Genomic DNA, 72,089 nt, shown 5'->3' on the forward strand with positions numbered 1-72,089 from the left:
ATTTAAAGTTCATTCAAAACTTACTTTAAATCTCTTATTGGGAGGCAGATTACTGATTTCAGAATGGTTGGAAATGGGGAATTCACTCATTGAAGCCATAAATATGCATAAAGTATTTGTATGTATGTGGAGGTGAGACTTAACTTGTGAACTTCAAAGAGTTGATGACCCATGCAGCCCCACAAATTACAGGATATGAAAGAGCAATTCATTAACATTTATTTATTGATTTTCGTATCAAATTTATGTGACTGCTTATCTCACAAGAAGTGATTCTAGGTTGTGTATAGCAGGGGTCCTCAACCCCCAGTCCATGGACCAGCACAGGGCTACGGCATGCCAGAAACCAGGCCACACAAACAGGGAAAGCCACATCTGCAGATTTTAGGCAGCACACAAAACCACACTCCCTCCGATCCATGGAGAAACCACTCTCTACAGAACCAGTCCCTGATGCCCAAAGGTTGGGGGCTGCTCACGTATTGCAAAGAAAGTATAAAAATAACATGCTGAAACCAATCATATTCGCATACGCAAACACAGATTCACACATACACAATTCAATTAGCAGAAGAGCAGCCTCAAAAAGTGACCAGTCCTTTCATGATAAAACCAAGTGTTGAGGGATTTCTGGAAAATAAGGAGGGATAGAGCTGAGCTGACTAAGCTGATGGAGGAGAATGTTCCACAAGGAGAAAGCCTGCTTCCTTGGATCACCATGTGCAGTTCCTGAGAGATGGAAAACCTCCCCCCCCCAAGCACCCTTCTCTTGCCTGATCTGATGAATGAGCAGATCAGTGGTGGGATTCAATTTGTTTTTACTACTGGTTCTGTTAGCGTGGCTTAAGGGGTGTGGCACGGCTTGGGGTGTGGCACGGCTTGGCGTTTCTTGGTGGGTGTGGCTGGAAGGATACTGTAAAATCTCCATTCTGTCCCCACTCCAGGAGAAGGTTACTGCAAAATCCCCATTTCCTCCCAATCAGCTGGGACTCGGGAGGCAGAGAATAGATGGGGGTGGGGCCAGTCAGAGGTGATATTTATTGGTTCTCCGAACTACTCAAAATTTCCGCTACTGGTTCTCCAGAACTTATCAGAACCTGCTGAATACCAACTCTAGTGAAGATGTAACTGGGAAGAGGCAGTCCTTCAGATAACCCAAATAACTTTTGAATTCTGTGAGTCTTAAGATTTTTCATGTCACCAGCTTGTTAACGTATTGAATTCAGTACTGTGAACCTTTTACCGGTGGGTAGGCCTGCTTTTATCTATTTTAGCAGGAGAAAAAAAAACCTCAGCCCAATTATCCACAGCACCTATAATTCAGGAAGAAGGATTTCCTTAGAATGTAAGATCTTATATTAGGATCACATATGCATTTTTGGAAAAATATATCTAAAATAATTGCTTCATCTAATTCTTCAAATAATGTGCATACCTCCAGCTACTTTCTTGATTAGTCCATGTCCTGAATTCTAGACAATCTGCAAATTAAAATGTTTCTTGCATTTGCCTTGTTCTACTCTTTATGAAGATTGAATTGTGTTTCACTGTCACTAGTGGGGTCATCAGGAAAAGATAGTTCATGCAGGAAGAACTCCCCTGAAATGTGACTGGGTGGACTTTGGAAATCCCTTCAAGGTTAGTTAAATTTTAATGTTTATAAAACAGAAGAACCCAACATGAACTGAGTCTTTTACTTTGAAACATATTCTGTCCTGTCTCCATAATTTTTCTATTTGTTTAACACCCATTTCAAAAACTGTATTTTCCTGGCTTTATGTAGCTTATTCTTAAGCTACTCTCTATTTAGTGCCTACTTTGGTCCAGCCAATTCAAATACTCCAATTCTCCATCATGGTCATTATGAGGAAGAAATTGACCTTCTTTTACAAATCAGAGATGATCTTTCTGCTTGTTTTATGAATAATTTTCTCTTGTAGATTGTAGAAGTTTATTTATATGCTGCCCTTTTCCCTGGGGGGACTCAGGGCGGCTCACAACCCAAAAGGGGGGGGGAGAGAAACTTGTAACATATAAGACAATACATAATTAAAACACAACATTCACTATTAGAATTGCCTTGTTATACTGGTATATATAGGCAGCGATGCCTTGTTGAACAATGAAGGAATAAGATCTCTGTTTGAAGGTATGAAATGCAAGGTTAACAATGAATAGAAGTATACTCTCTGGGGGAAAACAATGCTAATGTTAACTGAATATATATGGTAGAAAGAAAATGAGGCCTTTAGTTACATTAGAGGAAATATCTGAGATGGTAAATATTATTTGAAGATGTAGATGTTAAAACAACCGTAACCAAACGACATGCTGCATGTGATGATGGTTTTTCTTTTTTCTTTTTTTTTCCTTTTTTTTTTCTTCCCCTTTTGGACTTTTTTTTTGTCTTTTTTGGCCTCCCCCCTCCCCCCACCCTTTTTTTTCTTGTTTTATTTATTTTTTTTTTTTTTAAACCCTAGCTTATTGTGGTGCTTATTAAATATACAACAGAGAGATACGGGATGTATAAACTTAGTAGGGATGCACCTGTGATCAAACGACATATTGTATGTGAAGATGGGTTTCCCCTCCCCCCCCTTTTTTCCCATTTTCTCCCTTTCCCATTGTGTAATAAAAACAAAAAAAAACAACAACACAACATTCATGCCATTCGGGCGGGTTACAGTCTTAGCCCCAGGCCTGATGGGATAGCCAGATTCTGAGGGCTGTGCGGAAGGTCTGGAGGGTGGTGAGGGTACGAATCTTCACGGGGAGATTGTTCCATAGGGTCGGAGCTGCCACCGAGAAGGCTCTCCTCCGCGTGGTTGCCAGTCGGCATTGACAGGCAGATGGAACTCAGAGGAGGCCTAATCGATGAGATCTAATAGGTCACGTGGAGATAATTGGCAGTAGGCGGTCTCTCAAGTACCCAGATCCACTACCATGAAGGGCTTTATGGGTGACAAGTAGCACCTTGAAGCGTACCCGGATATCGACAGGTAGCCAGTGCAGCTCGCGGAGGATAGGTGTTATGTGGGTGAAGCGAGGTGCACCCACAATCGCTCGCGCGGCCGCATTCTGGACTAGCTGAAGTCGCCGAATACTCTTCAAGGGCAGCCCCATGTAGAGCACGTTGCAGTACTCCAGCCTAGAGGTCACAAGGGCCCGAGTGACTGTTGTGAGAGCCTCCCAGTTCAGGTAGGGGCGCAACTGGTGCACCAGGCGAACATGGGCAAATGCCCCCCTGGTCACAGCTGACAAATGGTGTTCAAAGGTTAGCTGTGGATCCAGGAGGACTCCCAAGTTGCGGACCCTGTCTGAGGGGCGTACAATTTGACCCCCCAGCCTGAGAGATGGAATACTTGCCGAATTGGTGTGAGGGAAACACAACAGCCACTTGGTCTTATCTGGGTTGAGCACAAGTTTGTTAGCCCTCATCCAGTCCCTAACAGCTTCAAGTCCCTGGTTCATCACGTCCACCGCTTCATTGAGTTGGCACGGGGCGGACAGATACAACTGAGTATCGTCCGCATACTGGTGGTATTTTATCCCGTGCCGCCAAATGATCTCACCCAGCGGTTTCACGTAGATGTTGAAAAGTAGGGGGGACAAGACCGAAACCTGCGGCACCCCATATGTTAGGGGCCTAGGGGTCGATCTCTGCCCTCCAACTAACACCGACTGCGACCTGTCCGAGAGGTAAGAGGAGAACCACTGCAAAACAGTGCCTCCCACCCCCACCTCCCGCAGTCGTCGCAGAAAAATACCATGGTCGATGGTATCGAAAGCCGCTGAGAGGTCAAGGAGGACCAGGATGGAGGCAAAGCCTCTGTCCCTGGCTCTCCAGAGGTCATCCGTCAATGCGACCAAAGCGGTTTCTGTGCTGTAGCCAGGCCTGAAGCTGGACTGGAATGGGTCAAGATAGCTAGTTTCCTCCAAGGACCGCTGGAGCTGAAAGGCCACCACCTTCTCAACAACCTTCCCCACAAAGGGGAGGTTGGAGACTGGACGATAATTGTTAAGAACGGCTGGATCCAAGGATGGTTTCTTCAGGATGGGTCTCACCACCGCCGCTTTGAGTGCGGGGGGAAAGACCCCCTCCCGAAGGGAGGCGGTAAGAACCGCTTGGATCCAGCCCCGTGTCACCTCCCTGCTGTTAGCAACCAGCCAGGAGGGGCATGGGTCCAGTACACATGTGGAGGCACTCACAGCTCTCATGACCTTGTCCACATCCTCAGGGGCAACATCCTGAAACTCAACCCAGTGATGGTCTACCAGATTATCCCCTTGTGCCTCAGCTGGATCTGCAGAATCGGAGTCCAACTCCAACCGAAACCGAGCAACTTTGTCCGCTAGAAACTGGACGTAGTCCTCAGCCCTACCCTGCAGGAGATCCCCCGTGTCCTTCCTATTTAGGAGGGAACGGGTTATCCTAAACAGGGCGGCTGGGCGCGACTCAGCGGAGGCGATCAAGGTGGCAATATAAGTTTGTTTCGCCGTCCTAATTGCCCTGATGTATTCCTTGATGCACTATGTTAGAAGTGCTCGGCTCGATTCGGATTTGTTGGATCTCCATAAGTGCTCTAGGCATCTCTTCCGGCGCTCCTCGGTGAACCAAGGAGGCCTCCTGGATCCACTGCCTCGGAGCGGCCGTAGTGGCGCAATCCAGTCAAGAGACTCCGTCACTGCCGAGTTCCAGGCAGCAACCAGAGTCTCTACCGGACTGTGGGTGAGAGTATCAGGAATAACCCCAAGCTCCGTCTGGAACCTCAAGGGGTCCATAAGTCGCCTGGGGCGGAACCACCTGGTCGGTTCCTCCTCCCTACAGTGGAGGTTTCGTCTCCAAAAGTCAAGCCTCAGTAGGCAGTGGTCTGACCACGACAGGGGTATGATCTCACTACCCCTCAGACCAAGATCACAAGTCCACTGCTCCGAGAGAAATACGAGGTCGAGCGTGTGACCCGCTGAGTGGGTTGGGCCCCGAATTACCTGGGTCAAGCCCATGGCTGTCATGGAAGCCATGAACTCCTGCGCTCCATCAGAGTGTTCACCGAGCGAAGGCAAATTGAAATCCCCCAGAACCATAAGCCTGGGGTACTCAATTGCCAGCTCAGCTACCGACTCGAGGAACGAGGGGAGGGCTGCTGCAACGCTGTTGGGAGGCAGGTACGTTAACAGCAAACCCACTTGACCCTTGAGGTCCAACTTCACTAGCAGGGACTCACACCCGACAAGCTCCGGAGCAGGGATCCTACGAGGTACTAGAGACTCTCGGATAACAATAGCCACACCTCCACCCCTTCCCTGGGCTCTCAGCTGATGGAGCACCTGAAAGCCTTCTGGGCACATCTCTATGAGGGGGACTCCTCCCTCCGGGCCCAGCCAGGTTTCAGTAATACATGCCAGGTCTGCCCTCTCGTCTAAAATTAAGTCCCGGACGAGGGGAGCCTTGTGAACTACAGACCTGGCATTTAGCGACAACAGCCTGAGACCAGGGTCCTGATTACTCGCGCCATCTGGCCTTGGAGTGGGACTCATAGGGCCGGAAGGAGGGATCTCTGTGATGTAGTGAGCCCTCCTTCCCCGGTAATGGCCAGCCCTAAAGTCCTCGCCATATCTGCCCCTCCCTGTTACGACCATAATGCTCCAGCCCAGTCCCCACGTAATAATTAAAACACATAAAATACAATAATAATGGGATAATAAAAAGTGGGCTCATTCATTCAATCACAAGCAAGTCTCATACACTCACCATACCAGTTAAAAATTGCGCAATCGTGCGAGTTCGTAAAGGCTTATGTAGGAGGTCTTAAAGATCTTGGCCTTCTCCTCTACAAAGTCCAGTGAAGTGTCCAGTAAGAAAATATAGGTCCAAAGGTGGTCTGGAGGAGGAGTGGTCTGGAGGAGGAGTTCGCCAGGATGAAAAGTCCAGGCAAAAGTCCAGGCAAAAGTCCAGGCAAAAGTCCAGCCGAGCAAGATGTAACAAATGAATGAAGCCACGCTGAGGGAAAGGCCAAACCAAACAGAGAGGTGGGGGAGGGGGCATCCGGAAGCGGCATGGCGACTGTAACACAGCCAGCCACACACTTCACGCAGCCCCAGCAGTCCCCAGATCATCCCCCCTTCTCTGGGGCAGTGGGCCATCTACTAAAGTCCTCAGGGGCTCTCTCAAGGGCTTGTGGATGTTATGAGTCGTATGCCAAGAGTTACATAATTAGATCAGTAAAAGTATTTGGCCCTTAGGAAGATGCCTAATTGTATTAGGAGGAGGAATTGTACCTCCAATACATTCATTGTTTGGATATGGCCAGCTTTAGTGATGGTAAAAAAAGACTTGCTTATGCAATAACTCATTTAGCAGAACAGCACATTCCCTAATTTATTTCAGAAGGATCAGATCAACAAATGTAATAGTGCTTGGCAGTTTCAGTCAGTTCAAAATATTGAAAGAATATTCTGAAAGGTCTAAGACTTCAAAATTAGCTGATATTTATGGTACTTATTGAAATTTGATAGCAGACAAACTCAGCAGAAAATTTGCTGTTCAGTACTACAAGACACTCTGGATCAATGAAGTAAAGCTATTTTCTTTGATTATTCTTATTTGTTGCACTGTAATCTGAACGCTTCCAGAGAAAATGAGGTAGAAATCAGGATAAGGAGACATGACATAATCTGATGTCTTTCTATTTTTCTCCAATTCTCACTTGTGGAGTGTTGTGCCATTTTCCCATTTGAATCGCTTTCTCTCAGAATCTGGAATGATAGTTCTGCATTGCATTTCTTTTTCTACAAGAATTTTGGTTAGCAGCTTTGTTTTCCCTTCTAGATTTTTATTGAGTTTATTTAATCAATATCTTTTTCATTTTGGAATGATGATTCTTCAAGATTCCCAACAGAAACTTCTTTTTCCATTTCCTGAATATTGAATTTATTTCTAAAAAATGCAGATCAAATTTTTCACATATTTATAACCAGACATATTTTTAAAATCATCCTTCCAGATTTTGCTGTAGTTTTGCAAAATGTGAGAAGAACACCAGAAGATTAGGTTTAACAGATTAACAGAGTTGGAAGGGACCTAGTAGGTCATCTAATCCAATGCCCCCCCCTCCCAAACCCAAGCAGGAGACACTACGCCATTTCTGACAAATGGCAGTCCAATCTTTTCTTGAAAGCCTCCAGTGATGAAGCTCCCACAACTTCCAAAGGCAAGCTGTTCCATTGGTTGATTGTTCTCATTGTCATTGTTCTATTTGCTCATTGTTTATGAAGATATTGAAGAGTACTGGTCATAAGACGGAATCTTATGCTACCCCACTACTTACTTCCCTCCATGTAAATGTAGACCCATGAAGGACTAGTAGTTGAGTACAGTTTGTCAGTCAGTTACGAATCCATCTGGTGGTGATGCTATCTATCCCAATTTTTTTCTAGCTTACCAAGAAGTAGGTTGTGGTCTACTTTGTTGAATGCCTTGCTGAAGTCTAAGTATATTATGTCCACAATATTTCGCTGGTCTACGAATTTAGTCACTATGTTGAATAATGAAATAAGATTGGTCTTGCATGATCTGTTTTGTTTTGTTGCAGTGCTATGAGCAGCCAAAACAACACAAATTATGTTTCTATGGTTCAATTTCAATTTTTCATTGGGACTTACATCTGCAGTGTTCAGCCTAGTCATTTGATTTAGCTAGAAAAAAGCCAGGCACATTGATCTTTTGTTATTTGCATTTCGCTGGATTTTTCCTGCCATGTAGAAAAAGACCTACATGTACACCATATTAATGTTAATTGCTAACAAAATGCATATATGTTGTAAAATGGATATTTGTTCAGGATGAACATGGCAAAAGATTCTCTGTTATGGAATATTCATCTTTTTTATCTATTTTTAAACATAAATTGGGATTTCTGTTAAATTGTTTTTAATTTATATTTTCTTATATTGATCACACACACACACACCACAAAGGAATACTGGGGATCCAAATGCTGGATAAGGAACAGATCTGGAGTCAGATAGTTGTTTTCCAACAGAAGTCCAAAGACCAGGAAACAGCAGTTCGATACCCACTGATGCTGGGGTGGCTAAATTAGGGGCATTAGTTGCTTTTTCTTTTTGAGCAGGCATGCTGATCATCTTTGCTCTGTCCTGAGTCGCTGTTGGCATGGTTCTTGAGCTATGTGCCCACCATAATCTGCCCCCTCATGATCTGAGTTAGAACACACATATACAAACACACACACAAACACACTACATTGTTCTGCTCATTGTCATCTAGAACAATCTCAAATGTTTAATTGCTGACCATCTCCTCAGATCAACAGGACATTTCATCTGCCTCTTCTGTTTCTGTCTCAGAGAATTTAGAGAGGATCACAACAGACCGGGGGAGGGGGTCATCGCTTAACAAGTGCCTACACCAAAGTAGATGTGAGATGGTACAGTGAGTAAACTGAGGCTTCTGGGAGAAGAACTGGAGACCCTCAAACATTTAATATATGGACTTGAGGCAGTTGGTCTCTGATTTGAGAACAACCTGTTTAATTCAAATAATTTAAAATTTTTAAAAAGCTAGCAGAAAAGAATAAAAAAGATCAAAATTAATTTGATCAAGGCATCAAATTGAATCGGAAATATTTTTGAAGGGAATTTGTTTTATTTTGGTCAGGTTTTGACCATCATCAAATATTATAATCACAACAAGTACATATTATAGTTCAATCAGATACAATATTCACTCTGTCAGTCTTTAAAACAACCATTAACTGTCAACAGAAAATGACTCAATCTTGCATTTAGCCAAAGTGTACTAATGCAAGATCTTCCTTGTTACTTTCAAATATAGATTAGTCCACAACATCAATTTGTGATAATACTTCTAACTGAGACCCTTGCATAGTTAAATCTACAGTATAGATTAGATATTGAAAGCCTCGTGAATACCACTTGTGGGGGGGGGGGAGAGCTATTAAGTATTTCAGAAGTATTGTTAATTGTGCTAAAATATGTCATCAGATAAGAGGTCAGAATAGCTACCTTTGCTATAAAAAGTATTACATTTGTATTCCACATCATTTTTAAGATTGCCTTTAAATGTAATAACCATCCCACATGCTTTATTTGAGTATCTATTAATGTGGGTGCTTTCTCCTAATTATTAATCACAAGTGTCCACTCAACGTTTAACAGCTCGTATAAGGGGATATTGATTATTTCTGAAGTCCATAAACAAAGACATTACATCCGTATCTTTGGTGTCCCCAACCAGAGAGAAGGTGAAATTCTGGAGCAGAGTGCTGAAGAACAGGAAGAGCTCCATCCTAGCCAGGGCCTCCCCTGGACAGGCCCTCTTCCCTACAATAGCAATGAAGAAAACAGAAGTTATTTAGGAAGTACTTGCTGGAACTGTATCTGATAAAAGACTAAGGTGGATCAGTTAGGAATAGGAATTTGCAATACAATCTGTTCCAGAGGCTTGTACCTGCTGAGAATGGCATGAAAGCATCCTTTTTCTTGAATTGCCCGTTTTCATCCAGAAAATGATTGGGATTAAATTTCGCTGGAGTCTCCCAATGAAGAGGGTCAAAATGTACAGAGGTGAAGACTGGCACAATAGCCGTGCACTAGAAGGAGAGGAAGAAACAGATGCCATTAAATGATACTATTTCATATGGAGAAGAAAGTGCCTTTGCTTTCCACTTGCCTAAAATAAAAACAGGCAGTGACTAGCTATCTGCTGAACCTTCAACAATGAAGAGGGAAGGAATATATATTTCTTTCAGTACATATTTCTCTAAATTGCTCTTTTATTCAAATTGCCTCTCTTCTCAAAGATCTAAGTCATTCTTTCCTTTCTTCCCTAGAGAACCTTCTTAAATACTTGTATCACCATACCTTCGGAATAGTGTAACCATGGAACTTTGTGTCACAAGTTGTTGCCCGTGGGAAGATTTCAAGGGTCCCTTTCTGATATCGCTGAACCTCATGAACAAAGGAATTTGTGAAAGGCATTTTCAATCGGTCTTCCATGCTTGGAGTGCGATTTCTACCAACAACTTCATCAATCTCCTGTTGCACTTTAGCTGTGAGAAGAATAGATTGAGATGATATTGGCTGATTTTGTCATGTGAGCACATGCAGTCATTTGAATAGAAATATATGTTCCAAAGCACATTGAGGGAAAACGATTCTAGCCAGGACAATGGCTCCTCCTCCTCATTTCTCAGTAGATACCATTTAAACTTTTCTAGTGCAAGATGAGATTCATATTATTTGAATCTCTCTGTTGTGGTTCTCTGGTAGCCTGCGGAGCTGGCAGCAGAGTTGGACAGTGAGGAAGTATAAGAGGAACATGGGCGAGTCTTGGAGACTGAGGAAAGCTCAGATGAGGGCTCTTTGTTGGAGGCAAGGAAGGGGGCCAGGACCATCTGGTAGTTACGAGCTGCCTCCGGAGCCTGACATCAGCGAGTCAGAAGACCACTGTGAGTCGTATAATCGGTTCAAGCTCTGAGAAGTCCTGTTTGACTCTGTGATACGTTTGACATTGCAAAACTAATTGGCAATTAGATCTCTGGCAGTGTTTCAAGGGAGATAAAGGTGGGTGCTTATCAACTTATCCTGAAAGACTGTGGCAACTCGAGCAGACATCTTTCAGATTCTTTAGACTGTTTTTGAATCATTATGGGCTATGAATGACTATAATTCACAGCCATTTAAATAAAAGAGGGATTTGGGGACTAAGATTGGGATTTATGCTTTCTCAGGAAGCCTAGGTCAGAACACTCTGTGCCTTACTAGATATCTTGAGAGGAAGTAAGCATAAAGCATTTCTGTGTGAGTTTTCTGAAGTTTAGAGTCTTCACCGAAAAAGAGGATAAATAGTAGTCAGGAAAAAAGATACAGTTCTTAAATTAATTTCCTAAACTGTTAATATATATACATTAACATTTACACCAGCAGCAAACATGCATTCCTACAAAAACCATGAGCCCATTTTCAAAAAGCTAGTGGTTTAATCTATAATTAATCAAGCAATTTTGGGTGGTATCATGAATTAACATTAATTATATTCTGTAACAATATTTATTATTTTTCATCTATGTCATAATTATACATTCCTGTGGAAAAGAATGTTACCATTGTCTGAAACAGTGTATTTCAAAATGTTGGAGATGATGACCTTGAATTAAAAGGAATGTTCATTTATATTATTGCAAAAATGATCCTCAAGAAAACCTATACTAATTTCAGTCATGCATACTAAGATTTCATACAGTAAGTATTAAATTATTGCAATTGGTTGAATGGTCTATGGCAGTATGGCAGAAGTGGTATTCAGCCAGTTCTCTCCGGTTTGGGGGAACCGGTAGCGGCAGCAGCAGGAGGCTCTGCCCACCCACCCCAATGTAATATGCAAAAATTGCACATGTGCAGTGCGTATGCGCACATGGGGCACATGCACTCACATTTGTGAGGGAAGGTAAGTGAATCCCACTGCTGCTGTATGGACGGAAAATTTTTGTTACAGCATTCACTCACTTGTCCCAAAGATGCTTTTTTCAGGAGGCAATTGGACTGTCTTGCTTTTTCTGTGAAGACATTTTTCTTCTCATCCAAGAAGCTTCTTCAGCTCTGTCTGAATGGTGGGTAATGGAAGAATTTATTTTCCTTGCAGACAGCTAGTCATTTGCATCCTTTTAGAGAGTCATTGAGCTACTTGGAGATTGTCTGTGTCCTCAGGGTCACCTAAATACTGCAAATGGTTCCTGTAGTCTGCATTTTTTTTTTGGATGAATGGATATCCACAAAAATTGCAGATTACAGGAACCATTTGCACTAGTGAGGTGACCCTGAGAACACACAGATAAATCTCCAAGTGGCCTCAATGATTCTCTAAAAGAATGCAAATGACCAGCTGTCTGCAAGGAATATAAATCCTTCCATTCCCCACCATCCAGTCAGAGCTGAAGAACCTTCTTGGATGAGTCTTGAACGAAAAAACAAGAAAGTCCAGTTGCCTCCTGAAAAAGCACCTTTGTGACAACCATGTCCTGGATGACTTAGAATCTCCATAGACATTCAATCACTCCTGCCTCTTTTTGATCTAATCAATACCAATTGACTAGAATTGTTTTCATAAAATCTCAAGATTTGATGGGAAACCCATTTATTTCAAGGGCATGTTAGCTAGATTGGGAAATCTTTGAAAAAATCTATAAGAAGACAGTGGAAAACACTGCCTAAATATTCCTAGGAAAAATGCAGAAATCCAGCTGCAATGAGTTTACTTTACTCAACTCCATCTTTACTTTCTTTTTTCTTTAAAAATATGTTTTCTTTAAACACCATCATTTCTTTCTTAGCATTAATAGTGGCAACCCTAGGAGTACCAACACAATATTATATATTTGTGGGTATTTTTATACCTTGAAGATGTGGCAATTTAGCTATTGCTAGAAGGCTGCAAAGCAAAGCTTGGCTTGTGGTTATGGTCCCAGCCATAAAGAGTCCAAACACAAGAAACACAAGATCTTCAAGAGTGTAGACACCCTCAGTTGAGTTCTGCTCCTAAAAAGAAAATGGAAAGAGAAACAGAAGAATAAAAAAAATTCTACTTGGAATTGAAAGGAGGTAAAGCTACAGGTGTGCTTCAACTCCACTGTTTGGAATATTTTTGAAGATACCACTGCAGACCTAGATGCTGTAACATTATATGTTTGTTTCTGTGAAGACCTATGTGTACCAACAAGGAACTTGCAAATATACAGTAACAATAAACCTTGGTTCACAGCTAAACTTAAGCAGCTACGTCATCGTTCCAAAGAAGAAACCTACAGAAAAAGTAATAGAATGCTGTAAATCAGGCCAGAAACATATTAACAAGGGAGATCAAAGAAGTAAAAAAAAGCTACTTTGAAAAGCTAAGGAATCAGTTCTCAACAAATGAACCAGCAAACATGTGGAAAACTTAAAAATATCACCGGTTGCGGCAAACCTCCTTCCAAGGCTGAAGAAAATCAACAACTGGCAGATGACCTGAACGTATTTTACTGCAGATTTGAAAGGAAACTACAGTCACCTATCTCCACAACCCCATCACAGCAACAACACCCAAACCTCCTACAACTGACCCCATCCCATTGGGTTCACAAGCCCTGGTGATCACAGAAAAGGAAGTGCAAGATTTATTTCACAGACAGAAGCCAGAAAAAGCACCAGGCCCAGAGAAGATAACTCCCTCTTGCTTAAAAGTCTGTGCTGAACAATTGGCCCCCATCTTCAACCAAATCTTCAATAAATTACTAGAGATGTGCCTTGTTTCTTCTTGCTTCAAATGCTCCACTATCATTCCAGTGCCGAAGAAGCCTTCCATCAAGGAACTGAATGACTACAGACCAGTTGCTCTAACATCTGTAGTTATGAAAACCTTTGAAAGGCTGGTAATGTCCCACTTGAAAACCATCACGGATCTGCTGTTAGACCCCCTGCAATTTGCATACAGATTGACAGATGATGCTGTTAATATGGCTCTGCATTTCATCCTACAAGATGTTGAATCTCCAAAGACCTACACAAGGATCCTCTTTATAGACTTTAGTTCAACATTCAATACCATCATACCGGACATTCTTCTAACTAAACTAAATCAGCTAGCAGTACCTGAACACACTTGTAAGTGAATCACAAGCTTCCTAACAGATAGCAAGCAGCATACCAATGTCTGCATCTCAAATGATCCATCTGTTAAACTACGGAGGTTTGCAGATAATACAACAGTGATTGGTCTCATTGGGTATGTTGAACAACTAGCCAGCTAGTGGTGTGACAGGAACAATCTGGAACTCAAAATTGTAGAAATACTAGGCTTCCGGTTTGAGGTTGCTTGCTGACGGGAGCTAATTGTTTCGGCTCCAGAATCCTGGTCACGTTTAACTGTCAGATGAGCCATCCATCAGCCATCTGACAGCTTGTTTACCTTATTCTTCAGGCCAAGGAGATAAGGTGAGCTTTGTGACGGGCAACATGCCAACCAATTCTCACAGATTGTCTCTGGGAGGGGGGGGAGAGGCCAGCCGACAGCAGAACTGTCTCCATGCCAGGAATTCCTGCTGCATTAGCAGCACAAAGCAACACTCAAAACCTCAGAACAAAACTTGATTATTGAGTCAAACACAAGCGGACCCTGTACATGTGGACTTTTAATTGTTTGTATTAATCTTTAGCTTCATTTTTTTGTTTTTACAAGAATTCCTTCTGATATCTTACTTGCTAAAGAGATATTCAAAATGGCGCCGAGCAGCTTTGTAACACTGTTTGAGCTTTGAATTTCTACAGCATTTAAAACCTCAAAGGGAGGGAGTGATTTAATATTAAATTAATCAGTAACAGCTGCACAATTGACCAGCACGGACTTATTAATTGGTTGAAGAAGGTTAAAACTCGGAATGGCTTCTAAGCAAAACCCTATTCAACCCCCCCCCCCCCGGCTTCAAAAGTTCGCCTGTCCCTGGCACGAAACCACAGTCTTTACTTACTCCCCCCACAGGGGAGCCACTGACTAAACAATTTTTTCAGAAGGAATTGGCTGAAGCATTTAAAAATCATGTAGCTATGATGGAAACAAAACTTAAGGAGGAGATATTCATTGCACATAAAGAACTGTCTGATAAACTTGAGACTCGGATTCAGAAGATCAGGGATGATATGTTGGGGGTTGCTAATTTGTTAACAGAATATGTTTCGGAAATTGAAGACAGGTTAGAAGCTCTTAATAATGCTAATACTAATTTGGTATCAAAAGTCAACGTGGTGCAACAAAAAGTTGGAAATGCTGAAAAAGAAATTATTATGTTACAGTATAGACAAACGGAGTTTGCACTAAGAATAAGAGGTTTGCGTGAAAACAATCAGGAGAACTTGAAACAGATTCTTTTAGAAGCTTTCGATAGTCTGTTGGGAAGGCCAGGGGGGAATTTTGATTGGCAAATTGATAAAGTTTATCATGCTAATTCCTGGCTGGCGAAACAGAAGCAGCTCCCACGGGACATTGTGTTATACTTTACTACAAGAGACATGAGGAATATGATATTGCAAGAGTCCTATAGAACCAAACTTCAAACTGGAGGTCAGGAAGTGACTGTTCTGAAAGAGATACCACCTCAAAGATACTACCTTAAGATACTGTCTTAAATCAGTATGGAAAGCTCGAGATTTTTACCATAATATCTTGAAGGCCGAACATCCTGCCCCACCTAGACCTAGAGAAAGAGATCAAGAAGGACAAGAAAGACAGCAAACTACACAACTATCAACAAGAATGGATCACCCTTCTCCCTCAGAAGTACAAGGAGCCAAGGAACAAAGACAAAACCATGTGATTACCAGACAAATGGATCAACCATTAAAAAAAACCAATCAACTAATTACCAATGATTTGTCTTCTAGGGTGAAGAAGATAAAGATATGTGCCAGAGTTTTATCAAATCATAATCCAGTTTGGATGGAGTTGGAAGGGGTGATGCAAGCAAGAAGGTCTTGGAGATTGAATGTAAATTTATTTAGACATGAGAAATATACTAATGAATGTAAAAAATTGTTAGCAGAATACTTTGTTTTTAATATGAATAAGGGTACATCTATTGAAATTGTATGGGATGCAGGTAAAGAATATATGAGTGGAGCTTTGATAAATCTAAATAGATTACATAGGCGTAAATAAGGGGTAGAGTGAATAGAACTGGAAGATGAAATTAGGATTATAAAAAATGTTGTTTTTTTTAAAAAAAGGGGGGGATAAATTTACTCCTCAGTTATTTTTGTAAGGTATAATTACTGAATGTACAGCTGTAGAGATTAATTTGACTTTGCACTTAATAACTGTAGTTAGATTGCCGGTGGTGCAATACTGGAAAAAGGAAGACTTGCCTGTAATTCAAGAATGGACACTGAAGTCACAAACTTAGCCGAGATGGCTAAAATACCTGCATATCTTAAGCACCACTTAAACGAGAGATATAAATGAGACTGGGCAAAATGGATTGATTATATACAAAATAAATATGGATAAACGAGATGGGGAAAAATGGATTGATTATATTCAAAATAAATACAGGACTAAGAAATTCCAGATAGCTTATGATCAAGATCAGGACTGATATAAATTGTTTAAAGTTAGTTTAGCAAGGAGGAGCTAAGCTCAATTCTGTTAATATGGCTCTACATTTTTTGAAGGAAAATTCTGCTCTCTTAAAGTTAACAGAGTTCATTTCTATTGTTTGACCTAACTTTCAGAATTGAATGGATATCTTTAGCAACAGTTATGCCTGGAATAATAATATGTGCCAACAAATGGCAATGAAGGGATTGTCCAAAAGTAAATAAAAAAGTGGAGGGGAGAATAAATATTTCCACACTTCATCATATAGGATGAATTAGTTCCATCTTAGATGCATTTAAACAATTATTCAGATATGGCATCTATACATACCTTCTCCACTCTAAGAAGAAAGCAATCAATATAGTCACGCAGATTTTGGGGATCCAATGTCTTTTTGTGCAAATCCACATTCTCACGGACATAATCACAGAGCTTTTCAATGTTAGCAAAAATGCTTTGGTGTGGCCCAGGAAAGAATGTCACTGTTTTTGGAAATGTATTGTATATCTGTAATAGAGTTCACATAAAATACTATAGCTTATTAGACCATTATGGTGGAGGATTAATGCCCCAAATATTCAGAGAGTAGCCTTTACTTTGATGTTGCTAATTGTCAATTCTCAGATGGCCCCAAAGCCAAGAAAAGAAGAACCACAAGGATTTTAGTATGCTATCTTTAATTCTATTCTCAGATAAATGCAATGTCTTGGAAACTATAATGAGAATTAATATTTATAATAGATTAATTAAAGAGGAGAGTCTTTGAAAGGCCTTCCCTCAGATCTCTCCTCACCTGGCCTGAGTTCCTGGTAGGAGGTACTTTGTCAAGGGATTCTCCCACTGCTCCCCTAGCCTCACCCATCTCTTCTACAAATGCTGAAAATGACCAAAGTCCTCCAAGAGGCAAAGACAGAAACTGGCTGTGTGCATAAAGAACTGTCTAACAATTCCATGTTACATTTTTCCAGAATCTGACATGGCCAAAAGGAGTTATGGGAGAAGGAAATGGTTCCCTAGGAAATAAGACCAACCAGAAGAGATTTTTCTGAGAACCAATTTATACTTGGATATCTAGATTTGCCTTCCCCCGCTTATTAGCTCATCAGATCTAATGTTTGGATTTCTGACTTGGATATTTATACTCACAAATATGCCTGCTAGTTAAAATAGGGATTCATGGCAAGAAGAGGATCAAGTAGATTAACATACCAGTCCTAAGATACTAATAGAGTATCTTAAATGAGTCTCCACAATCTTCTGGTTCTCTATGAAGGTTTTATCTTTGTAATCAAATCGATTGCCAAAAACAACAGCACATATCACATTACAAACAGCACTTGCAATAACTCTCCTTGGGTCGAATGGCTGCCCTGAAAAAATAAGAAAAGAAAAGAAAGGCCACAAATGTTTATGAGTGGGATCAATGAATGTGGATCTTCCCTTTCTCAAATCTCATCTCAAAACTGCAATAAAAAGTGTTTGAGGCCAGAGAAATTGGAATTTTAATTCTTTCCCTCTTTTCTAAGAATGGAATATCAACACAATATTAAAATCCTATAACCATTTTAATCAAGATACAACATAGTGTTTCCATCTTCCACTTTGAAATTGACCAAATATATATTCAAAGATTGACCTTGTTATGGCTACAGTTTCTTCACAAACTTATTGCTGTCTCCTTCAGTCAAGAAGTGTTTTCTCACTCCTTCCTCTGACTTTTTCTGTTGTATTTCCCACCTTGTCCCTTCCCTTCTTCATATCTTCAAATGTTTTGCCTCTTAGCTCTCCTGTCTCTCCCTCCTTCCTCCTTCTAAACTCTTTATTTTCCTCTTTTCTTTTTATGTTTCTTTAAATAATATCATTTATAAGTCATTCCATTATTTCTCCCTCCCCATTTCAGAGGTTTGTCCATTAAACATTATATTCAAAGGCGCCAAAGTCACTAAGGGAATACTATTTATGACTGCTTAATTCAGATCCACAGAGCCTTTCAGTTCTCCTCCCTCATGCAAACTCCCCATACACGCAAATCATTATCCATGGCTTCATTTCTCCCTGTAAATTATCTATCTATCTTGCCCTTTTGTTGGCTGCTGATTTTTCCTGCTGTTTAATATGGCATTATGTTTAAGTGATTTTTTAAAGAAACATTTTGCTACTTTTTCCAGTTGTAACCAAACATTTCTCTTATCTCCATCCTTCTCTCCTGCTAACCTACCCAATTTCTTTTTAAATAATCCAATACACCTTTTTCCTATTTATTTTTTATCTCCTTCCAGAAAAGATGTAGCCACAAGAATGGCTTTCAAAGCTGATTCAACTCCCTGAATATATTCTATTTGTGGCCCTTTAATCATATCCATGTTGCCTTATGGATCTCTGTCCTTCATGGAGCCTATTCTTATGTCTGTGTTCCTTAACTTCCTTAGTTTCCCTGTCTCCTTTATCCATAAAGTTTTTTGCTGGTTTCTGAATGTGCTTGATGTGTGTTACTGCATCCAGCCTAACATTTCACTAGTTTTTGGCAAAGTTGCAATTTTATAAAGCCATAATTGCTCCATTAAGTGACCTCCTAGGATTCCTGATCTTTTTCTTTATTTTGTGCAATTAAGTGCAGAGGATTTGAGATTTAGTGTAGAATCCAGTTTTTTTGCAACTTCATATAATACAACAAATCCTTTCCAGATTCTTTTTTTTAAACCTTTTGTGGTAGCCATTTCATCCACCAGACAAAGGGCTTCCTCCTGCACCCTCTCAGACATTCTTTTCTTCCCCATCCCAAAATCTCGCAAGGTGGACAGTGTGAACCGCCGCAGCTCCTTCCATTTCTTTTCATCAGTGGTGGTCAGACCTGAAACCAAGGACACAGGAAACAGATCATGTGATATCAGTTCTCAAATTTTGCAAAATGGGAAAAAGTTATACATTACAATTTCCCCCCACCCCACTTTTACAGTACAGAAGCCTTCGTGCTTGAATTACTAAGTAGATCAACTGCAGTTTTCATCTAGTCATTCTTGAGTGCTCTCATATTAGGAGAAGAATGAATGAGGTTGTGAAAATCATGTCACACCTTACTATAAATGTGAAATGGATAGGGATCAGAGGTGGGTTCTTACCGGTTCATACCACTTCAGGCAAACCAGTAGTGGAAATTAGGCCTGGGTTGCTAAACCATCTCCTGAAGCCACGGTGGTGATGGGGACAGGGCAGCCCAGGAAGCTTCGCAGCCATGTAACTATGAAGATTGCCGGGCTGGGTGGCCCCCTCCCCATCAGGACAAAGCTACCGCCATTGCAGCTGGAGAGCCACTCTCTTGGCAATCTGGAGGGTAGTGGGAGCGTAAGGTGACCAGACGTCCCGCTTTTGGCGGGACACCCCCGCTTTTTAATGCATTTTCCCGCGTCCCTCACGCTTTTTTAAAAAGCACGCTTTTTTTGGCGCTCGCAGCTCCCGCCCATCAGCTGCTAGCTTGCTGGGCTGGCTCATCGTTCTGTTCTCTATCCTACCTACCTACAAATTTAAGCCAGCCCAGCCTGCCGCTCACTGATTGGATTGGCCTGGACTCCAGCCAATCAGTGAGCTGGCTGGGATGGGAAATTTTCAGCACGCCACGTGCTGAAAATTTTCCATCCCAACCAGCTCACTGATTGGCTGGACTCCGCTTAGCTGAGCACGCCTGCGTGAGTCTCCATTTCCTTTCGTCTTTTGGGGTTGCAGCTGCGCTTACTCACTGGTGAGTAATCTAATCTATTCTATCTAATCATCAGAGAATTTTCCGCTCGCCACGGCAGGAGGAGAGGGTGGGTGCAGCGGCAGCCGCCCGCAGAGAAGTTCCTCTTGCTTCCGGGGCTCCCGCCGCCCGGCAGAAGCCCCTGAACCGCGTGGAAGGCCGGGCGGCTGCCGCTGCCCCCCCACCCTTCCGCGGAGTCCGTTCGTGTTTGGGATCGCCGTCTCCAAGAGGGTGGGGGCAGCTGCAGCCGCCCGCAGAGAAGTTCCTCTCGCTTCCGGGGCTCCCGCCGCCCGGCAGAAGCCCCTGAACCACGTGGAGGTTCTCTGCGGGCGGCTGCCGCTGCCCCCCCACCCTCTCCTCCTGCCGCGGAGTCCGTTCGTGATCGTGCGCCTCTGCTCTGCAGCGAAAATGCCACTGCCACCCCCTCCGGCTCTTCCCACCCAGACACCTGCCGCCCAGGAGCTGCCCGAAAACCTTCCTGCCCACCACCGGCTGCACCGCAGCTGACTCGCCCTGAGTGGGCTGGAAGGCTTTGGGCATCCAAAGAAGAGGCGCGAGCGGATGGCAGTGGGGTCGCCGCCCGGGAGCCGCCAGAAGCCTTCCCTTCCTGCCCAACACACTTGTTTTGATGAGCGCGGGGCAACTGATGAATCAGCTGAGTGATCTATTTCCCGGCTGCTTGGTTTGCTCTCTTTCTTGAGGCGGTGAGAAGCGGGGGGGGGGAGGAATCTCCGGATGAGGTGAAGACGTGTTTTCTGTTTAAAATTATTTTTTGAATAATTCTGTAAGATTTCTTTTTCTACTTGGAAGTTGGGAGGGCGGGATGTGTGTGTGTGTGTGTGAGAAAGAGATAGAACATGGAACATACATAGAATAACCAGAGCTGGAAGGGGTCTTGTCCTTGGAAGTCTTCTACTCCAATCCTCTGCTCCCTGCTCAGGCAGGAAACGCTGTACCATTTTTGATCAATGGCTGTTCAGTTTATTCTTTAAAACTTCCAGTATCGGAGCACTCACAACTTCCGGAGAAAAGCTGTTGCTCTGGTTAATCGTTGTCGCTGTGGGAAGTTTCTTCTTACTTTTAAATTGGATCCAGTTTGACTGCATCTGAATACTTTCAAAGAATGCAAAGAATTTCCTTTAACAAGGAGCTGGCTGTGTGTGTGTGTGGTGTGTGTGTGTGTTTTGAATGGAGACCTCATGGTTTCGATTGCCAAGTTTCGATTGCTGCGAGCGGATGGCAGTGGGATCGCCGCCCGAAGCCTTCCTTTCCTGCCCAACACGCTTGTTGCTTCGGGAGAGGTTGGAATGTTTGCTCTGTTTCTCGAGGCGGTGAGAAGCGGGGGGGGGAGGAGAAGGAATCTCTGGATGAGGTGAAGATGTGTTTTCTCTTTAAAATTATTTTTTGAATAATTCTGTAAGATTTCTTTTTCTACTTGGAAGTTGGGAGGGCGGGATGTGTGTTTGTGTGTGTGAGATAGAACATGGAACATAGAATATGCATATAATTCATAGTACTCCATGGATTATTTTAATTATGATTCTAAATTAGTGGAATTTGCTGCTCTCCATTTCAATATCTGTAGGTATCAGCTGTACTCTCTTTTTTTTAAATGGCTCTCACTTGAGATTCACATTGTAAACTGGTTTCCTTTAATAAATAAAATCATTTTCTTGTACATTATTTCTGCTGTCCTGGAACTTTTTCAGTTTCATTTAAATAGGGATGTACTTGTAACAATAGGGTAGAAAACAGTACTGATTTCTGAAGAAAAATTAGATAGAACTGAGGATGCAAAAAATCTGATCAATCTTCATTTTTGGTCTGAAAATATACAAGTGGTTTTATGTGCTTCTGTTCTAACTAAAGGATGCACTCACAGTTGTGATTCTGTGAACTAGTTGCAGCTTGTTTCTGTACCATTCTGTGCCATGTTCTTTCCAAGTTTCAAAGCCTTGGATTTTTGCATTTAATCACTTTCTGATTCAGATTCCTAGGCTTTCGCTGTCAGCATCCCTCCATTATATAATTAGGAAAGAAAGACCAAGAGATTCCATGGGTTGGAAATCAAAAGTACTTTTACTAATTACAAATGGTTAGCGAGCAGTTGCGCAGCGAAGTCTGTTTAATTAGGCGCAAAAGCAATTGATATATAGAATAGTCCATTCCCCACCCCTTGGGATCATAGCCTCAGGCCAATCATAAGTCCTTCAAGTGTCAGGTGTGAGATAACTTCAAAAGGCATCACGAAGATGGAATGTCAGGGCCGTTGGTCCAGGCGGGAAGCACCCACGCATGCGTAGTCCAACCATCCAGTGACTACTAGAACATTCCTCCAGCACATCGAATAACCCCACCCAAATACCAAACCCTCCCTCCCCGTTTCATGACAGCTGAAGCAGTAGCAAGGCAGAAGCTGACATCCGGCCGTCCCCCGGAAAAAGGCTGTCAGGCCTAGAAAAAAAAACACAAACGAACAGACAAACAACAAAATAGAAAAAGAAGAAGGGAGGGGTGAGAGAAAGTTAAGGCTTGTCAGGGTATGCAGCATAAAACTTCCGAAGCAGTCTGGGAGCACGAACATGGGATTTATCAACCCATTCCGTGTGGGAGGGAGGAAAATGCTTCCAAGCCACCAGGTATTGGATGCGATTACGGCGTTTGCGGGAATCAAGAATGTCACGAACTTCAAAGTGACGTTCACCATCGACGAGCAAAGGAGCAGGTGGAGGGTCATCAGGGGGGCGCAAGTGGGAAACACGAACAGGCTTTATGAGGTTAATGTGGAACACTGGGTGGATCCGGTTGAGGTGTTTGGGCAGTTGTAAACGAACAGAGACAGGATTGATGACTTTCACTATGGGGAACGGCCCCACATTCTTGGGCCCCAACTTCTTTGACCTCTGCGTTGTGTGTAGGAACTTCGTCGACAAATAAACCAAATCACCAGTCCGGTATTCATAGGGCTGAGAGCGTTTTTTATCCGCATGCTTCTTATGGGCCCGATGCGCAGCGTCCAAAGTGGAGAGTGTCAATGGCCAAACACGACTGAGACGCTCACTCCAGTCCGCGACTGACGGAACTTGCGGCTGGTCCTGAGGCAATTCAGGGATAGGAACAAAATCTTGACCATAAATGACCCGGAAAGGGGTGAAACCCGTGCTGGAATGGACAGAGTTGTTGTAAGCCACCTCTGCATGTGGTAACAAGTCTACCCAATCGTCCTGTTGATAATTGATGAAACAACGTAAATATTGTTCAAGAACAGAATTAGTCCGTTCACAGCCGCCATTAGTCTGAGGATGGTAGGCGGAGCTAAGGCCCTGGGCGGAGCCAATACGTTTGAGAAATTCTTTCCAGAAAACAGATGTGAATTGGACACCACGATCGGAGATGATGCGGTCGGGCACTCCATGCAAGCGGTAAATGTGGGAAATGAAGAGTTTAGCCAGCGCCTTGGTGGAAGGAATCTTGTGGCAAGGCACGAAATGAACTTGCTTGGAAAACAAGTCCGTGACAACCCATATGACAGTGTGCCTCTGGCTTTCGGGGAGCTCAACAATAAAATCCATAGAAATCTCCTTCCAAGGGGCAACCGGGCAAGCGACAGACTGGAGCAGCCCTTGTGGTTTCCCTGGTGGCCGTTTAGCAGTCGCACAAACCGGGCAACTAGCCACATAAAGTTCAATGTCCTTCTTTAAAGAGGGCCACCAGAATTGCCTCTTCACTAGATGCAACGTTTTCACGAACCCAAAATGACCTGCCAATCTGGAGTCATGTGCGCGACGAAGGACCACCAGGCGTAGGGAGGCGGGGATGTACAATTTGGCGCCGATCCACGGCAGATCATCCCTCATAGTGCACTCGTCCCGATGGTTCAAGAACCAGTCGTCATGAGGAAGCGCTAGCTTGAGGTCAGAAAGGAGATCTTGAGGCACATCCGTTTTGGCGCGGGCCTGTTGGCGCGTGACCACTGGAGCTGCTAGGAGCGGCTGGACGATGCTCAGTTTAGAGCAATTATATTGAGGCAGTCTGGACAAGGCATCTGCCATGAAATTCTTTCCACCCGGGATATATTTAAGTGTGAAATTTAAACGGTTGAAATATTGGGCCCACCGCATTTGTTTGGGGGAGAGATGGCGCGGCGTTCTCAAAGCTTCCAAATTCTTGTGGTCAGTCCACACCTCAAACGGGTGCTTGGCGCCCTCCAGGAAATGGCGCCACGTGGTCAGGGCCCAACGGACCGCGAAAGCCTCTTTCTCCCAAACTGCCCAACGTCTCTCTGTGTCTGTGAGCTTCCAGGAGGTGTACGCGCAAGGTTGTAGGTTACCTTGGTTGTTGGCTTGCAACAAGACGGCCCCAACGGCGACGTCGCTGGCGTCAGCCTGGACGACGAAAGGCCTGTCCAGGTCAGGATGCTTTAGCACCGGCTCAGCGGCAAACAGACGTTTAAGCTTTTCGAAAGCCGCCTGGCATTCCATGGTCCAGTCCAGAGGCTTGTTAGGCTTAGGTTTTGGTTCCCCTTTTGATTTGAGCAAATTAGTTATAGGAAGCGCAATTTTAGCAAAAGAAGGAATGAATTGACGGTAGAAATTAGCAAAACCCAAAAATTTTTGTAACGGCTTACGAGTTCTGGGCGCGTCCCATTCAGTGACCGCCCTCACCTTTTCAGGGTCCATCTCAATGCCGGCAGGAGAGATGCGATAGCCAAGGTAGTCAATCTTAGTTTGGTGAAATTCACACTTAGACAATTTGGCATAAAGATCAGCGGCTCGGAGTTTTCTCAAAACAGTGCACACAAGAGCGACGTGTTGGTCATAAGTGCGAGTGTAGATAAGGATATCGTCCAAATATACGATAACTCCTTTGTAGAGATGGTCATGCAAGATCTCATTGATTAATTGCATAAAAACTGCAGGGCCCCCCTGCAGGCCAAAAGGCATGACCCGGAACTGGAAACAACCAAGAGGGCAGTTGAAAGCAGTCTTCCATTCGTCTCCCTCCTTTATGCGGACTCTATAATAAGCCTCCCTGAGGTCCAATTTAGTAAAAATGCGGCCCTTCCCCAGCTGGGCCAACATGTCCTTCATTAATGGGAGCGGGTAGAGATTCTGAGCTGATATCGCGTTCAAGTTTTTAAAATTAACACATAATCTCAGAGAGCCATCTTTCTTTTCACGGAAAAGCACAGGGGCGGCGACTTTGGGGCGAGCAGGTTCAATGAAGCCACGTTCCAAATTTTTATCAATGAAAGTGCGCATTTCCTCCATCTCCCTGGGTGACATGGAATATATTTGGGGTTTTGGTAGCTTAACCCCGGGTAAGATGTCAATGGAGCAGTCAGTAGGCCTGTGGGGTGGCAGTTTGCCGGAAGATTTTTCGCTGAAAACCTCCCTAAGGTCCCAATACTCTTTAGGAATTTTTTCCTCTCCAGCAATCCTCTCCTGCCCTCTAGCGGCCACTTCAGGAGTGTCGGTCATGGTTTGCCTAGGAGTGCCCTCCCCCTCCGGAGGCTCCTTTGTGCGAATGCGCAAGCGGCCTGTTCGCCAATTAATGTGAGGGTTCCACTTCCGGAGCCAAGGGAGGCCTAAAATTAGTGGCCTGTCCATGCCAGGCGCAACTACAAAAGAAATCAGTTCAGTGTGGGAACCCATTTTCATCTCCAAGGGCTCCGTAAAAAAATGGGCGGGTCCCCCCCCGCAATGGAGCCATCTATTTGACAAAACACAATGGGGGTTTTCAAAGTACGCAATTTGAGACCCAATTTTTCCACCATAGCTGGGTTGATCATGGATCGGGAGCAACCCGAATCGAGCAAGGCATGAAAGGTTGCTGGTTGCCCCTCAGGGGGAACTCTTAACTCTATGGGGATTAGCAGGGGCCCTTTGTTTGAACTCACCCAGTGAGGCGATGTGTCATCATCGGAGTCCTCAGAGGAGGAGGAGTGGGCCGCTCCGTGTGAGTCCTCCTCCAAATCCTGGCCGAAAAGGGGGGGCCTGGAGTCTACAGCGAAGGCAGCTTCCTTCTTCCTCTTGTCGGAGGCTCTGCCAGACTTCTCCTCTCGCTTGGGTGGGGGTTGGGTGGTGATGGGCAGTTTAGCACGGCAGTCGGGGGCGCAATGCCCTAACTTCCCGCAACGGAAGCATGTTACGGGTCTGGAGTTCACTGAGGGGGGCCCTCTCCCCTCGCTCCTCCCTCTGAATTGGGCTTTATGGCCTGGAGGGGGGGTGCTTTTCGCAGCTTTCTCCTTCTTTTTTTTTCTCTCCTCCTTGGCACAACGAAGCCTGTTTAAGTCGAGTTCAGCGTCAGCTGCGTGTTCAAACCAAGTGGTCAAACGTCTGGGCAGATTGCGATTGACACACTGCTGATAAATGTCTTCATGTAAGCCCAAAGCAAATTTGTCCAAAAGGGCCAAGGTGGCGCAGTGGTTAAATGCAGCACTGCAGGCTACTGCTAGATCAGCAGGTCAGCGGTTCAAATCTCACCGGCTCAGGGTTGACTCAGCCTTCCATCCTTCCGAGGTGGGTAAAATGAGGACCCAGATTGTTGGGGGCAATATGCTGACTCTCTGTAAACCGCTTAGAGAGGCCTGAAAGGCCTATGAAGCGGTATATAAGTCTACTGCTATTGCTATTGCTATTCGCCCCATCCTCTCATGTATTGGGACAGCCGCTGAAAGTCCTGGATATATTGGGAGACTGGCCTATCATCCTGCTCGAGGGTTATAAATTTCAACTTGCTTCACTTCTCAGTCAAGGGGTCATCAAAGCGTCGCCTGAAAGCCTCCATAAACCAATTGAAATTCCTCAGGAGGGGGGAAGCAGACATATGCAAAGCAGTTGACCAGGTAGCGGCTTCGCCGTCTAAGGATAGGAGCACCATCCTCACTTGCATAGTATCCGTCTCAAAATCACGGCCATAAATTTCCATGTAATTAAAGACTTGCATGATAAAAGAGGCCAGGCTGGCAGAATCTCCATTGTATCTCACAGGCAGGGGAGGGATTTTGGCCATTCTGTGCCTTCGGGGAGGTGGGGCCCCCGGTCTGGCAAAACCCCTAGCCGCAGGGGGCGAAGCAGGTCGAGGGGGAGGTGAATCAGCGTGTGGGTACTCTAGCTCCCATCCCCTCCAGACTTCCTCATCTCTTTCCCCAAAGTACTTTTGTTCTCCGTAATCAGGCAAATCTCTCCTCTGGGGTTTTCTTACGGCTCCCATCTCCAGCGGTCTTTGTCGGGGTTGCCTTTGGGTAACCCCTGCATCCCAGCTTGCCCCTTCCTCTCTTTGTCCTACCGAAGTGGACCAGCGTGGGGGGTGGGGTGGGTCAGGCTGGCTGGATATCTGCAGTTGAAACAAATCTTCATGAAGCGAGAGGTCAGGAGGTCCGGCCTCGTGAAGCGAAAGTTCGGGGGGGGGCGGCCTCACTGGGATCCACATCACAAGCGGCCTCCTCTTCTTCTCTGACCGGTGAAGACATGTTCTCCCTTCACGGTAGACGTAGGTCTCCTGGAAAGGGTTTTAGAGAGACTTCGCTTCTTGTCAGCATCCCTCCATTATATAATTAGGAAAGAAAGACCAAGAGATTCCATGGGTTGGAAATCAAAAGTACTTTTACTAATTACAAATGGTTAGCGAGCAGTTGCGCAGCGAAGTCTGTTTAATTAGGCGCGAAAGCAATTGATATATAGAATAGTCCATTCCCCACCCCTTGGGATCATAGCCTCAGGCCAATCATAAGTCCTTCAAGTGTCAGGTGTGAGATAACTTCAAAAGGCATCACGAAGATGGAATGTCAGGGCCGTTGGTCCAGGCGGGAAGCACCCACGCATGCATAGTCCAACCATCCAGTGACTACTAGAACATTCCTCCAGCACATCGAATAACCCCACCCAAATACCAAACCCTCCCTCCCCGTTTCATGACAGCTGAAGCAGTAGCAAGGCAGAAGCTGACATTCGCTTGCATTAAAACATTAATGTTGATTTATAAGATCAGTAAACTGGATATTCTACTTTACAGTTATTGGCCCTCCGATGATCTCTGGAGGGCCAGAGATGGAGGCCATGCGTCCATCCTGGTTCTCCTTGACCTCTCGGCGGCTTTCGATACCATCGACCATGGTATCCTTCTGCGACGACTGCGGGAGGTGGGGGTGGGAGGCACTGTTTTGCAGTGGTTCTCCTCCTACCTCTTGGACAGGTCGCAGTCGGTGTTGGTGGGGGGGGCAGAGATCGTCCCTGAGGCCCCTAAAATATGGGGTGCCGCAGGGCTCGGTCTTATCCCCCCTACTATTTAACATATAGATGAAACCGCTGGGCGAGATCATTCGGAGGCACGGGATAAAATACCATCAATATGCGGATAATACGCAATTGTATCTGTCCGCCCCGTGCCAACTCAATGAAGCGGTGGATGTGATGAACCAGGGTCTGGAGGCCGTTAGGAACTGGATGAGCGCTAACAAACTGGTACTCAACCCGGACAAGACCGAGTGGCTGTTGTGTTTCCCTCCCAACAATTTGGCTAATGTTCCATCTATCAGGCTGGGGGGTCAAATTTTATACCCCTCAGATAGGGTTCGTAACTTAGGAGTCCTCCTGGATCCACAGCTGACTCTTGATCATCACCTGTCGGCTGTGACCAGGGGGGCATTTGCCCAGGTTCGCCTGGTCCGCCAGTTATGACCCTACCTGAATCGGGAGGCTCTCACAACAGTCACTCGAGCCCTTGTGATCTCTAGGCTGGAATACTGCAATGTGCTCTACATGGGGCTGCCCCTGAAGTGCATCCGGCGACTGCAGTTAGTCCAGAATGCAGCCGCGCGAGTGATAGTGGGTGCACCGCGGTTCGCCCACGTTACACCCATCCTCCGCGAGCTGCACTGGCTACCTGTCGATCTCCGGGTGCGCTTCAGGGTACTGATGACCACCTTTAAAGCACTCCATGGTAGTGGATCTGGGTACTTGAGAGACCGCCTTCTGCCGATTACCTCCCTCCGACCGATTAGATCGCACAGACTGGGCCTCCTCCGAATTCCATCCGCCAGTCAATGTCGACTGGCAATTACATGGAGGAGAGCCTTTTCTGTTGCAGCTCCGACCCTGTGGAACGATCTCCCCATCGAGATACGCACCCTCGCCACCGTCCAGGCCTTCCGCGCAGCCCTCAAGACCCGGCTCTCCCAACAGGCCTGGGGATAAGTCCTTAATTTGCCCCACCCGAGTGTTGAATGTAGAATGCATGTTGTGTTTTTACTACTTATCTTGTTTTTATATCGTTTATTGTGTATTGTACCCCCTCCCTAATGGTTGTAAGCCGCCCTGAGTCCCCTCAGGGAAAAGGGCGGCCTATAAATTTTAATAAAATACCTAAAAAAAAAAATACCTAAATGCCATTTATTAGACATACAAGCCACAACAACTTCTAACACTCATAAGTATGAACCAGTTGCCAAGCATCTGAATTTTGATCACATAATCATGGGGATGCTACAAAGGTCATAAGTGTGAAAAATAGTCATAAGTCATTTTCAGTGCCATTGTAACTTTGAACAGTCACTAAATGAACTATTGTAAGTTAAGGACCACTTGTAATCTCTTTACACTCATGTAATTTAAATATTGCCATAGCTAAGATTATGCCAGGATATTCTACACAGCAAGACATTCTTTAAAGCTTGCAGTCATTTTATGGGCATTTTAACTTGCTGTGGTATAATTTTAGAATACATCTGAATGTAGGTAGTAAGCAATCTTTTCCCAAACAATGGAAGGGACAGAACTGGCCATCCTGCATTGGAAAACAAAACTTGCTGCTAGAAACAGTTGATATCGGCAATCTACTTGGAACATATCTTATTTGGCAAGTAAACTTTTACTTGTTAAAATTTGTTGCTTAGTTGTTTGATTGATTTCTCCTGGAAACGGTATTATATAAAAGAGGCATTTGCTCTTTTCTTTGCCATTATAAACCTTGTTTTAGGAATGGGAGATTATCATAGCCCTCACTCCTATGATTGAAAAAGAAGTAATTATGAAAATAAAGTATACATACTCAGTACTTCATTGAAGATGGTCACATGACCTTTTTTAATTTGCAATATTTGGCACATAGACTTCTTTCCTGGAAAATGTATTCCTCAAATTGAGGTAGTACTCTTTGGGCCCTGCTTCAAGTTTTTCTTCCTCCTTTTCTAAACTGCTGAAACACAGGGTGATTTAATTTTGAAAATATTGTTCAGATACTCGGCACAAATGGTAGTGATGGTATTAATCATAATAGCCATGGACAAGGAGAATATAGTACAAAAAGATGAAATATAGTACAAAAAAGACCACCTCCATAGTTTAATATTCCAATCAAACCACCTCATATCTTTACGTAATAAGGGAAAAGACAGTAACTTGCTTCTTGAAAAGAAAATTATATCAGCTGTTCTCCAAACTTTGTTAAACACAATTGCAGTTATCATTTGGTTTAAGCCAAGAAGCATGTTGCTTGGAATTATATCAATCCAGAACCAGTGAAATTAAATCAGTGTTAAATTAAAAATGTATTTACGGGTAATTAATTATAGAAAGATACAAATGTTGCAAACTTACATGGATCGCCTCATATCCATTATATCATATATCTTTTGTTATTGTCTTTCCTGTTTTTCAGTGGCATTCCATAAGAAAAAGTTTCCCCACCATGATTTGTGACATCTATACCATACTATATTCCACATCCATGTATTAATTTAAGGAGGAGGGGATTGATATGCTAACAAACACATATTGTCTCCACATGGTTTCACATCTTATTTATAGATTGATGTGTTTATTGTAGTTTTGAAAGAGTGTGTATTTTTTACTCAATCAGAACCTGCTGGACATAGGATCAAAATGTATTGCTATTACCTAATTTTTGGGTATGATTCAGCAGTTAGAATAGTTTGCAAAGGTACAAGAAGTTCTGTATGTCATCCTCACACATGCAAGTTACACAGCAGTTATTCACTTAAGAACTGTGGCAAGAAAGGTGGTATAGTGACCAACAATGGCATTGAAAAAAGTGACTGATGACCATTTTTCACACTTAGCGACCGTTGCGACCATTTTTCACACTTAGCGACCGTTGCAGCATCCTCATGGTCACGTGATCAAAATTTTGTTTGGCAACAGATTCGTATTTATGCTGGTTTCAGTGTCCTGGGGTGACCTTTTGACAAAAAAATTTTTTTTAATCAAGCCCCCCCCCCCCCCCGGTCAAGGGCGTCCCTCTTTTCCAATCTGAAAATCTGGTCACCTTATGGGAGCAGGCTGCTGCCTCCTAGCTCAGGAACCACCTAGTGGCAACGCAGGCAGGGCCATTGCAATGGTGGAGTCTGGCGCTCGGGGAGGGCGAGGTTTGCATGTTCCCAGCCATGCCCTGCGGTGTCTCTGTCCCCTGGCTCAGGCCAGAAGGCTCAGTTGCAGCTCAGACGAGCTGAGGAACTGTGGGGAGCATCCCATGTGTTGCACCTGCTCCCACAATTTGGCCACACCTCCGTGCCATTTACAGGCACCCAGCTTGCCAGGCTGCCCCCATCCCCGCTGCAGCTGTAATGGCCACCTAGCCACACCCACCAAATCAGTAGCGAACATTTTTGAAACCCACCACTGGTCTTTAGGCCAGTCATGGACAGATTTCTGTACTAAGATGCAATTTTCAGTAAGTAGAAAAAATGGGAATTCAGTTATTTTTGTATAGTAGAGGTTTTGTTCACAGAAAATAAGTACCTTCCACTTGCTCTCTTATTTGGTTGCTTCATTATGTACCACAATGTCACTGTAAATTATAAGCAACCACATAGATTTTGTCCATTACAACCTCTCTCCAACCCAGTTCTTGAGGACTTTGATATGCTTATCATTCCTACCTAATTCCATCAACTCTCCTTCCTACCACACTTCCCACGATTACAACTCTCTCTAGAGAGCTAAGCCTTTGGACAATCTTTCTGAAATATGATCATTTGAGTCTAGTCATTTGTGCTTTGAGTGAAAATTCTGGAGAGATTTGTTCAATGACAAGACATTTCAAGTGAATCTTTCACAATTATCAATATTATTAATGGCATTCAGACAATTTTTACAGAAAATTAAAGAAAAACAGTAACTAATGAGGAAATGAAAAGGGACCAACCTTTCCCTTGGAACAATTGCTTATGAGCAGGCGTTTCAATTCTCCCACCAAATTCTTCTGAATGATCTACCAAAGCATCTTTTACCACGGCGTACCCACAAAGAACAACCATTGGTGTTGATCCATGCCAGACAGTAAATATAGGTCCATATTTCTCAGCAAGCTAAGGACAGAATTAGATGAAAATTCAGTTAATTAGGTGACAAAGCATGTTTGGTGAAATTATTATAAAGTATTGTAGGAAGTTAAAACCCCCCAACAAAATAATGAAATATTTTAGGAAATATTAAAAGAGCAGAATATTTCCTTTAAAAGGGAGTCAGAAACTCAGCTTCCCCCCACCTTTGTCAATGGGCCATTAAGGCCTGAGCCAGTCTATTCTATATAACAAAGATCCACCCCCTTCAGGCATACCCATCTAGCAACCAGAAACTCACTACAAGGCACCTGGGAAAATTACATCAGCCAGCAATGCAAACAAGCTTGGTTCTCAGGACAGCCTACAAAGTTAGCTTAGACCCCACCCCTACCCCAACCCTTGGGAGTGTGACCACCAATCAGAATGCATTTCTTACACAGGATTGGGAAGCTCTGGGGTGGGACCCAGATAGGACATAAAACCAGGGCACTCTCAGCATCTCCTCCCTTTTCTGTTCAGGAGCTCAAGCCATGTGATCCTGTCCACCATTAAACCATCTTTCCAAGCAGCCTCCATGTTTTCCAGTGTCTTTTTCCCTACTTGGAACTGAACCCAGAAGGACATTTCTTCCAACAGTATTTTTGGTTAGGTGTTAGTGGGGGGGCAGAGATCGTCCCCTAGGCCCCTAACTTATGGGGTGCCTCAGGGCTCGGTCTTATCCCCCCTACTATTCAACATCTACATGAAACCGCTGGGTGAGATCATTCGCAGGCACGGGATTAGATACCATCAATATGCGGACGATACTCAACTGTATCTGTCCGCCCCGTGCCAACTCAATGAAGCGGCAGACGTGATGAACCGCGGCCTCGAAGCTGTTATGGACTGGATGAGGGTTAACAAGCTCGTGCTCAACAGAGAAAAGACCGAGTGGCTGTTGTGTTTCCCTCCCAGAGATTCGACCAATATTCCATCACTCAGGCTGGGGGGTCAAATTCTACACCCCTCAGAGAGGGTTCGCAACTTGGGAGTCCTCCTGGACTCACAGCTATCGTTTGACCACCATTTAATGGCTGTGACCAGGGGGGCATTCGCCCAGGTTCGCCTGGTGCGCCAGTTGCGACCCTACCTGAATCGGGAGGCTCTCACAACAGTCACCCGGGCCCTTGTGACCTCTAGGCTGGAATACTGCAATGTGCTCTACATGGGGCTGCCCTTGAAGAGCATCCGGCGACTTCAGCTAGTACAGAATGCGGCCGCGCGAGTGATTGTGGGTGCACCTCGGTTCACCCGCATAACACCTATCCTCCGCGAGCTGCGCTGGCTACCTGTCGATCTCCGGATGCGCTTCAAGGTGCTATTAGTCACCCATAAAGCCCTACATGGCAGTGGATCTGGATACTTGAGAGACCGCCTTCTGCCAATTACATCCCTGCGACCAATAAGATCACATAGATTAGGCCTCCTCCGTATACCATCGGCCAGCCAGTGTCGGCTGGCAACTACAAGGAGGAGGGCCTTCTCAGTAGTAGCCCCGACCCTTTGGAACGAGCTCCCCGTAGAGATTCGCACCCTCGCCACCGTCCAGGCCTTCCGCACAGCCTTGAAGAACTGGCTCGCCCGTCAGGCCTGGGGACAAGGATAATTCCCCTCCCGAATGATGAATGTATGTTGTTTATTATTTTATTATATGTCTTATCTTAATGTCTGTATCTCCCCTTCCCCGATTTTATGTGAGCCGCCCTGAGTCCCCTCAGGGAAAAGGGCGGCCTACAAATATTAATAAATCTCTAAATCTCTAAATCTCTAAATTTGCCAGAGCTTCAATAACTGTTAATACCTATAAAATACTTCAATATAATTATGATCCAGTACATGATATATATCTCCTACCGGGTAAGTGATAGGCCATGTTATGTTGGCCTTTGTGGGTATCTGTGGATTATAGAACCTAGCTTGCAGAGAATAGCTTTCGGCTGCTCCAAATAAAACTCTGCTTTGGTTATACTTCTAACATACTAGCACAAAAGGACCAAAATGCAAAAGTTTTATTTTTACCATTATCAAAAAAAGTTATCTGTTACAAAGGTAAAACTAAGCTTGAAAACTATTTTGGTGAGAGCTTCTTAAAGTTGGTCAAGTGATTATTTGTTGTGTTAAGGACAGGCCTTAGGACTTCTGGTGAAGATGACCAACTGACAACACACCCAGGGAGAGATCATTGGGGCTCCCTGAGAAGGATTTTTCTCTAGATTGTCGCTCAACGTACAAACAGAAGAAACCAGCATTACTGGAGAAGGCGGGGCTTAGCAGTGAGAAGACAGACTTTCAGGCAGTTCCTGAGAGACTATCTATACCGGGGTTATTTTTGGACGATTCGTTTGAATCTAAGCTGTCCCGTAGAGACAGTGACGTGGTGGGAACTCCAGTGGTCCCAGAGATGTTCGCAAAATCTCTGGGAACCTAAGGAAAGCCCTCCTAATCCAGTGATTTCCGGATCAGCCGATGCTGACTACAACTGCAAAAGCCCAGAGACAGAGTGAATTTAAGCATGTCGTTTGGTGTGAATTTTAAATCTTTTTTTCTTGTTGGAAAGAGAACATCCTAAATTTGGAAACTTAGTTTAAAATAAGGCTGATTAGTGAGAAAAGCGGCGAGGATAAATGTTGCCATTTTGAAGTTTATTTTTCTGTTCCTTTTTTCTTATCTTTGGAAGCCGGGCTGGACTTTCTTGTAATTTAAATCAGCCTCTTCTGTTCCCCTTTTTTGTTGTTGATATTTTTAACTTTGAACCTAATGGAGACATTGAATTTTAAACTTAAAGTGCTCTGAAGATCTGTGGCTTTTTCCCCCCCCGTTTTCTTTTAGCCTTCTTGATGTATTTTAACAATTAGTAATTAACAAATGCCATGGAACAGCCTAAAGCAAGCTATAAACTACAAATTACAAGCTAACACTGCCATCTTGTGGACTTGAACTTTGTTATCAAAATCCTCCCTGTAATGCATTTGATTTACGTATTTACACAGCTGGAAACTTGCTAGACAAAACAGCAGAGCTGAGAATGACCTTGGAAAGACTTTTATCTTAGGGGGGGGGGGAAGAGTCCGGAAAAAATTATCTGTTTTAGCTTGTTGGCATTCTTTCATCTCTCAACACCATTTTCACACCATCTGCTGTGGAGACATCGACACTGATTTTTTCTTTTTTGATCATCACTATTGACTTTTTGATCTTTTACTTTTTTTCCCCTGTTTTGATCATTCTTTTTAACCTTTGTATCATTCTTTTTGACCCCTTGACTATTTACATTTTTTTTTGCTTTTTCTTTTTCCCACTTGTAGCTGAAGCACCTCTCCTTCCCTTTTTGGAAGGGGGGGGGGTTCTCCTTTTTTTTTTTTTTTACTATTTTACATTTTCTTATTTATATATATATATCACACTTCATCCATACTTCATCCACCATACTTATAATCCTCCACCCTCTAATACTAATTGGCTATGAGTAGAAAAGCAGCTGCTTTTGGCTCTACATCAACCTCTGCCTCCTCACCTGCGGGAGGCCAGAGGACAACACAGACGATGTCCCAGCAGGAAAAAGAGAAAGAAGCCAATTTTGAAACACTTATACAAATGATGCAGAAAATGCAAGCAGGAATCGACAGTAAAGATAGCAAGCTAGACACTCTTGTAAAAAAAATGGAGGTAATGGAACAACAAAATCAAAGCATAGTGCAAAAAGTCGATAATATGGAAGGAAAAGTAGAAAGTATACACAACTGGATGCTGAAATACGAAGACAGAATTCAAAAAATTGAAAATAAAATTCAAGAAGGAGAAAAGAAAACCGAGAAGCTAGAGATTAGACTAAGTGATGTAGAAAGAGAGAGCAGTGGAATATTAATATGGGAGATGGACAGGTCTGAATTTTTCTTAAGATTTCAAAACATAGAAGAAGAAAAAGGAGAGGACTTAGCTCAGATAATTTCAAATATTTTGATAGATGTTCTGGGGATGTCCCAGGACAAAATAATAGAAATTATTGATGAGAGCTTTAGAGTATACACAAGATATGCAATGAGAAATGCTCTCCCAAGGGAAGTGCATGTAAGATTTACTAAGAAAACAATTAAATCACAAATCTTACAGAAATTGAGAGATAGAAAATTAGAATATAAAGGTAAGGAGATTGTAGTACTCAAACAAATTCCAAGAGAGGTGAGAGAGAGGAGAAGAGAATACCAATTTCTGACTAAAGTATTGATAAAAAAAGGTGTTAACTACAGATGGCTCATACCGGAAGGTTTACTATGTACTTGGCAAGGACAAAGACACAGGATAGATACAACTGAGAAGGCAGAAGCTTTCTACGAAGAATACTTTAGAGAAATGGCTGAGAAAGCTGGGAAAGAAGATTCAGCGGTACAAATACTGGAATCACCTGTAATCGCGACCAAAAAAATAGAAGGAGCAATAGGTGGAAGTGAGAAAGAAGGGGCAACAGGGAATGGAAGCCGCAAAGAAAAACGAGAACCTAGATCTACTAGAATGATAAACCCGTATATAAAGTATAAACATGGAAGAAAGAAAAATGATTACAATTAACATTAATGGACTTAATTCGGCAACTAAAAGGAAGAAAGTATTCCATAAATTAGAGAAATTACAACCTGACATAATTTGTCTGCAAGAAGTACATATTCAAAAGAATTATGAACATTTATTAACCCAACCAAAGCTTGGGAAAATGTTTTCATCATTGGCAAACTGTAAGAAAAGAGGAGTGGTCTTTTATATTAAAGGCAACATCCCAGCAAAAGTAGTCTATGCAGAGGAAGAGGGAAGAATTTTGATGGTGGAAATTATGGATACCAAAAAGACACTCCTAATTGGAATCTACGCCCCCAATGAAAAACAAGATGAATTTTACAAAAAACTACACAAAAAAGTTCTGGAATTAGACTATGCTGATATTTGTATGATGGGAGACTTTAATGGCATTGTGAATCAAAATATGGACTATAAAACACATAAAACAAAAAAATTAAATAGGAAGCCTCTGCCGAAATCTTTCTTTAGGATGACAGATGAACTAAATCTAAAAGATATATGGAGAGAAAGAAATGCTAAAACAGAACAATATACTTTCTACTCAAATAGACATTCTTCATTCTCTAGAATAGATATGATATGGGTCTCAGTGGAGTTGAGCTCCAACATAAAAGAAATTGAGATTGAAGCAAGTACCTGGGCGGACCACAATCCAATTTTAATTAAATGGAAAGGCCAAAGGGCAAGATCTAGATGGACACTAAATAACACTATATTGAAAGAAAAAGAGTTTGTACAAAAAATGGAAAAAGAGCTAGTCCTTTTCCTTAAAGAAAATAGGAAAGAAGATACGTCGTTGCAGAATCTCTGGGATACAATGAAGGCTGTTATCAGAGGTTTGACAATAGACTACACAAGGAAGAGAAACTCAAAGAAAAGACAAATGCATAAAGCTCTAGACAATGACTATAAAATACTTGAAAGAGAACTACAGAGAGCACCACAAAAAAAAGATGTTAAAATAAAAATGGACATAACTAAACACAAAATGGACCTATTAGAAAAGGAAGAACTGGCACAAAAAATTAGAGGTGCCAAACAGAATTATTTTGAAAATGCGAACAAGCCAGGCAGGTGGTTGGCATATAAGATCAAAAAAGAGAGAGAAACAAAGAAAATACTTCAACTAAGAGATAAACAAGGAGAAATTCAGTATGGAAACACTGAAAAAAAATATTATACAAGACTATTATGTTAAACTCTATGAACAAGAGAAGGTGGAGGAGGGACAAGTTAAAAAGTACCTACAAGATGCCAATCTCCCCCAGGTACCAGATGAAACTAGAACAATGTTAGAAAGTAAAATGACAATGATGGAGCTAACAGAGGCACTTAAAAAACAAAACAATAGGAAAGCTCCAGGACCAGATGGACTACCTGTGGAATTCTACAGAACATTTGAAGAAATATTGACCCTCCCACTCCTACAAGTCATGAATGAAGTGATGTCTGAGAGCCAAATACCAAAGTCATGGTCAGAAGCGTATATCACACTACTACCCAAGGAAGAGACTGATTTAACACAAATCAAGAATTATAGACCAATTTCTTTATTAAATTCAGACTACAAGCTATTTGCATCTATACTAGCTGAGAGACTTAAAAAATATTTAAATGGCTTCATCCATTCAGATCAAAATGGCTTTTTACCTAAAAGACAAATTAAAGACAATATAAGAATGATTTTGAATACCTTGGAATACTATGAGGCCCATCCAGAAAAACAATTGGCACTGATGTTCCTCGATGCGCAGAAGGCCTTTGACAATGTGAATTGGCAATTTATGTTTTTGCAACTGGAGCAGATGAACTTTGGCAAGAAATTCATCCAAACTATACGAATGATATACCAGAAACAAGTAGCAAAGATAATGGTAAATGGAGAACTAACAGATCCTATTGAAATAAAGAGAGGTACAAGACAAGGCTGCCCACTATCACCGCTACTCTTTGTCCTAACACTAGAGGTCTTAAATAGAAAGATCAGAGAAGAAGAAGAAATAAGAGGAATGAAAATTAAGAGAGAAGAGTATAAATTGCAAGATTTCGCAGACGATTTAGTCTTTATTCTTGAAGATCCATTAGAAACCGCACCCAAATTGCTAGAAAGAATAGAGAAATATGGAGAAGTAGCAGGCTTGAAAATAAACAAAGATAAAACAAAGATCATGACAAAGAATATCCCAACAACACAAAAGGAAGAGTTGTCAGAAATGTTGCAGATTCAAAACACAAGTAAGGTCAAATATTTGGGGATATATCTATCACCTAGATGTAGCACTCTTAAAGAGGATAACTATACCAGATTAAAACGACAAATAGCAATCGACTTGGAGAAATGGGAAAACTTACATTTATCAATGATGGGAAGAATCTCTACAATTAAAATGAACATTTTACCTAGAATTCTATATCTGTTTCAGACAATCCCAATCAGATTGGGTAAGGATTTTTTTCAAGATTTAAATAAAATAGTTTTGAAATTTATTTGGCAAGGGAAAAAAAGCTAGAATAAAACTTAAATTACTACAAGATGTTAGATCAAGAGGAGGTTTCGGGTTACCAGATTGGGAGCTATACTATCAGGCAGCAAACTTGATGTGGATTAAGGAGTGGATATCATTAAAAAACTCTAGACTATTGAATGTAGAAGGTCACGATTTGCTGTTGGGATGGCATGCTTTCTTATGGTATAAGGGAACTAAATCACATGGTTATTTTAGAAGACATTACATAAGGGAGGCGTTGTTGTTAAACTGGGAAAAGGTTAAAAGATTACATTATTTAAAAATTCCAGTCTGGATATCAACAATTGAAGCATTTTCGTATCCGATAATATATAAAAAGGAACAAACAGTTAGATATACAGAATTATTGAATATAGAGGGTGAGCTCAAATCTAGTCAAGAGTTGAAGCAAGAAGGGATGGAAATGAACTGGTATTCATATGTACAGATACAATCTAGATATAATGAAGATAGAAAAACTAAAGGTCATTATAACAAAATGACTGAGTTAGACAAAATTCTAACAGGTACTGATGAAAAAGTAATTAAAAAACTATATGGATATTTATTGGAGTTTAAATTGCATGAAGAACAAGTTAAAGAAACCATGATAGCCTGGGGAAAAAACTTTAGGTATGGGATTGACTTAGAGAACTGGCAGAAATTGTGGTCTCAAAATTATAAAATGACAATGTCTACTGCATATAGAGAAAATTTGTATAAGATGTTTTACAGGTGGCACCTACCCCCGACCAGAATCGCAAGAATGTTCAAGAATAAATCAGAAAAGTGTTGGAAATGTCACCAGATACCTGGCTCATACTACCACATGTGGTGGACTTGCACTGAAGCTAAAAGATACTGGACTAAAATCCACATGTGGTTGGAGAAAATGACACACAAACAAATAGACTTTAAACCAGAGATCTTTTTATTGGGAATCATACCAGAAACCTACAACAAAGACTTAAAATATCTGATTGTAAATGTATTAACAGCAGCCAGAATTGTATTTGCAAAAAACTGGAAAAACGAAACAATACCAAAGAGGAAGAAGTTATCCGAAAAATAATGGACTGTGCCGAAATGAGTAAATTGACATTTGAAATTAGAGAACAAGAGGATGAACAATTTTATAAGATATGGGACTTGTTTTATCGGTGGCTAAGGGAAAAAAAACACTTTGGAAATGAAAAATGATATACTTATGCTTTAATTGAAAAAAGTAAATGATGATATAATTATGCTGTGAAATAATCTAACAATGATACAATGAAGAATTAATATAAAGTCTGGTGATATAATGTATAAGGTTAGGAACTTACTATAATGATACTTTGCTGCTGATGAAGCAATTTTAATAGGGGAACAAATGAAAACTGGTATATACAGGCAGCGACGCCTTGTTGAAAAATGAAGGAATAAGATCTTTGTTTGAAGGTATGAAATGCAAGGTTAACAATGAATAGAAGTATACTTTCTGGGGGAAAATAATGCCAATGTTAACTGAATATATATTGTAGAATGAAAATGAGGCCTTTAGTTATATTAGATGGAATATCTGAGACGGTAAATATTATTTGAAGATGCAGATGTTAAAACAACTGTAACCAAATGACATGCTGCATGTGATGATGGTTTTTTTTCTTCCTCCCACTTCTTTTTTGGACCTTTTTGTCTTTTTTGTCTTTTTTGTCCTTTTTGACTTCCCCCTCCTTCCCCCCCCTTTTTTTAAACCCTAGCTTATTGTGGTGTTTATTAAATATACAACAGAGAGATATGGGATGTATAAACTTAGTAGGGATGCACCTCTGATCAAATGACATATTGTATATGATGATGGGGGTTTTTTTCCCCTTTTTTTCTTCTTCTCTTTTTCCCATTGTTGTCTATGTAATAAAAAAATAAAAGAATTGTCAAAAAAAAAAAGAAAAAAAGAAACCAGCATTACTTTAGTTTATATGACTCTCCTGGGTTAGGGAGAGTTCTAGAATCATCGATCCTCCATACAGCAACAGTCAGCAAGTTAGCTTCAGGAGATGAGCTTCAGAACATGGTAAATTAGCAGCTGAAGGGGGAATGCTGAAATCACTTTATTTGAAAAGCAGCAATTTTTGGAATTTATTTTTCAAATAGTTGTGTCTTTGATTTCTTAATCACTTTTAAGGATTATTAATCTTTATTAATCTAGAAAAGATTTTATTTAGCCATAGCCTGTTATTCCTTTGAAGATCTGTGCCATTTTGAGGATTTTTTAAAAATTGTTAAACAAGTAAGAAAGATACTGAGATCGCTACACACTCTGCCAAGGACCATGTCATTGCCCAGGAGCTCAACTGGGTGTGGAGGGAGTGGCCAAAGGGGCCAATTAGCACAAAGTTCCTTCTCTTCCACATCCCAGCAACATGAGCTGTCCACTCAATGGGGCTGCCTACTCTGGAGGAGTTGTGTGCTGGTACCCCAGAGGCAGCAGCCAGTTTTGGAAGCTCTTCATATAGGCCACCTAGGAATGGCGTGGATGAAGGCGCTCACCCGCATTTATGTCTGGTGGCCCAACTGAGACAAGGCCATTTCTGATTGGATTTCATATATTGTCAGCCTTGCCAAGAGTCAAAACCAACCCCCCCCCCATTCACTCCAGCACACGAGTGAGAAGCACCCAAGACATCTTGGGTGAGGATGCATATTAACTTTTCAGGGCCTTTCCATGGACAGACTTTTATCGTGGTGGGGATGCTTATTCAAAATGGCTTGAGGTGGTACTCATGACATCGATCATCTCAAACTCCATGATCAAGACTCTTAAAAGGCTGTTTGTGACCCATGGACTACTAGACGTCCTCGTTTTGGACAACGAACCATAGCTCATATCAAGCAAGTTCAAGCTGTCATGGCATTCATCATGTCCTGATTGCACTAGTGATGGGTTCCAGGAGGTACAGGCCAGTATGGCCGTACCGCTAGTAGCTGGGAGCAGCAGCCACCATACCGGTATGGTGGCTCATTTGACCCACCCTATATATAGTGTTTATAACGTGACCAGGCAAATGAGCACACATGCACATCATGTGGAGCCTGAGCCTCCTCCGCCGAGCAGCTGGGTGTTGCAGGGTGGTGGCTTGCACATGCGTGTGCTACCCATGTGCAGTGTACCTGTTTTGACATGATCCACAACCCACCACTGGATTGCACCATTGCTAGCAATGGGCAAGCTGAGCAGATGGTCTGATCAGCAAAAGAAGCACTGGCAAGGATGGACCCAGGGGACTGGCAAACACTGATAGCTGAGTACCTCTTGGTCCAGCATGTTACACCAAGCTCCACCACCAACAGGAGTCCAGCCAAACTACTAATGGGTCATGGCCCGTGGACCAACTTAAACCGGCTGCACTGAGATTACTCCTCCAAGGTCCCTGCAGACTCGATCAGCCAGGTCTAGTCATTCTCACTGGGTGACCTTGTCTATGCCCACAACCATGCTGGGAGCTCTTGCTGGATTCCTGCCTGGGTAGTGGACGTTACTGGGTTGCATTACTACAATGTGGCACTCAAAGATGGCAGGTTGTGGCGCTGCTACATCAACCATGTGACCATCTCTGTTGTGTATTCTGTTACATGAAAAAGGGCCAGCAACCACTCTGCTGAGCCTGATTGGCCAGGAGGCATTGGAGGCTGTTGCTAGCCTCCAAGAAACATCTAATCTCCTCTGATTGGCCAAGGTACTGCAGCAGCAGTTGCTGTGCAGTACCCGGCCCCTGATTGGTTATTGTGTTGTTACATTTCCTATAAATACTGGGCACGATCTGTTCGAATTGGAATCGCTGTCACCTTACTTATGTTTAATAAAGACCATCTTACTGGCTATCCATGGCTCCTGCGTTCCCTTCAATTCAATACTTAAAACTGGCGACGAGGGTGGGATCCGCGATTCCCGCAGGGCCTGGAACAAGAAAAAATAGCCAGTCGCAGCACAACCCCAGAGGCTACCAGATCCATCTACAGCTTGAAGAGCTCGTGAAGGACCGCCGGAACCCAAGGCCAGCATGCGCCCAGCTGAAGCAGTTGCCAGCAATCGAGGAGCTTCCATCTGCGAAAGCCAACCTCAGCCGGAACTGTCTGGGCCCGAGGTCGTTGGGCTGTCCGCGCCGGAACCCAAGGCCAGCATGCGCCCAGCTGAAGCAGTGTCCAGCCACCGAGAAGCTTCGACCTATGCCAACTCGGAGGACGAGCAACAGACCCCCGGTCTAAGCCTACTCCGAGGACGAGCCGCAGTCCGAGGAAGCCAATCTCGGCTGGAACTGTCTGGGCCCAAGGTCGTTGGGCTGTCCGTGCACCTCACGGAGCCAGCCAGCTGTCCCAATCGCCCAAACTGCGTTGCAATCTGGCCACTTAGCCTGCCTGCGAAGTCGGCCTGCCTCTCTGCTGCGGAGACTGCCTACCAGCCAGCCTCGTTGCCTTCAGAAGAACTGCCTGCCTTCTGCCTCCATTGCTGGCCTCCCTCTACTGCTGGCCTCCCTGCGATGCCTGCTTCCTGCCTCCCTGCGATGTCTGCCAGTCCTCCCAACGATAAACCTTTACAAGCCACAGGACGGCCTTCCATTTGAAGCCTGCGTCCTTGGTCACCGCCTGCCTGCCCCGGAGAGAGAGAGGGGGAAAAGGAGGAGGACAGAAGCGTGTCCCTGCCATCCTCTCCTGCCTGGTCTCCGCTGCCTCCGCGCCCTCATCGCCGGCGTCCCTGCCCGCCTCCCATCGAAAGGATCGAGGAGCCACAGGACGGCCAGAAGCCCCTGTCGCTGCCTCCGTTCTCCGAGCCGTGCCGCCTGCGCCCACTTCGAGCCTTGCCGCCGTGCCTCAACTCCTGCCGAAGCCGCTCGTTTGCATGCCTTCGGCACCTCCAGGCCTCCGCCGTTGCCGCCTGCGAAAGCTGCAAGCCTTCACTTCGCGGCCTCCAGGGCCTGCCCTCCTGTCCTGCCTGCCACCCAGGCACCTAGCTGTTTCCAGCTGCTGCGAAGCCACTCCCTGCCTCCCCCGCGAGCCGGTTTCCCAACGGGAAAGCCGAGGAGCCACTTCCGACGCTCCTCACCGACCTCCGCGCTGCCCTGCCTGTCCACAGACCTCCGCGCTGCCCTGCCAGTCCCCACCTCCGTGCACGCCATCCGCGAGCTGCGAGCCGCCTCCAGGGCCGATCTTCAAGCCAGGACTAAGAGAACTCAATGGGGTTTGTTTGGGGCATGCACAGTACAGGAGGGGGGAAATTAAATAAAATAGCAATGTGAATAAATTAACTGGGGGAAAAGGAGAGGTGAATGTGAAATTGAGAAACTTATAAAAATTGAGCCAATAAAGAAAATGTGTACTTAGTTGGAGGAAGAATAAAATGAGAAGTTACTAAATTAACTGGAGGGAAGGAGAAATGGAATAAATTAACTGGAGGGAAAAGGAGAGGTGAATAAATTAACTGGAGGGAAGGAGAAATGCAATTGCAAATAAATTAACTGGAGGGAAGGAGAAATGTGAATAAATTAACTGGAGGGAAGGAGAAATGTGAATAAATTAATTGGAGGGAAGGAGAAATGGAATAAATTAACTGGAGGGAAAAGGAGAGGTGAATAAAATGAGAAGTGAATAAAATGGAGTCACACATGTCATTGTAACACTCAGGGAACTGCTGTTGAAATGAATTAATAAAAAATGGGGGAACTGCTGTTTGAAATGAATTAATAAAAATGGGGGAACTGCTGTTTGAAATGGATTAATAAAAATGGGGGAACTGCTGTTTGAAATGAATTAATAAAAATGGGGGAACTGCTGTTTGAAATGGATTAATAAAAATGGGGGAACTGCTTGAAATGAATTAATAAAAATGGGCACTTAACCTGGGGAAAATGCAAATGTAAATTTTATATTGTTCTTGAACTTCCAAAGTTGCTAGTTATGATTTTTTGGGTCCACCCCCCCCCCCATCAACAGATCTGGGGGGAAGGGGTGTTGTGTATTCTGTTACATGAAAAAGGGCCAGCAACCACTCTGCTGAGCCTGATTGGCCAGGAGGCATTGGAGGCTGTTGCTAGCCTCCAAGAAACATCTAATCTCCTCTGATTGGCCAAGGTACTGCAGCAGCAGTTGCTGTGCAGTACCCGGCCCCTGATTGGTTATTGTGTTGTTACATTTCCTATAAATACTGGGCGCGATCTGTTCGAATTGGAATCGCTGTCACCTTACTTATGTTTAATAAAGACCATCTTACTGGCTATCCATGGCTCCTGCGTTCCCTTCAATTCAATACTTAAAAATCTCGGAACCTCTGTCTGCAACCAGCCGGAATGGACGCCAACAGAGACAACCCCAGCTAAAGACATTCCAGCTCAGCCAGCACAAAGAACTGTATCAACAAAGGACTGTGGTGAGTCACAGATACGTACATCACCCAGAACTTAGCAGACAGGTTTGGGACATTTTCTTCATTGTTATTAACAAGATTGAAAAATCCTAGATAAAAAGAGTTTATAACTACTTGATTGACATTCTAGAGAAGAAGAAAAGTTATACTATGAAGATAAGCTGGAGGGAGTGATTTAAATTTAATGAGTCTATTGGAATCAGGATGGATATTTATCTGTTTGATATTTGTAACTGAAAGAGAGTGTTAATATAACACTTTGAAAATGTAGTTTTTTTTTTCTTTTTATATAATGCTTAAGTTATTCTTAAGGATGGTAAAATAGTACTGCAAGTGTATGCCACCCGGAGTCCTTTGGGAGTGGGCAGCATACAAAACTAATAAACAACAACAATAACAAGTATTTATGTTAAGGGGCAATTAAATAAAAAGATGTATTATCTTAAAGAAAAGTTTTGAGTCTATAAATGCATGTATACAAAAAGAAAAAAATTATTCTACGAGGATAATTTGGAGGACTGATTTAAATTTAATGAGTTAATTGGAATTAGTTGGATTTTTATTGGTTTGATCTATGTAATTGAAAGAAAGCTCTAATGTAGCTTGTGCTGTGTTTATAAAATGAGTTTGGAAATTGTTTTTTCCTCTATATATAATTTTGAGTAATATTTAAAGCTTGTGAAATATTATTGAAAACAAAATTTAAAGTATGTATGTTAAGAGGAATATTGTAAAAGGATGTATTAGAACTTACTGATTTTAGAAATGTTTTTACAGAAAAGTTTAATTATTTGAAATGGGTGGGGAAAAGTGCTTTTTTCCCTTTAAGATTAAATAATTTGAAAGGATATAATGAATTTTGTTAATATAAATGGTGACAGTTTACAAAGATTATTAAGTGCAAACAGAAATATTACTAAACAGAATATCAGAGTTGGGAGAGATCTTGGAGGTTCTCTAGTCCAACCCCCTGCTCAGGCAGGAAATCGTATACCACGGGGCCTGCGGGTCAGATGTGTCATGCACTGGCAATGCCTACTCCTGGTTTAGCAAAGGGGGAAAAGTTGCAATACCTCACATGATGACAATGTGTTATCACGAGTTTGACACCCTGGTTTCCTCCCTGAACCCTATACTACTATACTAGTAAAATGGGGACCCAAATTATTGGGGGCAACGTGCTGACTGTAAACCACTAGAGAGGGCTGTAAAGCACTGTGAAACAGTATATAATTGTAAGTGCTATTGCTATAAATAAAGAAAGCACAGGCCATGACAAAATGGATTAAGATGAAACGGAAAGAAGTGAAAAATCTCAGCATGAATGTAAAAGTATTGCAAAAAGAAAAATTAACATATTTCATGAAAAATAATAACATATAGTGTACATCAATTTCCCAACAGACTGAATGGAATGTAGATATAAGGAAAGAATATATAGGAGTGCTTCAAACTATGTACAAGGAATCATATTACAGAGGGCCACTGAAGTAGAAGTATACTAACGGACTATTTGATTTGATTTGATTTTTACAAAAAAAGGTTACAGATGGGGAAAAAAACTGTGCATGGAAGAGAATAATTGATCCATTTGAAGGATGGAAGCAGGAATAAAATGCCACCATTCATGAAGACAAACCATCTCTGGTTACCTAAATGGGCTTCAAGGAACTGGATTTCCATAATATTATAGGAAAGACTTTGTGTTTCTGTTATGTCTTTGATGGCATCTAGTTATCATCTGGATTTTTTCAGCCCAGATGAACTTTATTAGGACAGTGGTTGTATCTGCATTTCAACAATCTGGAATCAAACGGAAGCTTCAGTGAATTTGATGCTACCGGTAATTCAAACGATACAATTTTGAGGCTCATAGATTTATTTTTTCTAAAGTTTTTCTTGTTACTATTTATTTTAATGAACTTTGAAACCTCCATTGCTGGTTTATTAGATTGCTACAAGGTGACTTTATATTATAATTCCCTTTTAAGAAATGAGCCACAAATCAAATTGTTCTTTATAAAATAAATCAAACTAATACAATTAAAAAAGCTATAAGTATGTTTCAAATGTCAGAAACTTTGAAGAAGTACAATAGTTAACTAGCCTTACCTTTTGAGAATGTTTATACAAAGGTAGTACATCTCGCTGAAAGAAGTTCCCCAGAATAGGCCATGGAGCAGGTCCAGGGGGCAGCTGCCCTTTTCTCTTGTACATTTGGAAATATGAGAAAAGGGTGAAAAGTATACAGAGAAGAAGCAGAACTCCTGTCCATGTCAGCTCCATCCTCTTCTGAGTTATTTTCCTCTTCAAAACTCCCAGAAACGGTTTCAATCAGACAAGACTGAAATAAGAAGGCAACTGGAACCCCAATCACATTTAAATAACATATTTTCCATGATCCTTTTTTAAATCAATGTGTTCTTTTGCTGTTATCAATGCAGGGTAATTATTTACCAACATCTCTACCTTTGGATTCTAGGTTCAAATGAGTTCTTGTTTTGTACATTGACCAAAAAGAAATTGGATGAAAGTTGTCCTGGCAGTGATGGCTTTTAAGGAGGAGGGAAACCCAGGTCTCCTGAAAAGCCTCCAGAAATACCTCTCCTCTAGTGACATATTAATCATTGCCTGGATCCACCCTCTAGTCACTGTCCTGGAGGCTTTCGCCATCCAGAGGGACAAGGATCTTACTGACAGGTGGTGGGGCTGACAGGGTTGAGGGCCTTGTCTACTTCTTTCCTTAAAAGATGGACTCCCATGACCCCTCTAATGCCTGATCTGATGGACAAGCAGATTTAATCAGGAGGAGGCATCCTTCAAATAATGCAAATAGTTTTTGAACCCTAATAGGACTTAAGGTGTTTCTTTCTTTCTTTTGTCAGCTTGTTAGAGATGATCCTTCAGCCTTGAATTCAGTACTATGAGGGTAATGAAATACAAACTGCTTTAAACTGTGACTTCCAGAAGGGTTACGCAGACTAGATCTCTCGTCCAGAATTACTAAACTCCTGATTCATCATACAATTATAATTTAAATAGTCAATATTTTCATTAAATAAATTACCAGGAAGCCTCTGAATTAATTAATTTTCAATTCCCCCAAAGTTTTATAAACTTTCCAAATCAGTATCAAATTGTTTGTGAGGTTCTCTCTGTTCTTCAGGTAATGGAAAGGAATATTTTTATCAATTCATTTATATCCAAGTCTAGTCATGAAAAACTGACCGGTGGAATTTCGAAACCATCTCAAGGTAGGTTAAATTTTACTGTTTGCAGAATACCAGAACTGAACACAAACAGAGACTACTTTACTTTGAAACAGACACTCTCCTGCTTCACTAATTTCATATTTGCTTAACATTTCCCCCCCCTATGGCAAGCTCATTGTTGAAGCTATTCTCTATTTAATGCTCGGTTGGTTCAGCCAATCCAAATATTCCAATTATCCATCACCTGAGTATCATTTGCATGTTCCCTTAAGAGAAAGAACTGGGCCTTTTCTTACAAGCCAGAGATGATTCTTCAATTTTGTCTATGGAGAGTCTTCTCTCATGGGATATTATGAATCATATGCCAAGAGTTACATTGTTAGATCAGTAAAAGTGTTGGTGAGGAAGAGGTCAAATTGTATCTTCGGTATTCACATTCACTGTTTGGATGTGCCGAAAAAATCCTCTTTTTATTGCTATGTAATTGAGGGGTGTGCCGGAAATGGAGCTCAGGAGGACAAGGGTTTGGCACTCTCCTTGGTCTCCCCTTCCTCCCCTGGAGACACCTGGGCCACCAAAGGCACCCCCGACACGAGTGACGTTGAGCTGGCCATGCCCACCCGGCCACATCCACCCCATCCATGCTTACCCAGGCCCCCCAAGATCAAACACAACTCTGATGTGGCCCTCAATGAAATTGAGTTTGATACCCCTGATGTAACCCCTGAATCCAGGGTTAGAGTTGGGGCAGATGGATGGAGATGCATGTTTACTGACCAGGTGCCCTTCTTGATGGCACATGGAGTTGCAGAAGGTATTTTTACATGCTTTATTTATAGACTTTTAATATAACATATAAGATGTATAATTTTAAAAAAACTGAAATATTTTAGGAAGAAAATGATAATAAAAAGGTAGAATAATGTAGTATACACACAAACGTATGATACACTCCAAACTTGGCTGCAGAAAATACAACTTCGGTAATAGAGTGGTCACCGTTTTTCACAGTTACGACCTTTGCAGCATCCCTTCGATCATGTGATCAAAATGCATTACCTAACACCTAAGATGGTTTCTTCCCCAAACCATCAAAACTTTAACCTTAGACTGTCTATTGTCAACCTCTCCCCATTCCTAAGGGGTTTTTAAGGGGCGTGCATAAGCCCACCAGCTGTGCCGACCATCCCTGTCCTAATATCTCCTTATATTCGTATTCATTTCATGATTCATAATCATATATATCTGTTTTCTAATTAATGCTTGATTAAAATAAAATAAAATGAAATAATGAAATAATAAAATAAAATAAAAAATAAAATAAATAATAAAAAATAAAATAATAAAATAAAATAAAACATTGCCTTATAAGTAAGGATGTGGCTGTATTCAGAATCAACCAATCACATTCAAACTGAAGGTAATCAGGACACATATCGGCCCAAAGTTTAGAAATGCAGGTAGTCCTCAATTACAACCATTCATTTAGTGACCATTCAAAGTTACAATGGGACTAAAAATGTGACTTACGACCGTTTTTCACAGTTACAACCTTTGCAGCATCCCTTTGATCATGTGATCAAAATTCAGGTGCTTGGCAACTGATTGATGTGATCACATTCTGCGACCTTCTGACAAGCAAAGTCAGTGGGGAAGCTTAACAACTAGGTTACTAACTTATCAACTGCAGTGATTTATTTCACAACTGTGGCAAGAAAGGTTGCAAAATTGGGCAAAGGTCACTTAACAAATGTCTCACTTAACAACAGAAATGCTGGCTCAATTGTGGTCGGAGGTTGAGGACTACCTGTATAGGTGTCTTCCAAAATACAACATGCTGTACAATAAAGTATCAACCCCCCCCCCCCCAGGCATTAATATTGTCTGTAAATGAGTATTGGGTTGTTTGTTTAGGGAACAAGGTCCCATCTTTCCTAATGGGCATTGTGAAACAAGACCGCACAGAATAGGGCCTGGGGTCAAGTCTAACATGATTAGATGCCAAGTTTTATTCATTTCTGCAGTTCTCAACTTATGAAATGTGGCCCTCACTTTGCTGTCTCTTATGCAATGGAAGCTTACATTTTCTATGTCATTTCTACTAACACAGCTGACTTGGAATTTATGTTCATTCATTAGCAGTCTGAATCAAACCACACTGCTGGGGTTTTTCACAAGTTGTCACTGATTTATAGTTTTAAGTGCAAAAGATTGAATGGATGGGTAATTATTTAACTTATTTTAAGGCAATTAAATCACACTCAGCTTTACCTACTACCAAGCTGGCTTTTCTAAGGCCTGACAGGATACAAATGTGATCTATGGTGCCTCCTTCAGTGCTGAAAAGGACATTACAAAACAGATCCACGCCACCATTCCTTAAAGAGTGCATTTATCTGTCTATAATGGCCATTACTCATATAGCATTTGTGGCAGAGTTGGGAAACATCAGGTCTTTTGCTTTCTGCTCTTTTAATAGTACAACTTGCTCACTGCCATGGGCATCTCAAGAAAATGGGACACAAGGGCATAACTGAAACCCTGCCTGTTTTGCGTTTGAACTATCCTTGCAAATAAAATACCATTGCAACATACCTTTTCTAATTTAAGAAGGAAGCAATCAATAAAGTCTCTAGGATTGTCTGGATCCAGGGTCTTCTTGTGAGCATCCACTTTATTCCTAATGAAGTCATAGACCTTGTTACAGTCAGAGAAAACTTTCTTATGAGGTCCAGGAAAGAATTTCAATATATTTGGCAAAATGCTGTACACCTGAAACATGGTAATAGTAAAAGTTAACCATTGCCAGTTCATCTCTTATGCTCTGCTTTAAGAACTATACAGAAAAAAACCATTTCTTTATTAAGTGCCCTTTTATTTCTATTTGTTGAAAAATAAACATCATGCAAGATCAGTTATTGATTTTGCCTTCTGACCAAATGAATATAAAATATGTATGCTATGGACACTAAGTTTATGTAGTACTGTTTTTTCCCTCTTTGTTTATATATCCTCAGTTGCTATGACAAATACTAGAATGAAAGTGGGGTACTTTTGGAAGACTTAAAAAGCAATTATTTATGAATGCCACTCTGAAATGGGTAGTAGAATAGTTGGCTCAGAAAAAGCAAGTCTGAAGCATTATTACAATAGTACTTGGACTTATATATTGCTTCACAGTGCTTTACAGTCCTCTCAGCATATTGCCCCCCAAAATCTGGGTCCTTGTTTTACTAACCTTGAAAGGATAGAAGGCTGAGTCAACCTTGAGCTGATGACAATCAAACTCTGACTGCAGAATTAGCCTGCAGTACTGCATTCTAACCACTGTGCCATCATCACTCAATGTATTTAGTAACTGGCAAGAATCACTGATAAGAAAAAACCTCTGCTTGCAGAAGCCCATAAAGTCAGCATACCACTCCTGGAGGAATCCCAAAGAATCCTGTGAATGCCTGCAAGATTTGCAATACTTCAGAGAAAATTTTGCTTTCACAAGACAGTCAATTCCCAAAGACAACAGAGCACATAACATTAGAAACAGCAGATGTGATGGGTGGGACCAGTGGTGGGCTGCAACTGGTTTAACAACCGGTTAACAACAACAGGTAATAAGTGGCCAGTTGCTAAGTGACTTTTCAGTGTTACAACCTATCTGGAAAATGGGAGTTATAACATCATTCTGAAGGTCTGACAATCTCCCACACACTGCCGAATCATATCACAGGGGTTTGGTGGGATGGAATCTAAATGAAGCCTCTGAATTGTTTTTGATTAGAAAATTAGGCCAAAGCCTACCCTGCCTTGCAGCTTTGCTATCCCTCAGCAGTGCAGGCGCCACACAGATCTCCAAATGCGGCAGCAATGTCTTGGCCCATTTTGTCTGATGTCTCCAAACCACACCCACAGAATCGGTAGTAAAAAAATTGAATCCCACCACTGACACATATATACACACAGTGGTGGGCTTCAAGTAATTTAACAACTGGTTCACCTAGTGACTGGTTGAGTGGGCGAGGCTTGGGGGTGTCATGTGACTGAGTGAGCATGGCAGGACTTCCTCCCTTCTCTTTTTGGGGATATTCTGAAACAAAGGGCTGGGACCTTCAAGTAAGGTGCAAGCTGCCACCCCAGCTGGCAATTCTGGGCTGGGCTGGTTCAGCTTTCCCACTGGCTGTGAATGTAACCTTAACTTCCTCCCATAACTGGTGGCAGAGGGGAAGGCAAGGCAAGGGCTGAGCCGTCACTGTTCAGCTCCCCATCCCCAGCCTGCATCTCACTGTCCACCTGAATTTTTCACAGCTGCTGAGTCTCATCTGTCTGTGAGTGGAGCGAAACCACCACACCCATCTACCTGCTACCTTGGCCTCTCACTCATCAACCTGAGCGCTTTGGACGAGCACCAGCCACCGATGTGAGAATGGTGCAAGCCTCATGGACTGGAAAGTAAGGCTGATCGTGGGGAAGAAAGATCCAGTCCAGTGGTGGTGTGGGGACACAATGAGGCTTGGCAGCTATTTGGGCCCAGCTCTGGGCTGCCATCTGCTTGCCGTCCCTTCTACCTCAGATTCTGCATCCAGTGTGCAACAATGGGTCACACATGCCGCTTCCAGGCCAGTCCGGCGTCATAGGCGAGTGGGTGGCCCTCAGGGGGAAATTTTCTAGTAGCCTTCCCACCTGGGCCCTGCAGAAGCCAAAGCTGGGCCTGAAAGGCTGCCAAGCCTCACTGTGTTCCACCACCACCACTGATCTTCTTTCCCTGCCATCAACCTTATCTTCCAGCCCATGGGGCTTACACCATTCTCACAGTGGTGGCCTGTGCTCATCCGAAGTGCACGGCAGGTGAGGGAGGAGCAGAGGCAGCTGGCAAAGGGGCGATACGGGTCACATAGCCTCATGCTCACTGGTCACCCCCCACCTGCAGGCAGGCAAGGTCCAGCAGCTGCAGAGAATCTGGGCAGAGGATGAGATGTGGGCTGCAGGGTAGCCAACCAGTGATGGCTCAGCCCTGACATGCCTTCCCCTCTGCTACTAGCCATGGAGGAAGGTAAGGTCACAGGATAAAGAAAGAGGCAGTCATGGGGGGAAAAGCTGAGAGATCACAGGGTCTCTGTGGGAGGGGAAGCAGCTAGAGTCGATTCGGTGGGGCAGTGGCAGGGGGGCTGTGTCAGGAACTGGCATGTCCCCTGACCTGAGGCGAAGGGCAAGTGGGTGGGAAGCCTCTGCCGATAGGTCCCAGCAGAGGCCAGAGGCGGGAACTGGCACCTTACCTTCGTGGGCAGCCATGGTGAGCAGAGTGGTTGAGGTGTGGGAGGTCAGCTGGGCCACATGGGCAGAGTGATAGGCCATGGTGAATGCAAGCAAGCGGGTGAGGCACGGAGATCTGGGCAAGCAAAAGAATGAAGGAGCCAGAGTGTAGCTGGGTGCAGGCATGACTCTATACAGGCCAAGATGGGCAATAAGGCCTGGGAGGGGGTGGGTGAGCCCTTGGTGGGATTTGCTGGTTCACCAAACTGTAACAACCGATATGCCCACACCAGTCCAAACCAGCTGCAGCCCACTTGTGTGTGTGTGTGTGTGTGTGTGTGTGTGCGTGTGTACGTATGTACATACATACATACCAGGACGTGCAGTCACTAGAGGCAAGGGAGATGGGGCCTTACCAGTCTCCTCAGGGAAAGGAAAGAATTTTAAATATTTTTTAAAAATAATTAAAGCCAGAGTAGTTGCTACCAGATTTCAAGTCACAGTGGCTTGGTGTCTGCTCTCAGTATTAACTAGGAGGAGGCCAGAGAACTCGGGGTCTCCTTTGCATAAGGAATTTTTCCGCCTTTTAAAAGTTTGGGCATTTCTTAAAATATGACTTTTAAAATTCTTATCCAGTTTTTTTTTTTTTGAATAACAGATAAGCATGCCAACCATATACCAGATCGTGTCCCTCGATATTCAGTATTCTATCATTAGTTAAATGAGTCCAATCACTAATTACAGATAGCGCCACTGTGTCATAATATAGTTTTAGGTTAGGTAATTTCAAGCCTCCTCTCTCACGTACATCTTGCATTATTTTCATCTTTACCCTCAGCTTCTTTCTGCCCATACAAATTTGTTGATACCTTTCTGCCATTCTAAAAGATTCGCATCTTTTTTAAGTATAGGTAACATTTGGAAAAGAAATAAAATTTTTGGTAAGATGTTCATTTTCACTGCCGCTATCCTACCCAACAAAGATAAGTGCAATTTCTCCCCATTTTTCCATCTCTATCTGTATACTACGCCAATGTGGTTCATAATTATGCTTATATAATTTCCCGTTTGAGGTTAAAATATTAACCCCAAGATATTTCACTTTTTGACTACCTCATATCCTAGCATCCCTCCTAGTTCTTCCTTTTGTTTAGTATTCATATTTATAGCTAATATTTTTGTTTTTCCTAAATTTATTTAAAACCAGACACTTGACCATTGTTCTGCTCTAGGCAATGAGGGTTCTGCTCGGCAGCCAGTTTTTCAGATCAAGTTTATTGTCAGGAATCCTTAATAACAAAACTTACAGTTCAGTAATGAGGTTCGTCTGACTTTCCCTGATCTTTCCCTTCACGTAGTGTAAAAAGACATTAATTCCTCTAACCCATGCTGCTGGTACAAAGCTGCTTCTGCTAGTGCTGACAGGGATTCAGTGAGTGCACAGTAATAAAACAATTTCCCGAGCAAAATACCCCACAGCCCAATCAGGGAGAACAGATGTGGTCACATGTTATGGACTACATTTCCCACAAGGTAGTTGCATTTCCCTTGAGATAGTTGCTTAAAGGAGACAGCTTCTAATTTTTAAATTGGCTATATACTGTTGGGATAGCACAACCATATTGATTAATCGTATTCATTAAAACCCTACTGGATTCCTGCGGTTGTTCCAATATTATGACCAAATCATCCGCAAAAGCGTGGACTCTGTATTCTTGCTGCCTAATCTTGATCCCTTTTAGACCATCCAAGCCCCGTATTTTATTCAGCAATACTTCCAATGTTATAATAAACAATAGTGGGGGACAAAGGACAGCCCTGTCTTGTACCTTTCCAATTTGAAAAGAGTCTGTTAAACTTCAATTGACTATGATTTGTGCTGTTTGCTGTTGGTATATTGCTTTAATTGACTGTAAAAAGCTATCTCCTATCTGCATTTTTTGCAATATCTTCAACAGAAATTGCCATTAACTCGATCAAAGGCCTTCTCAGCATCCAAAATATGAACGTAGCAGGAATTTGGTTGTTCTTCCCCAAATATTCTAATGCATTAATAATTAATCTAACATTACTTTTCATCTGTCTCCCCTGTATAAAACCTGTTTGGTCAGTGTGTATCAATTGTTGAGTAACCAGCATTAACCTATTTGTTAGTATTTTAGTAAAAATTTTATAATCTACATTAAGTAATGAGATAGGTCTATAATATTTTGGTTGGGTTGTATCTTGATCTTCTTTGCGTATCAAAGATATAAACGCTGTCTTCCAAGATGGAGGCACCTTACCTTCCGTTTGAATCTTATTAAATAATTCTCTAAGAGGTTCTACCATTTCTAACTGTAATTTTTTCTATAATTTTATTTTTTATTACATAGACAACATAATCACATAACAATAGGAAAAAAAGGCAAAGGGAAAAGGAAAAAAGGGGGGGAAACCCATCATCCCATACAATATGTCATTTGATCACAGGTGCATCCCTACTACGTTTCCCCCCATACACACATCCTGTATCTCTCTTTTGTATATTTAATAGACACCACAATAACCTAGGGTTTAAAAAAAGTGGGGGGGAGACAAAAAAAAACCATCATCACATGCAGCATGTTGTTTGGTTACAAGTGTTTTAACATCTGCATCTTCAAATAATATTTACCGTCTCAAATATTTCATCTAATATAACTAAAGGCCTCATCTTCATTCTACAATATATATTCAGTTAACATTAGCATTATTTTCCCCAGAAAGTATACTTATATACTTATACTTTTTATTGTTAACCTTGCATTTCATGCCTTCAAACAGAGATCTTATTCCTTCATTTTCAACAAAGCATCGCTGCCTATATAGTTTTCATTTGTTCCCCTATTAGAATTGCTTATCAGCAGCGAAATATCATTATAATAAGTTCTTAACCTTATACATTATATCCCCAGACCTTATATTAATTCTTCATTGTGTCATTGTTAGATTATTTCACAGCATAATTATATCATCATTTACTTTCTTCAATTAAGGCATAAGTATATCATTTCCAAAGTTTTTTTCCCCCCTAGCCACCGATAAAACAAATCCCATATCTTATAAAATTGTTCGTCCTCTTGCTCTCTAATTCAAATGTCAATTTACTCATTTCAGCACAGTCCATTATTTTCGGATAACTTCTTCCTGTTTTGGTATTGTTTCGTTTTTCCAGTTTTTTGCAAATACAATTCTGGCTGCTGTTAACGACATTTACAATCAGATATTTTAAGTCTTAGTTGTAGGTTTCTGGTATGATCCCCAATAAAAGACCTCTGGTTTAAAGTCTATTTGTTTGTGTGTCATTTTCCTCTAACCACATGTGAAAGAAGGTGGGGCTTAGCAGTGAGAAGACGGACTTTCAGGCAGTTCCTGAGAGACCATCTAAACCGTGTCATTTGGACGATTCGTTTTGGATCTAAGCTGTCCCGAAGAGACAGTGAAAGTGGAGGGAACTCCAGTGGTCCCAGAGATGTTTGCAAAATCTCTGGGAACCTAAGGAAAGCCCTCCTAATCCAGTGATTTCCGGATCAGCTGATGCTGACTATAACTGCAAAAGCCCAGAGAGAGAGTGGATATAAGCATGTCGTTTGAGTTTTAAATCTTTTTTTCTTGTTGGAAAGAGAACACTCTAAATTTGGAAACTTAGTTTAAAATAAGGCTGACTAGTGAGAAAAGCAGTGGGGATAAATGTTGCCGATTGAAAGTTATTTTTCTGTTCCTTTCTTTTATCTTTGGAAGCCGGGCTGGACTTTTTGTAATTTAAATAGGCCTCTTGTGTTCCTTCTTTTGTTGTCCGATATTTTAACTTTGAACCTAATGGGGGCATTGAATTTAAACCTAAAGTGCCTTGAAGATCTGCTTTTGTTTTCTTTAAGCCTTTTGGTTGTATTTTAACAATTAGTAATTAACAAACGCTACGGAACAACAAAGTTAAAGCAAGCTATAAACTACAAATCACAAGCTAACACTGCCATCTAGTGGACTTGAACTTTGTTATCAAATCCCTCCTGTAATGCATTTGATTTACGTATTACGCAGCTGGAATCTTGCTAGACAAAACAGCAGAGCTGAGAGTGACCTTGGAAAGACTTTTATCTTGGGGGGGGGGGGAGAGTCCGAAAAAAACCATCTGTTTTAGCTTGTTGGCATTCTTTCATCTCTCAATACCATTCTCATACCATCTGCTGCAGAGATATTGACATTGATTTTTTCTTTTTGAACATCCTTATTGACTTTTGATCTTTTACACTTTTTTCTGTTTGTTTATTCTTTTTAACCTTTGGATCATTCTTTTTGACCCTTTGACTATTTACACTTTTTTTTTCTTTCTCCCACTTGTAGCTGAAGCACCTCTCCTTTGGAGGGGGAGGGGTTTCATATATAGATTTCAAAATAAAAATGGACATAATTAAACACAAAATGGACCTATTAGAAAAGGAGAACTGGCACAAAATATTAGAGGTGCCAAACAGAATTATTTTGAAAATGTGAATAAGCCAGGCAGGTGGTTGGCATATAAGATCAAAAAAGAGAGAGAAACAAAGAAAATACTTCAACTAAGAGATAAACAAGGAGAAATTCAGTATGGAAATACTGAGAAAAATATATTATACAAGACTATTATGCTAAACTCTATGAACAAGAGAAGGTGGAGGAGGGACGAGTTAAAAAGTACTTACAAGATGCCAATCTTCCCCAGGTACCAGACGAAACTAGAACAATGTTAGAAAGTAAAATAACAATGATGGAGCTAACAGAGGCACTTAAAAAACAAAACAATGGGAAAGCTCCAGGACTAGATGGACTACCTGTGGAATTCTACAGAACATTTGAAAAAACATTGACCCTCCCACTCCTACAAGTCATGAATGAAGTGATGTCTGAGAGCAAAATACCGAAGTCATGGTCAGAAGCGTATATCACACTACTACCCAAGGAGAGACTGATCTAACACAAATCAAGAATTATAGACCAATCTCTTTATTAAATTCAGACTACAAGCTATTTGCATCTATACTAGCTGAGAGACTTAAAAAATATTTAAATGGCTTCATCCACTCAGATCAAAATGGCTTTTTACCTAAAAGACAAATTAAACACAATATGAGAATGATTTGAATACCTTGGAATACTATGAGGCCCATCCTGAAAAACAATAGCACTGATGTTCTTTGATGCGCAGAAGGCCTTTGACAATGTGAATTGGCAATTTATGTGTTTGCAACTGGAGCAGATGATTTTGGCAAGAAATTCACTCAAACTATACGAATGATATACCAGAAACAAGCAGCAAAGATAATGTTAAATGGAGAACTAACAGATCCGATTGAAATAAAGAGAGGTACAAGACAAGGCTGCCCACTATCACCGCTACTCTTTGTCCTAACACTAGAGGTCTTAAACAGAAAGATCAGAGAAGAAGAAATAAGAGGAATGAAAATTAAGAGAGAATAGTATAAATTGCAAGCTTTCGCAGACGATTTAGTCTTTATTCTTGAAGATCCATTAGAAACAGCATCCAAATTGCTGGAAAGAATAGAGGAATATGGAGAAATAGCAGGCTTGAAAATAACAAAGATAAAACAAAGATCATGATGAAGAATATTCCAGCAACACAAAAGGAAGAGCTGTCAGAAACGTTGCAGATTCAAAATACAAGTAAGGTTAATATTTGGGGATATACCTATCACCTAGATGTAGCACTCTTAAAGAGGATAACTATACTAGACTAAAACGACAAATAGCAATTGACTTGGAGAAATGGGAAATTTGCACTTATCAATGATGGGAAGAATCTCTACAATTAAAATGAACATTCTACCTAGAATTCTATACCTGTTTCAGACAATCCCAGTCAGATTGGGTAAGGATTTTTTTCAAGATTTAAATAAAATAGTTTTGAAATTTATTTGGCAAGGGGAAAAAGCTAGAATAAAACTCAATTACTACAAGATGCTAGATCTAGAGGAGGATTTGGGCTACCTGATTGGGAGTTATACTATCAGGCAACAAACTTGATGTGGATTAAAGAATGGATATTATTAAAAAACTCTAGATTATTGAACGTAGAAGGTCACGACTTACTGTTGGGATGGCATGCTTTCCTATGGTATAAGGGTACTAAATCACATGGTTACTTTAGACAACATTATATAAGGGAGGCGTTGTTGTTAAACTGGGAAAAGGTTAAAGGACTACATTATTTAAAAATTCCAGTCTGGGATATCAACAATTGAAGCATTTTCATATCCAATAATATATAAAAAGGAACAAACGTTAGATATACAGAATTATTGAATACAGAGGGTGAGCTCAAATCTATTCAAGAGTTGAAACAAGAAGGGATGGAAATGAACTGGTATTCATATGTACAGATACAATCTAGATATAATGAAAATAGAAAAACTAAAGGTCTTTATAATAAAATGACTGAGTTAGACAAAATTTTAACAGGCACTGAGAAAAAGTAATTAAAACTATATGGATATTATTGGAGTTTAAATTGCATGAAGAACAAGTTAAAGAAACTATGATAGCTTGGGGAAAAAACTTAGGTATGGGATTGATTAGAGAATTGGCAGAATTGTGGTCTCAAAATTACAAAATGACAAGGTCTACTGCATATAGAGAAAACTTGTATAAGATGTTTTACAGGTGGCACCTACCCCCGACCAGAATTGCAAGAATGTTCAAGAATAAATCAGAAAAATGTTGGAAATGTCACCAGATACCTGGCTCATACTACCACATGTGGTGGACTTGCACTGAAGCTAAAAGATACTGGACTAACTGTAAGTTTTTATAGTAAACCGCTGTCAAACCATCTGTACTGGTGCTTTCCCTAACTTTAGTTGCTTAATTACCTGCAAAATTTCCCCCGAGGTTATTGGTTGGTTCAATTTTGCCTGTGCTCTTCTCTGAGGGTATTTTCTCTTTATCTAAGTATTTGTCTATATCTGAACCATTAATTTTATCCCCTTTATACAATTCTGTAAAAAATTCCCAAAATGCCTTTTGAATCTCCTCATGTTGAAACACCTCCTTCCCTCTATAAATCAGTTTAGTTATATTCAGTTTTCCTTTTTTCCTAATCTGATAAGCTAACCAGCTGCCAGGTTTGTTTGCATTACAGAAAGTATTGGGTTTGCATATAAGAAACTAGTGGCTACCTGGTCAGAGATCAACATGTCAAATTGAGATTTTAATATGGTTATTGCTTCCTTAACCTTGTATCGCCTGGATTCATTGTTAACTCCAACTCTTTCCTCTTAATTTCCTCTTCCAATTCTGTTCGTTTTAGCCCTTGTTTATGTCTATGTATTTTATTTATATTCATCAGCCACTCTTCTCATATACGCTTTGCTTGCATCCCATACGAATTCCATAGGTGTGCCCTTATTCATATTCAAAACAAAGTATTCAGATAACAATTTTTACAATCATTAATGTACTTTTCATATCTGAATAAGTTTTCATTCAATCTCCAAGACCTGCTTGCCTGCACTGCCCTTCCCAATTCCATCCAAACTGGGTTATGATCCGAAAGGACCCTAGCTGCAATCTTTGTCCTCTTCACCCTAGAAAGCAATTGTTAGTGATTAGTATAAAATCAATCCTTGAAAGGGATTGATGTCTATCAGAAAAGAAGGTGAAGTCATATTCCTCTGCGTTTCTTTCTCGCCAAATATCTCTCAATTCAAAGTCGTCCATCATGTCAAAAAAAAGGTTTCGGTAGCTTAGCTCGCATTTTAGTATTTGGGCAAGAGGTCTTCTTATCTCTTTTAGTGTCTATCACACCATTCCAATCACCCAGTAGTATACAAGACCTATAGTCCCCTGTACTAATTTAGCATGAAGATTTCTATAGAATCCGTCGTGCTGTTGATTAGGAGCATAAATTCCCAAAATTAATGTCTTTTTCCCTTCTAAGATTAGATCTAGCGCGATATATCTTCCAAAGGGATCTGCTTCAATTAGTTCAGCTTTGATGTCTTTTCTTAAGTATACAACTATACCATTTTCTTTTCCATAGCAGAGGCTACAAAATGGTGACCAGGTTTTGAGTTTATCAAATATTTTTGATCAGTTGATTTGATATGAGTTTCTTGCAAACAAATTATATCATTCTTAAACTGTTTAAGATAGTGAAATATTTTCTTTCTCTTCTGTGGAGAATTCAGTCCATTGATGTTCCATTTAAAATCTTTAGTTGTTATCTTTAGTTACCTGAAGCTTTTTTAGAGCCTCCTGCATGGCCTGTTTAACCTTTGGGCTAGCTCCTCCCATGGCTTCTGAGCTTGTTACTGTAACTCCTTGATCGATGGCTGGTGATTGTTTGAGGTTGTTGCCTTTTAGCTTGTTTTCCATTCGTCTGGTAGTCATACGGCTGGATCTTTGTTCCATAACACCTGCCCTTCTGGGGAGGGGAGATGGTACACCTTGTCTGGTAGTTGTGTGGTTTGCTGTCTTTCTTGTCCTTCTTGTGGTCTTTCTCCAGCTGCAGATGGTGCAGGGTGTCCCGCCTTCAAAATATTGTGATAAAAATCTCGAGCTTTGGAGTTGAAACGGTATCTTTGCCTGTTGAATGTAAGTATAGATACCAAATGGCGCATCCCATCTGTACTGTATCTGAAGATTTCTGAGTTCTTCCACTAAAAAAGCATAGTCTCAGTCCTGGCTCTTAGCATTTGAGGTGGTTGTTATGAGCTTCACTCAGTTCTCTCAGAAAGAGTTCTGTCATTAGTAACTCTCCAGTAGGGGGATAGAGGGCGGTGGCTGTGACTTTGTACCAAGTATTGGCAATGTACTTCTGGGGGCTGAGGAAGAGGGCGGTTTCAGATTAGGATTTGGTTTTGATGCCATTCCAAATTTTATCTTCAGCAATTAGGAAAACTCTACTGGCCCACTATACAGTTGTGAAATGAGGTACTTTTTTTTTCAGTAAACTTCGTAGGACTTTGCAGAAGGTTTCAAAAAATAAGCATTGTAACGAAACAGTTCAGCATATTCACCACTGTTTGAATGTCTCTATATTAGCAAAGAGTCTTTTAAAAACTTTGAAAGTGAAACTAATTAATAAAGATCTGTTGGCCGGCTGTGAGGCAAAATAATTCACTCCCTTTCTTTGAAGTTTTGAAACTCCGTATAACTAGATAAACATTGTTACTCAGCAATTCAACTGGCTCGTCGCCATTTTAGATGCCTCTTTAATAGATAAATAACGGAAGAGGATCTTGTAAAAAAGAAGCTAGGATTTAATTAAGTAATTAATGCTCTCGCATACGAATTCTGCTCATTTTGAAATCAAGTAATTCAATCTTTGAACTGAGTGGGAGGGAAGCTTACTTTGAGCTGCAAGGCAGCCGGTGAATTCCAGCACGGAGCAGTTCTGCCTTCACCTGGCCCCCCACTTCTCTTCACAGACACCGAAAGCTGCAAAGATCAAAAAGGCAATTGCTTGACAAAACTTCTCTCCTTTCCCTTCTTTTCCCAAAGAGCAAGGTGTCTGTCAAATGTCTGATAGGATGGTCATCTTAACAGATAACGTGACTGGTAAGACAGGAGCAGCTATGTTTAGCTGCTTCCATCAGTAAGTCCCGCCCAGGAAGCCTGTGTGTGTTTCTTTCTTCACAGCGGGTCCGGTGGGTCGGAGGAGGCGGGGGGCGAGGCGGCGGAGTGCGGAGGTGGCAGGATGTTCTCGCTGCTGTGTCCCAACAGGCCAGTGTCTCGTGTTTATGTATGGATACAGTGGGGGGGGGATGAATGGGCTGGGGTGGGCTGGCTGGCTGGGGAGGGGGGATCCCTTTAAAGCCCTGCTGCCGCGTCTTCCCAGAAAGACTTCCTTTTGGTTCGCGGTTACCCTTGCCTGCTGAATGGCGGTCAAGCCCATGCCTTTAAGTGTCGACTTGCCTTCCGGGTGTCCCGGCTCCATCTGAGATGCTTCTCGCCACCGGTCACACTCCCACCGCCTTGCCCCCACTGCCTCCTCCAACAAACATCCTTGCTGCCCCAGCCTGCAACCTGCCCAGTACCAAGCAGGGAGGAGGAGTAGGAGGAGGAGGAGGAGGAGGAGTAGGAGGAGGAGGAGGAAAGAGAGTACTTGTGCAGGCCGGCCGGCCAGGCAGGGAGAAGGTCGGGCGGGGTGGGTGGGCTGGCTGCAGGCCGGGGCAGCAGGATTGTTCGTCGGAGGAGGTGGGGAGGCAAGGCGGTGGAAGCGTGATGACGGCGAGAAGCATCTCAGATGGAGCCGGGACACCCAGAAGGCAAGCCGTCACTTAAAGTCATGCCGGCCGGCTCCATCTGAGATACTTCTCGCCACCGTCGCACTCCACCGCCTTGCCCCCCCCACCTCCTCTGACGAACAATCCTGCTGCCCCGCCTGCAGCCAGCCCACCCATCCCACACCCGACTTGCTCCCTGCCTGGCTGGCTGGCCAGCACAAAGACTCTTCTTCCTCCTCCTCCCATTCCTCGTCCTCCCCGCTCGGTGCTGGGCTGGCTGCATGCCGGGGCATCAGGATTGTTCATCGGAGGAGGCAGGGGGGGGCAAGGCGGTAGAGCAGCGATGGCAGTGAGAAGAAACACCCCCGCTGCTGTGTCCGACAGGTGTCTCATGTTTATGTCCGCCATAAACGCAAGACACCTGTCGACACAGCGGCAGGGATGTTGCTTCTCCGCCACTGCTGCAGTCTTGCCTTACCACCGGTAACTCTCACCACATGTCACCATCTTTACCAATCTGAAAATCTGGTCACCTTACTCAAAGACCGTGTCAGTGCTGGTGAGTTGAGCTGTTTTTTAGCTCAGCTGAGGCATGGCAATCTGCTCTGTCGTGCAAATCAGCTAAGCTAAAAAACAATGGAATATAGGACAGGGAATGGCGTGGGAGGAAGGGTGGGGCCAGGCAGAGATGTTATTTGCCGGTTCTGTGAACTACTCAAAATTTCTGCTATTAGTATGTCACAACCGGTCTGAACTGGCTGAAAACCATCTCTGGTTAAAATCCTCTCATACCACTGAAAGGTCAAGAGCAAACTTTAGCCATGAAAACCTTCTGCATTCCAGATTCAGACTCTCTGGATGAAATCAAAATTCAAACATCAGTAGTAGCAGTAGTAATGGTAGTGGTGTTGATAGTCATAGTAGAACAGACATTTATCATATATATATTTCCGTTTTTTACTTTACATCACTCACGGAATTCTGAGTTCAAAATGTGGACATTCTCTTTTATATAACTCTTCAGAAGAAAATTGGTGGCCATCAGTAGCAAAGAAACTTTCTGGAAGATTGTTATACCCCTGAGTTCAATACTAAATGAGAAGTATTAAAAACCACAACTTCTAGAAGGATTGCAGAACAGATACATAATTACAAAATTGGAAGGGACTTTGGAGATCTTAGTATAACTAAGGTGACCAGATTTTCAGATTGGTAAAGAGGGACACCTTTGACCGGGGGGGGGGGGGAGGTTGATTAAAAATTTATACGGAGCAACAAAAATTTTCATACAACACAAAATAGTATTGTAATGTTTTTTTAAATTTCAACATAACTACAATTTACAAATATAAATTGTAACTGTTGCCAAACATCCGAATTTTGATCACATGACCATGAGGATGCTGCAACGTCGCTAAGTGTGAAAATGGTCGCTAAGTGTGAAAAAATGGTCATCAGTCACTTTTTTCAATGCCAATGTAACTTTGGTCACTATACCACCTTTCTTGCCACAGTTCTTAAGTGATCTGAAGTGAAGATGTTATATCTTAAGTGAATCTTAAGTCTTAAGTGAAGATGTTATACAGTAGAACCTCTGGTCACGAACGCTTCTGACCAAAAATATTCATATTCTCCCCCCTCCCCCCCAGCTGCTGATTTCCCCTTCTGCACCATTTTTTTTTGTAAGCACCAAATTTCCAAAATTAGGTTTGATTCCTGACCAAATCAGTTTGCGACCAATGTTATGGAACGAATTATGGTTGTGACCAGAGGTTCTACTGTATTCATGCCTTTACATACTCTATATCACCTCAAAATGTTGCACAGCCTTCATAAGTTTCTAATACAGATAAATTAAATACAACATCAGAACCATAAAAAAGTAAAATTAACCTGGCTGGAAAATCCTATGCCTGTCTTGCTATTATTACTGACACACTTGCTGCAGTATTGATGGCTAAAAGAAAAAATATATATTGTTAAAGTGTGTATTATGTTCACTCCCATGTCTTGTCTGCTGCGTTGATTTTGAATTCATTAAAAGAGCTTATTTACATCAAATCCCTCTCATATTATTCTCCTATGTTCAATAAACCCTAAGAGACAGCATACAATACATGAATTCCTGTAACTGTATATTTAGTAAATTGTGGAGCTGAGTTTATCCATTAACTCAGTTTTTGGACTTGAGTAATCACATACAATAAAGGAATAAAACTATTTAGAATGAAGTGTAGTTGGCTATTAAGGGTGATTAAGGGTGTCATGCAGAAACAATTATAGTTTGGTCAGGAAAATACCCTAAAAAAAACCTTTTGTTCTTTCAGGGTTTTTTTAATGATTTTTCCATGGCACATCACATATTGTTTTGAATAAAAAAACAGTAGCTGCACATTTTTAAAAAACCTACATTATTTAAAATGCATTAAAAAATAAAAGAAAAAAAAAACCAGCACACTTACCAGAAAGTTTCTTTTCCCACCATTTTGAGCAGTCCTCCAACCTCCGTGCCCCTCCCCTCTGGAAAATCCAGGAAGTAACACTGGCGACCCCTCTAGCCATTTCCTGCAGCTCTATGGTACTAGGATCATTTTTTTTTCTTATAAAATGAGGTAAACGCAATCGGCGTGGGGGGAGGGGAGAGGTCCGTTTTGGTTGCTTTAACGTTTTAAATATCTTCAGTGAAAGTACTGAGACAGAGAGAGAGGTTAGACAGGGTGTCTTTTGTCTTGCCCCGGTTAGGATTTCTTAAGCAAATCCATTGGGCTTTCAACATGAAGCCAGAAAAAAAAAATCGGGACTTTTTTAAAAGGCGGAGGGACGTGGGAAAAATTGTTAAAAATTGGGACCTGTCCCCGCTGAAATCGGGTCATCTGGTCACCCTAATCATGGGAAAAGATCTCCAACTTGTTCATATATTTTATGCAACAACTACAGCCAACCAATAGATGGCAGTGTTTATGCATTTGCACCTAATACTCCAAGTCATTTTGTTCTGAGTAGAATTTCCAGTTTCCTGCCACAGTTAAGCAGAAAAGCCATGTGCGCTGTAACACTTTGTTTGTTCTGTAGGGCTACGTAAACAGAATTTCTAACAGGTTAAATGACAATATTTATATCTATTTATCTATGGTTATACTCTGTCCTTTGTTTCTGAGTAGAGTGTCCCTGCTTCCTGCCAGAGCTAAGCAGAAAGGCCATGTGAACTGTACACTTTGTTCTATAGGGCTATATAAACACAATTTCCACAATTGGGAATAAAAGTTGAACAAAATGCTAATTTTCTTACTAAGCATCTTCAGTCAGTAATGCAAATGAAAAAGAATTAACTTAGCTAAGAACCGTAATAGATATCAACAGGATGGGAGATATGTGAGATCATTGGTGATATTTGTAAACAAATAAAGCACTCTATGAAATCCAATAGCCTAAAATTCAAACAATGTTCACAAAATATAAGCAACAATTATTGGAAAAGGTTATCATACTGCAATTATAGATAAATATCTACATGCAAGGTTAGGTGACCAGATTTTCAGATTGGAAAAGAGGGACGCCCTTGCCCGGGGGGGGGGGGGGGGGGGGGGGGGGGGGGGGGGGGGCTTGATTAAAAACATTTTTTTTGTCAAAAGGTCACCCCAGGACACTGAAACCAGCATAAATACGAATCTGTTGCCAACAAAATTTTGATCACGTGACCATGAGGATGCTGCAATGGTCGCTAAGTGTGAAAAATGGTCGCAATGGTCCGCTAAGTGTGAAAAATGGTCATCAGTCACTTTTTTCAATGCCATTGTAACTTTGGTCACTAATGTTTTCCCCCCTCCTCGAGACTCCTCACTTAGCGACCATCAGAAATACGAATCTGTTGCCAAACATCAACATTTTGATCGCGTACCATGAGGATGCCACAACAGTCGCTAAGTGTGAAAATGGTCGCTAAGTGTGAAAAATGGTAATCAGTCACTTTTTTCAATGCCATTGTATCTTCCTGATTATTAAAAGTGCAAATTCACTCAGTGTCAATCATGACTTCTGAGTCCATTTCAAAGTATTGTGCATAGAAATTTTAAAAATTGCTTGTTTCAATTTATTTTGGATAGAATCTTTTTTAAATAGTCAAAGACAATTTAAAAAAAGAATCAACACAGAATACCACTATTTAAAAAATCATATGCACAATAAATAAAATAGTATTTTAAAATACATTGAGCCTATACTCCTTACAGTAAATGACTCATCTGGAAACAAGCCAATAGCATTTTTTGTGCTTTCAAATTTACAGATTTTCCAAAATCAGCTTAAAGTCCAAATATTTAAAGACCACCCCCCTCAAAGCTATCTTACCAGAGCTTTAAAATTATCTTCTGGGGAGGCCCTGCTAGTAATCCCATTCATGACAAAGGTAGGGCTTTCTAGTTGGTACATCTTAATTTGAGGCTTGATTGGAACATTATACAGAAGTTATTGAAAGACAGTAAAATGGACATCAACAATCTCACAACCCTGCTCAAAGTTGTGAAAGCAAGTTTAAATTTTTGACCTTAACTATCAAGAAAAAAAAAACAATTTTAAAACTGGCATGTCAGTGACTTCTTAAAAGTCAGGATGCCTGGTCAAGATTAAATTGCAGGTAGATTTCTTATCACTTTCTAAAAGAGAAAAATTCAGAACATAACAAATAAAAGGTTGTGAATTTCACAGATGAGACAGAAAACCACAAATTGGGCAAATATGACTAGAAAGGCATGACTCTCCCATATTATGGGAATCCCATAAGCCTGCAGATGTTCATAATGAAATTATATTTAACTATTTGGACAGAAAGACAACACAGACTATTTTTTTAAAAAAATTCACCAATATCACACCATAAGATTCTTTATCTTTTCTTTGCAACAATTCCTAATGGCACAAGAAATCTCCATCAATATCTATCCCCAAGAAGAAACTCTTCTTTCACAGCAAAATAATGTAGAAAAATTACAAACAATACTCTTTCAGCTTTATGCACCACCCCAGTAACACAAATGTTTGATCAGAAAAATATGTCCAAGATAGGAGCAATAAGCTATACACCATGATTTAGGAGTTTGATTTTTTTCAAAAATAAATGCTAAAATACTAAACTGTATATATGCACATTAGGTAAATAGTGTTCTGTATACCCTCTCGGAGGGCGGCGATCGATTCCAATCACGAACGGACGCCGCCCGCAGATAAACCTCCACGCGCTTCAGGGGCTTCTGCCGGGCGGCGGGACCCCCGGAAGCGAGAGGCTGTGATCCTGCCGCCCGGCAGAAGCCCCGGCGATCGATTCCAATCACGAACGGACGCCGCCCGCAGATAACCTCCACGCGCTTCAGGGGCTTCTGCCGGGCGGCGGGACCCCCGGAGCGAGAGGCTGTGATCCTGCCACCCCGGCAGAAGCCCCGGCGATCGATTCCAATCACGAACGGATGCCGCCCGCAGATAACTTCCACGCAGTTCAGGGCTTCTGCCGTGCGGCGGGACCCCAGAAGCGAGAGGCTGCGATCCTGCCGCCCGGCAGAAGCCCCGGCGATCGATTCCAATCACGAACGGACGCCGCCCGCAGATAACCTCCACGCGGTTTCAGGGGCTTCTGCCGGGCGCGGGACCCCCGGAAGCGAGAGGCTGCGATCCTGCCGCCCCGGCAGAAGCCCCGGCGATCGATTCCAATCACGAACGGACGCCGCCCGCAGATAAACTCCACGCGGTTCAGGGGCTTCTGCCGGGCGGGCGGGACCCCCGGAAGCGAGAGGCTGCGATCCCGCCGCCCGTCAGAAGCCCCGGTGATCGATCCCAATCACGAACGGACGCCGCCCGCAGATAACTCCACGCGGTTCAGGGGCTTCTGCCGGGTGGCGGGACCCCCGGAAGCGAGAGGAAGCCCCGGAAGCGAGAGGCTGCGATCCCGGCCGCCCGGCAGAAGCCCGGCGATCGATCCCAATCACGAACGGACGCCACCCGCAGATAACTTCCACGCGGTTCAGGGTCTTCTGCCGGGCAGCGGGAGCCCCGGAAAACCGCTTGGAAGTTGTCTGCGGGCGCTGGCAGCACCCCAACCTCTCCTCCTGCCGCGGCGATCCATTTTGATTCACGAACGGACTCCGCGTTCCCCACCTCTCCTCCTGCCTCTTCGTGAATGGGATCGCCGCCTCCGAGAGCGTGGGGGCAGCTGCAGGGCCGCCCGCAGAGAACTTCCACGTGCTTCAGGTGCTTCTGCCGGGCGGCGGGAGCCCGGGAAGTGAGAGGAACTTCTCTGCGGGCGGCTGCAGCTGCCCAACCCTCTCCTCCTGCCGCGGCGAGCGGAAAATTCGATTAGAATTAGATTACTCACCAGTCAGCGCAGCTGCAACCTCTTTCGTCTTTTGGCGAAAGGAAATGGAGACTCGCGCAGATGCGTGCTGAAAATTTCCCATCCCAGCCAGCTCACTGATTGGCTGGAGTCCAGGCCAATCCAATCAGTGAGCGGCAGGCTGGGCTGGCTTAAATTTGTAGGAGGTAAAAGGCTAAAAGCAGGCTTTTTTTGGCGCTCAGCCGCTCCCGCCCATCAGCTGCTAGCTTGCTGGGCTGGCTCATCTGGTAGGATAGAGAACAGAACGATGAGCCAGCCCAGCAAGCTAGCAGCTAATGGGCGGGAGCTGCGAGCGCCAAAAAAAGCGTGCCTTTTAAAAAGGCGGGCGGGACGCGGGAAAAATGCATTGGAAAGCGGGTGTGTCCCGCCAAAAGCGGGACGTCTGGTCACCTTATGCAAGGTGGATCATAATTGAAACTTTTTTCCTTTTCTACTTGTGTGCAACATATCCTTGTAATCAGAGGTGGTATTCATAAGGTGACCAGATTTTCAGATTGGTAAAGAGGGACCCTTTGACCGGGGGGGGGGGGGGGTTGATTAAAAATTTTATACGGAGCAACAAAATTTTCATACAACACAAAAATCGTATTGTAATGTTTTTTTTAATTTCAACATAACTACAATTTACAAATATAAATTGTAACTGTTGCCAAACATCCGAATTTTGATCACATGACCATGAGGATGCTGCAACGGTCGCTAAGTGGTGAAAATGGTCGCTAAGTGTGAAAAATGTAATCAGTCACTTTTTTCAATGCCATTGTAACTTTGGTCACTATACCACCTTTCTTGCCACAGTTCTTAAGTGAATCTTAAGTGAAGATGTTATATCTTAAGTGAATCTTAAGTCTAATTGAAGATGTTATACAGTAGAACCTCTGGTCACGAACGCTTCTGACCAAAATATTCACATTCTCCCCGCTGCTGATTTCCCCTTCTGCACCATTTTTTTTTGTAAGCACCAAATTTCCAAAATTAGGTTTGATTCATGACCAAATCAATTTGCGACCAAAGTTATGGAACGAATTATGGTTGTGACCAGAGGTTCTACTGTATTCATGCCTTTACATACTCTATATCACCTCAAAATGTTGCACAGCCTTCATAAGTTTCTAATACAGATAAATTAAATACAACATCAAAACCATAATAAAGTAAAATTAACCTGGCTGGAAAAATCTATGCCTGTCTTGCTATTATTACTGACACACTTGCTGCAATATTTGATGACTAAAAGAAAAGAAAATATTGTTAAAGTGTGTATTATGTTCACTCCCATGTCTTGTC

General features: G+C 42.3%; 1 protein-coding gene across 1 annotated transcript; it reads right to left on the minus strand.

Annotated features, from left to right (window-relative positions):
• Positions 1-8,643: 8,643 nt before the first annotated feature.
• On the minus strand, positions 8,644-48,109 carry LOC116503977 (cytochrome P450 2C20-like). The gene is made up of 9 exons (XM_032210749.1): positions 47,833-48,109; positions 32,064-32,226; positions 18,867-19,016; positions 17,375-17,535; positions 16,496-16,672; positions 12,435-12,576; positions 9,904-10,091; positions 9,491-9,632; positions 8,644-9,363 (listed from the first exon to the last, which is right to left on the minus strand). Exons 1-9 carry the CDS (start codon positions 48,004-48,006, stop codon positions 9,185-9,187), a joined length of 1,476 nt encoding a protein of 491 aa, XP_032066640.1. The 5' UTR covers positions 48,007-48,109; the 3' UTR covers positions 8,644-9,184.
• Positions 48,110-72,089: the final 23,980 nt, after the last annotated feature.

This window comes from Thamnophis elegans, chromosome 2 (genome assembly GCF_009769535.1).
Source record: "Thamnophis elegans isolate rThaEle1 chromosome 2, rThaEle1.pri, whole genome shotgun sequence".
Lineage (NCBI taxonomy): Eukaryota > Metazoa > Chordata > Lepidosauria > Squamata > Colubridae > Thamnophis > Thamnophis elegans.

Bases quoted from the DNA above. Each gene is read 5' to 3' on its own strand.
- LOC116503977 (XM_032210749.1), bottom strand. From the start codon at position 48,006: ATGGAGCTGACATGGACAGGAGTTCTGCTTCTTCTCTGTATACTTTTC. The intron at 10,092-12,434 runs GTATAAAAATAC...TTCTTCTCACAG, and splicing joins TAAATTGCCACATCTTCAAG to CTAAAGTGCAACAGGAGATT. The intron at 9,364-9,490 runs GTACAAGCCTCT...TTGCTATTGTAG, and splicing joins TTTCATGCCATTCTCAGCAG to GGAAGAGGGCCTGTCCAGGG.